This window comes from Salvelinus alpinus, chromosome 5, assembly GCF_045679555.1.
Source record: "Salvelinus alpinus chromosome 5, SLU_Salpinus.1, whole genome shotgun sequence".
In the NCBI taxonomy this organism is placed as follows: domain Eukaryota; kingdom Metazoa; phylum Chordata; class Actinopteri; order Salmoniformes; family Salmonidae; genus Salvelinus; species Salvelinus alpinus.
The window spans coordinates 86,882,946-86,955,034 of record NC_092090.1 but is presented as its reverse complement, the minus strand read 5'-3'; the positions used below and the strand labels follow the sequence as shown (position 1 = coordinate 86,955,034).

The following is a 72,089-nucleotide window of genomic DNA, read 5'->3' as shown; positions in this document are numbered from 1 at the left end:
ACGGGCTCGGGAGAGACGAAGGTCGAAAGCCATGCGTCCTCCGAAGCACAATCCAACCAAGCCGCACTGCTTCTTTAACACAGCGCGCCTCCAACCCGGAAGCCAGCCGCACCAATGTGTCGGAGGAAACACCGTGTACCTGGCCCCCTTGGTTAGCGTGCACTGCGCCCGGCCCGCCACAGGAGTCGCTGGAGCGCGATGAGACAAGGATATCCCTACCGGCCAAACCCTCCCTAACCCGGACGACACTATGCCAATTGTGCGTCGCCCCACGGACCTCCCGGTCGCGGCCGGCTGCGACAGAGCCTGGGCGCGAACCCAGAGACTCTGGTGGCGCAGCTAGCACTGCGATGCAGTGCCCTAGACCACTGCGCCACCCGGGAGGCCCCCTCCTCAATTCTTTTAAGTCAACAGCCTCCACTGCTACATACATGTCCATGAAACCATGTATCAATCCTGCTCTACTCCTTACCCCAACGCTCACCTCACTCTCTATCTCCCTTTCCTCACCCCTCAATCTCAATCCTCACCCCCTCATCAGGGCTGTATGTGCCCGTCTCTCCTCATCTCAGACAAGCAGCTATTGATCCTAGCAGCCAGCAAGCACCATGGACCTGAAGAATGTGTCCTGTGTCTGAAAGTTTAAGGCACTAGCATTACAGGTTGCAGTATGTATCTTCATCAGGAAAAAAACCAAGACTGAAACAAGGCCTCAGCATCACTACGCATTTTCACTAAATACCTCAAATCAACAACTGTCTCAGATTTGCATCACTTTATATCTTCCCTAACCCCAGTCAATTCATAAAGATCAAGAACATATTAAAATTCCTGGTATCGACCGTCAGCATACTGTGTATAATGATACAATGTTATGATCTAAATAGACCCCTTGTGATTCCGACAATGAACCTCGGACAGATAATGCTTGGCAGTCCCCGTCAGTATAAACGTTCCTATGGGACTATCCTGTCCTGTGACACTCAGATGGACTTGGAGCCTTGGGCAGAGAGCAGTTCCATACTTAATGTGAGAGATAAGAAAGTGTGTGTACGAAAGATGCAAATGGATATATTGTGTTATAGCCTAAAAGCTGCCAACGTTGTGATGAATAATAAAGTTTAATTCAGTTCCTCCATCTCTCACTCAGTATGTTGAAACCTCAGGCTCACCTTTCCCACTCTATGTTTCACTTCAGAGTGGAGTTTGAGCCAAACCTCGGTCTATAACACACTGTTCTATCAACTGGGTCTGTAGCCATATTCCAAAGTGGTGCTGATGAAAACTTAAAACCTGCTGTCTCTGACCATTGAAGGACTGGAGATGTAAGGCAGAAGAGGGATGTCCAGTATCAACAGATCTACATTACAACTCAAATTACATTGATACTTACAGTACAGTAAAATTAAATGGATATTTCACCATTGGAACAATACTTTGTCAAATGTTTTCATACATTGGGAGTGTCCTAAAGTCAAGCTACAGTGCCTTCAGAATGTATTCAAACCCCTTGACTTATTCCACATTTTGTGTCACAGCCTGAATTCAAAATGGATTAAATATATTTTGTTCACCCCATCTACACACAATGCCCTATAATGACAAAGTGAAAACATATTTTTAGAATGTTTAGCTAATTTATTGAAAATGAAATACAGAAATATCTCATTTACATAAGTATTTACACCAGTCAGTACTTTGTAGAAGCACCTTTGATTACATTATTTTGGGGTAAGTTTCTAAGGGCTTTCGACACCTAGATTGTGCAATATTTCTCAATTATTATTTTCAGAATTCTTCAAGATCTGTCAAATTGGTTGTTGATCATTGCTAGACAACCATTTTCAGGTCTTGCCATAGGTTATTTTTATGTCAGCCGATGTCACAAAGTGCTGTACAGAAACCCAGCCTAAAACCCCAAACAGCAAGCAATGTTGATGTAGAAGCACGTGGTTAGGAAAAACTCCCTAGAAAGAACAGAACCTAGGAAGAAATCTAGAGAGGAACTAGGCTCTGAGGGGTGGCCATTCCTCTTCTGGCTGTGCCGGGTGGAGATTATAACAGAACATGGCCAAAATGTTCAAACGTTCATAGATGACCAACAGGGTCAGATAATAATAATCACAGTGGTTGTAGAGTGTGCAACAGGTCAGCACCTCAGGAGCAAATGTCAGTTTGTCATTCAGTTTGTCATTCAGTGTTAGAGACAGCAGGTGTGGTAGAGAGAGAGTCCAAAACAGCAGGTCCGGGAAGAGGTAGCAAGTCCAGTGAACAGGTCAGGGTTCCATAGCCGCAGGCAGAACAGTTGAAACTGGAGCAGCAACATGACCAGGTGGACTGAGGACAGCAAGGAGTCATCAGGCCAGGTAGTCCTGAGGCATGGTCCTAGGGTTCAGGTCCTCCGAGAGAAGAGAGAGAGAAAGAGAGAGAGAGAAAAGAGAGAGAGAGAATTAGAGGGAGCATACTTAAATTCACACAGGACACCGGATAAGACATGAGAAATACTCCATACATAACAGACTGACCCTAGCCCCCCGACACATAAACTATTGCAGCATAAATACTGGAGGCTGAGACAGGAGGGGTCGGGAGACACTGTGGCCCTGTCTGACGATACCCCCAGACAGGGCCAAACAGACAGGACATAACCCCACCCACTTTGCCAAGGCACAGCCCCCACACCACTAGAGGGATATCTTCAACCACCAACCTACTACCCTGAGACAAGGCAGAGTATAGCCCACGAAGACCTCCCCCACGGCACAAACCGGAGGGTGGCGCCAACCCGGACAGGAAGATCGCGTCAGTGACTCAACCCACTCAAGTGACACACCCCTCCTAGGGACGGCATGGAAGGGCACCAGTAAGCCAGTGACTCAGCCCCTGTAATAGGGTCAGAGGCAGAGAATCCTAGTGGATAGAGGGGAACCGGCCAGGCAGAGACAGCAAGGGTGGTTCATCGCTCCAGTGCCTTGCAGTTCACCTTCACACCCCTGGACCAGACTACACTCAATCATAGGACCAACTGAATAGATACGTCTTCAATAAAGACTTAAAGGTCGAGACCGAGTGTGTGTCTCTCACAAGGATAGGCAGACCATTCCATAAAAATGGAGCTCTATAGGGGAAAGCCCTGCCTCCAGCTGTTTGCTTAGAAATTCTAGGGACAGTAAGGAGGCCTGCGTCTTGTGACTGTAGCGTACGTGGAGGTATGTACGGCAGGACCAAATCGGAAAGATAGGTAGGAGCAAGCCCATGTAATGCTTTGTAGGTTATCAGTAAAACCTTGAAATCAGCCCTAGCCTTAACAGGAAGCCAGTGTAGAGAGGCTAGCACTGGAGTAATATGATGAAAATGTTTGGTTCTAGACAAGATTCTAGCAGGCGTGTTTAGCACTAACTGAAGTTTATTTAGTGCTTTATCCGGGTAGCCGGATAGTAGAGCATTGCAGAAGTCTAATCTAGAAGTAACAAAAGCATGGATTAATTTTTCTGCATCATTTTTGGACAGAAAGTTTCAGATTTTTGCAATATTACAAAGATGGAAATATTCTTGATATGTTCGTCAAAAGAGAGATCAGGGTCCAGAGTAACGACGAGGTCCTTCACAGTTTTATTTGAGATGACTGTACAACCATCAAGATTAATTGTCAGATCCAACAGAAGATCTCTTTGTTTCTTGGGACCTAGAACCGGTATCTCTGTTTTGTCTGAGTTTAAAAGTAAAACATTCGCCACCATCCACTTCCTTACGTCTGACACACAGGCTTCCAGTGAGGTTAATTTTACAGCCGTGTATCGTCAACATAGCAGTGAAAGTTAACATTATGTTTCCGAATGACATCACCAGGAGGTAAAATATTTTGTGAAAACAATAGTGGTCCTAAAACGTAACCTTGAAAAACACCGAAATATACAGTTGATTTGTCAGAAGACAAACCACCCACAGAGACAAACTGATATCTTTCTGACAGATAAGATCTAAACCAGGCCAGAACTTGTCCGTGTAGACCAATTTGGGTTTCCAATCTCTCTAAAAGAATGTGGTGATCGGTGGTATCAAAAGCAGCACTAAGGTCTAGGAGCACGAGGACAGATGCAGAGCCTCGTCTGACGCCATTAAAAGGTCATTTACCACCTTCATGAGTGCAGTCTCAGTGCTATGATGGGGTCTAAAACCAGACTGAAGCGTTTCATATACATTGTTTTGCTTTTATTTGTTGAGAGAAATGGGAGATTCGATATAGGCCAATAGTTTTTTATATTTTCTGGGTCAAGGTTAGTTTTTTTCAAGAGAGGCTTTATTACTGCCACTTTTAGTGAGTTTGGTACACATCCGGTGGATAGAAAGCCATTTATTATATTCAACATAGGAGGGCCAAGCACAGGAAGCAGCTCTTTTAGTAGTTTAGTTGGAATAGGTTCCAGTATGCACCTTGAAGTTTTAGAGGCCAAGACTATTTTCATCAATGTGTCAAGAGATATAGTATTAAAAAACGTCAGTGTCTCCCTTGATCCTAGGCCCTGGCAGTGTTGTGCAGACTCAGGACAACTGAGCTTTGGAGAAATGCACAGTGTCTGGTGGAAAGCAGACTAAACCATGTTTTCCTCTAGGATTTTGCCTGTGCTTAGCTCCATTCAGTTTATTTTTAATCCTGAAAGATCTCCAGTCCTTAACGATTACAAGCATACCCATTACATGATGCAGCCACCACTATGCCACCAATATGAAGAGTGGTACTCAGTAATGTGTTGTATTGGATTTGCCCCAAACATAATAGTTTGTATTCAGGACAAAAACTTAATTGATCTGGAGCAGGACATATATATATTTTTTTTCAACCATTAGCAAAGACATGTGTTTCTTCCATGGTGGTCCCCCTTACTGCCAAATCAGTTAGGATATTAGGGGTGTTCAGCAGTGTCAACGACAAGCAGCAGAACTTGTGGAGAGACACTTTCAAATCCGACCAAAAAGAAAATACAATAAAAAATGTAATCATGAGCTTGAGGAGAACAGAGGATTTGATCACCCTCACAGCTATCCTCCAATCACAAAGATTCTGCAATTATTGGAACCAATGGCGGTCGATGGGCCAGGAAGCAAACCATTTTTATGAGCATGGCCTTATTGGTCTTATTTCTATTATAGCATTTTGGATGACTGTCAGTCATATTCCATTCACCCAGTTCATTGTAACATTGATAGGTTTAGGGTACAACATGCTATAAACAATCTCCATATACCCATCATGAGGTTGCAACAACCTAGCCTATGAATTAAAGTTTACAATATAGGTGCACAGGTCAAGATAAAAATGATAGTAATCAAGGTGACAGACAACGACACATTCAATACCGCCTTAAACACTCTTGCCTACATCTAGCTGATATAGGGTGTAATCATTATTCTAATAGTTACAAACAATAATTTTCTATTGGACAAATTCAGGTATGTTTATCCCCATTTGGTTCCGTTTGCTTCTGTTTAACTTCTTATGGCTGGGGGCAGTATTGAGTAGCTTGGATGAATAAGGTGCCCAGAGTAAACTGCCTGCTACTCAGGCCCAGAAGCTAAGATATGCATATTATTAGTAGATTTGGATAGAAAACACTCTGAAGTTTCTAAAACTGTTTGAATGATGTCTGTGAGTATAACATAACTTATATGGCAGGCAAAAACCTGAGAAAAAATCCAACCAGGAACTGGGAAATCTGAGGTTTGTAGGTTTTCAACTCAACTCCTATTGAAGATACAGTGGGATATTGGTAATGTTGCACTTCCTAAGGCTTCCACTAGATGTCAACAGTCTTTAGAACCTTGTCTGATGCCTCTACTGTTTGGAAGCAAAACATTACTGAACATAACGTGCCAATGTAAACTGAGATTCTTGGATATAAATATGAACTTTATCGAACAAAACATACATGTATTGTGTAACATGAAGTCCTATGAGTGTCATCTGATGAAGATCATCAAAGGTTAGTGATTCATTTTATCTCTATTTCTGCATTTTGTGAATTCTCTCTTTGGCTGGAAAAATGGCTGTGTTTTTCTGTGACTAGGTGCTGACCTAACGAATGGTATGCGTGGCATGGTATGCTTTCATCGTAAAGCCTTTTTGAAATCGGACACTGTGGTGGGATTAACTACAAGTTTATCTTTAAAATGGTGTATAATCCTTGTATGTTTGAGGAATTTTAATTATGAGATTTCTGTTTGAATTTGGCACCCTGCACTTTCACTGGCTGTTGTCAAGTCGATCCCATAAGACATTTTAAGAAACGTTTTTTAACAGAATCGGCGAAATGAAAATACCCCTAATCACACGCAAACACAGTTCACTTTCATAGCAGCCACATACAAACAGCATGATCACATAATTCCTTCTCGAATCTATGCGCTCTCCTCCTCTCACCTTTCCCTTCGCTTGTGGACTGTGCACAACAAATCAGCTTTCCAAGCTGCTAACCGCTACACACAGCCTACATCGTTGTCACCATATTAGCTAAGCTAACATCATAGTCAACATAGCTACAAGAAGTAGCGTGTTAGTAAACCTGCTACCATCATGCAGTGCAGTGTACAGTCAGCAAACAGTTTAGCAGTTACACCATAGATTAATAAAAACAAAAGCTTAGCTTGACTTGGAAGAGTTCCAGTGTTGGATAGCCATAACCAGCTAGCAAACATAGCATCCGTCTCTGTTTGGGTGGGTGTTTGAGTAAGCTAAATCAGCTAGCTGTATTTGCTAGCTAAGTGAACATTTAAAAACATATCTCTCTCTTGCTTTTTCCTTCATTTTAAAAGAAATTGATTGGTTCAAAACTGTTCAACTATTGTCTTTCTCTCTGAGTCAACTACTCACAACATGTTATGCACTGCAGTGCTAGCTAGCTGTAGCTTGTGATTTCAGTTCTAGATTCATTCCCTGATCCTTTGATTGGGTGGACAACATGTCAGTTCACGCAGCAAAATCTCTGATAGGTTGAAGTATGTCCTCCGGAAGATAATTACTATGTAAGTTTATGGAAATAGTTGAGAACCATGAGTCTCTTAGGTTATGTATTGAAGTAAATGTACCCAGAGGAGGATGGAAACTAGCTGTCCTCCAGCTACACCATGGTGCTACCCTACAGAGTAAGAGGATGGAGGATGGTCCTCCCGTTTCTCCTCTGAGGAGCCTCTACTGACTTGAACTCTATCACATTTTTTCTCCATGTTATTTCCACAACCAATGAGCAACTCCACCATAAATATAGCAAATATCGAACATTGATATTGCCGAAAGGCCAGTCGCTTTGGCAATGACAAGGTCTGGCAAGGAGTGTAATGTTAGCTAAATGGACTTCTACTCAGACTAGGCTATACATGTAGCTCAATCACTTTAAACAATACTTTTTCTGGTGCTCCTAAATTGTATGTGGTGCTCCTAATTTTTATAAGTTAGGAGCATCAGTGCTACCAAGGAATTTTATCCTGAGCACACCTATAGGCCTGTCTCCACAATATGGTGTATGCTACAATCGAATAACCTCATGGATAAAGAGTAATGATAAATACAAAGTAATATCCAATATCTTTGTAGATACTAGATAGGCAAGAACATGGTTCAGATAAAACAACTAAAAACAATGTATATATTTGATATTATAGGCCAATATATAACATTTACATTTGATCAAACTTTGAGTCATTCATGACATCAGCAGTTTTCTGCTTGCCAATCAACAATTTATGCAGCTTGGGATTCTATTGTGTTTAATTAAGGTCTAGGCCTATTGTGTTACAGTGCAAGTGGCACACTATCAAAAATGTCTTTACACCTTTGTCATTACAAAATAATACCTACAATCAAGAAATATACTGAAAAGGTAATTCACAGGCTTCCGTGTAATCACATTTTTCATTTCGATAGAAAGGTCAGCAAACATAAAACACAATACAGGGATATTTCACTTTACCCAGAAACACTAGGCAGGGAGAGAAAGTAAATGCATTCTGTTGCTTGCAGGATTGTCTAATAATACACTTTCTCAGCCATTTGACTCCCACTTGAAGCAAAGTTCAAATTGGAATAGGCAACACAAAGCATTACGTGGGCTACTTTCTCCCCAGCAATGCGTTAGAAAATTACAGACAGAGCTGCAAAGTGCTTATGTCTACTCCACCAAATGGAGAGACTGGGAGGCTCGATTTGAATGCTCAGCTCAGACCCTCAAATCGCTGCCAAGATATACCACCGACTTCTCAAGCTGCTTTTACTTTCACCAGCCCAATGTTGAAGAGTGGAGAGGGGGGAACGAGTTGAGTTGTTTTTGTCATTGTGGCTATATAAGATAGAACTCCTTTGTTTCAGACCCCCCACCCCCTGGTTTTCCACTGTCTCAGATTTTTTTATGGTCCTATATTAGGTTAATTCACATTTTAGAGGAAAGTTGTGACTGCCATAGTAGATTGCAATTTCAAAAAAAAATCCATCGTAATTTCACCTACACTAAAGAATGTCTACACACTCATGATCTAAAGAAGAAGATATACAAATATGTATTCTCCAGGCTTCCTGGTCAGGGCAACCTTGAGTGCCAGTTACAGTGTTTTCCTCAGATGGTATCCACATGGAGATTTTGGATTGAATATATGACAAATAATTTCCCATTTAGCAATGCAATTTGACTTTTTGGTTTGTACGTATAAAGAAATGGTGGTAATGGAATTACTAGGGCTCTGTGTGAAGAATAAAAATATATTAAAAAATGACAGAAAAGTATTTAGGACACTATTATGTCAGTCAAAGTATATTTCTTATGAGAATTGTGCTACTCCGTATTCTGACTGTGAAGAATGTGTGTGTGCATGTAGTGTGTGTTCCACAATCCACTTCCCTAGTCTGAGAAGTGGTGGATAATTATCTGCCTTATCAGCCTGGGACATAGGCAGACCCCTCTCCAGTGACAGGTCATGGAGCCCGGACCAACAGGGGGATAGGAGGGGGGGATGAGAAGACAACGACAGGGAGGAAGAGATGGTGAACCAATGGAAGAGAGAGAGAGAGATAGAGATATACAGTACTAGTCAGAAGTTTGGACACACCTACTCATTCAAGGGTTTATTTTTACTATTTTCTACATTGTTTTTACTATTTTCTACATTGTAGAATAATAGTGAAGACATCAAAACTATGAAATAACACATATGGAATTATGTACAGTAGTAACCAAAAAAGTGTTAAATATTTTATATTTGAGATTCTTCAAAGTAGCCACCCTTTGCCATGATGTTTGCCGTCATGAGGCAGTCACCTGGAATGCATTTCAATTAACAGGTGTGCCTTGTTAAAAGTTAATTTGTGGAATTTCTTTCCTTCTTAATGCATTTGAGTCAATCGGTTGTGTTGTGACAAGGTAGGGGTGGTATACAGATGACAGCCCTATTTGGTAAAAGACCAAGTCCATATTATGGCAAGAACACCTCAAATAAGCAAAGAGAAAAGATAGTCCATCATTACTTTCAAGAACTTTGAAAGTTTCTTCAAGTGCAATCACAAAAACCCTCAAGCTCTTCTGCTGCAGAGGATAAGTTCATTAGAGTTACCAGCCTCAGAAATTGCAGCCCAAATAAATGCTTCACAGAGTAACAGTAACAGACACATCTCAACATCAACTATTCAGAGGAGACTACGTGAATCAGACCTTCATGGTTGAATTGCTGCAAAGAAACCACTACTAAAGGACACCAATAATAAGAAGAGACTTTAGACTGGTGGAAATGTCCTTTGGTCTGATGAGTCCAAATTTTGGTTCCAACCGCCGTGTCTTTCTGAGACGAAGAGTAGGTGAACGGATTATCTCTGCATGTGTGGTTCCCACCGTGAAGCATGGAGGAGGAGGTGTGATGGTGTGGGGGTGCTTTGCTGGTGAAACTGTCTGTGATTTATTTAGAATTCAAGGCACACTTAACCAGCATGGCTACCACAGCATTCTGCAGCGATACGCCATCCCATCTGGTTTGCGCTTAGTGGGACTATAATTTGTTTTTCAACAGGACAATGACCCAACAGACCTCCAGGCTGTGTAAGGGCTATTTGACCAAGAAGGAGAGTGATGGAATGCTGCATCAGATGATCTCGCCTCCACAATCATCCGACCTCAACCCAATTGAGATGGTGTGGGATGAGTTGGACTGCAGAGTGAAGAAAAAGCAGCCAACAAGTACTCAGCATATGTGGGAACTCCTTCGAGACTTTTGGAAAAGCATTCCAGGTGAAGCTGGTTGAGATCATGCAAAGATTGTGCAAAGCTGTCATCAAGGCAAAGGGTGGCTACTTTGAAGAATCTCAAATATAAAATATATTTTGATTTGTTTGACACCTTTTTGGTTAGTACATGATTCCATGTGTTATTTCATAGTTTTGATGTCTTCACTACTTTTCTACAATGTAGAAAATAGTACAAATAAAGAAAAACCCTTGAATGAGTAGGTGTGTCCAAAGTTTTGACTGGTACTATAGATGGAGAGATAGATGGCGGGAGGAAGGAGGACAGTTAGGGCCTATAAGGAGAGACCAGCTGCTCTGCCCTATCAGCTCCTCGATGAAACCTTGCTGCTAATTAGCATAAATTCGAATGACAAATGTGGCCAGCTTTGGCAAAGACTAATTAATTCACGAAGAGGGAAAAAAATCACTGGAGTAAGACTCCAAATCTTTCACTGCCTAAGGCATGAACAAGTGTTAAGTGTAGAGCTAGCTATACCTTTGATGGAGTACTTTCATTACACTTTCTAAGTACTTGCTTCTCGGTTTATTTGACTGCACTGTGTGCGTTATTCTGTGTTGGTGACCGTTGAGGCCTAGTCAGCCTTGCTTTCCACAGAAGAATATGGCTCTCGGTGTGTTTGTATGGCTGTGTACATGAACAGTGTGAGTGAAAAGGCATAGCTTTTGCTCGTGTGCAATGACGGCGTGCCTGCATGTGTGCATGTGGGCACGTGTTTGTTAGTTGTTGAGAGATTTGTTAGATTGGTGGATTGTGCTCAATGTGTCTCCACACACTGTACTTTAAAATCTGTGAGTCAGACTCTCCCAGCCCACAAACACACTGTGAAGGAATAAGTGTGCCCCCTTGTGGTCACTGGATAAGCAATAATAAGGAGCAGAGAAAATGCTTTCAGACGCCTCTAATATTTAGGACAGTTGTTGTCGCAAAGATAAATTACTTAACATAATACACCAGAAATGCAACTGTTTGAAAATAAACAAATAATAATTCAGTCATGTCAGTCATAGAGCGATATATGAATTGGATTCTATCCACTATGAGTCTATGATATTTCATTTAGAGACACCAGGGGTTTACCCAACCAAGGGTGCTTGTTTTATTGAAAGTGAGAATGACCGTTTGAATACAAATGGGAGCGGATACCTAACATACAACCTTGCCTCTGGTGACTCATGCATCTGAGCCCAGAAACTCTGCAAGGCAGGAGACGGAGAATCCGTCAAATGTCCATAATTTCTGCCCTTCAAGCGATGCCAGATCAAAACAGGACAGAAGTGTCTCCCTGTGCCTCCTTGGATTGGAATAGAACTAGCCTGTGTCTGTATCAACACTGCTAAAGATCCTGCAACAGTACTGTATGTCAAGCAGAGAGATGAATGTGTTTGTCTACCAGCCACATGTAAACTGTACTCCCCTTTCATTACAGGTAGTTTTCCTGTCTTCTCTTTTCATCCTTTAACAACGTCCATTTAATAAAAGAAGATTTGTTAAACACCCTAGAGTCCATGTCTGAGCCCCCGCGGAAATCTAATTCGCATAAAGAAATAACAAATCTAAATCCGCCTGTTAAATCTAGCGATATCTTCTTTTTTTTGCATTTGCTGCGTCTTAATCCACCGCATCCGCCAATGGCGGCCTTACACATCTGCGGAGGAAGGTGGCCGAGCTACATCTGTGTTTTTCATGAGACCTTGAGGCCTCCTAAAAATCAACCCCCACAAGTGTCACAGGACTCGTCTGAAGTCGACAGCGCAGATCTGCCAATTTCTGTCTGTAACAGTTTGGGTTGCACACTAATAACACATGGGGTGGCAGGTAGCCTAGTGACTAGGGCATTGGGCCAGTAACCAAAAGGTTGTAAGACTGAATCCCTGAGCTGACAAGGTAAAAATATGTCGTTCTGCCCCTAAACAAGGCAGTTAACCCACTGTTCCTAGGCCATCATTGTAAATAAGAATTTGTTCTTTAACTGACTTGCCTAGTTAAATAAAGGTTATAAAAATATGACCCCTCTATTGAAAGGTGAGACTCTGTCGGTTGTTTTGCTCTAAGCCACCCACCAGCCTCACAAGACCTGTCTGAAGGTAGCCCGGTAACAGTTAAAAAAGTGAATGGAAGTATACACTCACCGGTCATTTTATTAGGTATACCACCCCGTTCACAAAAGTGGATTGCTTCTACAGACAGTGAGTCACGTGGCCGTGGCATCGAGTCATTCAGTTACTGCTCGATTGAGTGTTAGAATGGGAAAAACGATTGACCTAAGCGACTTTGAGTGTGGTATGATCATCTGTGCCAGGTACGCCGGATCCAGTATCTCAAGAATGGGCACCATCCTGGGCTTTTCACACATGACAGTATCTAGGGTTTAAGAAGAATGGTGCGATAACAAAAAACATCCAGTCATCAGCAGTCCTGTGGGCGAAAAGAGCTTGTTGATGAGAAAGGTCAAAGGAGAATGGCAAGAATTTGTAAGCTAACAGGCGGGCCACAAACCGACGTGTAACGGCGCAGAACAACAGTGGTGTGCAGAACGGCATCTCTGAACGCACAACTCATCAATCCTTGTCACGGATGCGCTATTGTAGCAGACAACCACGCCGTATTCCACACCTATCAGCTAAAAACAAGAAGAAACAGCTCCAGTGGGCACGCGATCACCAACACTGGACAATTGAGGAGTGGAAAAACATTGCGTCATGCTGATGGCAGAGTCAGGATTTGGCATAAGCAGCATGATTCCATGGACCCATTCTGCCTGGTGTCAACGGTACAGGCTGGTGGCTGGTGGCGGTGATGTGTTGTCATCGATTCTGCATGGACCAACATCCCTGTGGAAATGTTCCAACTTGTAGAATCCATGCCCCAAAGAATGCAGGTTGTTCTGGAGGCAAAGAGGGGTATGACCCGGTAATAGTTGTGTGTACCTAATAAACTGGCTTGTGAGTGTATATGGAATGGGCTTAATGCCAAAAAGACAGGTTAAATATGGGTCAAAAGGACAGACACTTTAAAACAAACTTCCTTTTGATTTATTTTTTGTTTTTTCCATGTATGAATCTGTTATTCATTGCGTTTCTATGGGCTAATAGCAGTAAGGCCAAATTCCATGTTTCATTAACAATTTTTTGATATATTAATAATTCATATATTTTTTATATATTTCTTTGATACCTAAAGTGGTCCTAAAACCTACAGTAAAGGTGTCCTCAAACTGGCTTCACTCTTGGACAGTTCACATAGCCCATGACAGCCCCGAAGACGGTAGCCTGTATTGCTTCCTCTGTTTAACAAAATCCTAGATGATTATTAACGATTTATCAGTCACAGTGGATCTGTTTAGTCAGTGTAAATCCAGCCTTTTGACAAGTGCCACTAGCATAAGGGGCCGAAACTATCCATTTGAATAAAATTACTGATAAACTGTCTGCTTTATGGCTCATCTTGTGTTTCCCATCAGGCTCTTTGTTTTCCACTTTACAACACGCTTAACTGGCCTAAACATCTGTCTCTCATCAAGTCCAGGTGTTCCCTAACTACACAACACACATGCCGTCTGCTCTGCTGCTCCTCTCTCTCTCTCTATCTCTCTTTCTCTCTCTCTCTCCCTCTCTCTCTCTATCTCTCTCTCTCTCTCCCTCTCTCCCTCTCTCCCTCTCTCTCTCTCTCTCTCTCTCTCTCTCTCTCTCTCTCTCTCTCTCTCTCTCTCTCTCTCTCTCTCACTCTCTCTCTCTCTCCCTCCCTCTTGCTCACTCACTCTCTCTCTCTCTTTCTTTCTCTCTCTCTCTCGCTCTCTCTTTCTCTCGCTCTTTCTCTCTCTCTCTCTCACTCTGTCTCCCTCTTTTCCTCACTAGCAAGTTTATCCAGGTGCAACTGTTCTTGCCAAACCCCTCGTAAAAATCTCTGCAACGCTTGTTCAAGTGCTACCTCACCCAAGCTGTTCCTCCACAGCAATTACTCCAAAACAGTTAATGTCGTTCAATGTGACGCACACTATATATACAAAAGTATGTGTACACCCCTTCAAATTAGTGGATTCGGCTATTTCAGCCACACCCATTGCTGACAGGTGTGTAAAATTGAACACACAGCTATGCAATCTCCAAAGACAAACATTGGCAGTAGAATGGACTTACTGAAGAGGTCAGTGACATTCAACGTGGCACCATCATAGGATGCCACCTTTCCAACAAGTCAGTTTGTCAAATTTCTGCACTGCCAGAGCTGCCCCGGTCAACTGTAAGTGCTGTTATTGTGAAGAAGAAACATCTAGGAGCAACAACAGCTCAGCTGCGAAGTGGTAGGCCACAGAAGCTCACAGAACGGGGACCGCCGAGCTCGCTGCTTTTGGACTATGGAGCGATGAAGTGATGAATCGCGCTTCAACATCTGGCAGTCCGACGGGAAATCTGGGTTTGTTGGATGCCAGGAAAACTACCTGCCCGAATGCATAGTGCCAACTGTAAAGTTTGGTGGAGGAGGAATAATGGTCTGGGGCTAATGGTCTAGTTCCAGTGAAAGGAAATCTTAACGCAACAGCATACAATGACATTCTAGACGATTGTCACAACTTCCACCGAAGTCGGCTCCTCTCCTTGTTCGGGCGGTGTTCGGCGGTCGACGTCACCGGCTTTCTAGCCATCGCCGCTCCATTTTTCATGTATCCATTTGTTTTGTCTTGTTCCCTGCACACCTGGTTTTCATTCCCCAATCAATTCATATGTATTTATTCCTCTGTTTCCCATCATGTCTTTGTGTAAGATTGTTTTGTGTTACGTTTATTTTGATATTGTGGATATTGTTACGTGCATTCTTTTTTTTCTATGTTCCGTGTTTTGGGCACATTTTATGTTACTTTGTGCTGGCATTTTGACCGGAATAAAAAGTGCGCATGTTCACTACACTCTGCTCTCCTGCACCTGACTTCACCTCCAATACACAATCCTAACAACGATTCTGTGCTTCCAACTTTGTGGCAACAGTTTGGGGAAGGGCCTTTCCTGTTTCAGCATGACAATGCCCCAGTGCACATAGCGAGGTAGATACAGAAATGGTTTGTCGAGATCGGTGTGGAAGAACTTGACTAGCCTGCACAGAACCCTGACCTCAACCCCATCGAACACCTTAGGGATGAATTGGAATGCCGATTGCGAGCCAGGTCTAATCGCCCTACATCAGTGCCCGACCTCACTAATGCTCTTGTGGCTGAATGGAAGCAAGTCCACGCAGCAATTTTCCAACATCTAGTGGAAAGCCTTCCCAGAAGAGTGGAGGCTGTTATAGCAGCAAAGGGGGGACCAACTCCATATTAATGCCCATGATTTTGGAATGAGATGTTCGACGATACTTTTGGTCACGTAGCGTATTTATATCACAGGTGGCACCTTAATTGCGGAGGACGTGCTCGTGGTAATGCCTGGAGCGGAATCAGTGGAATGGTATCAAATACATAATTCACATGGTTTCCATGTGTTTGATGCCATTCCATTCGCTCCATTCCAGCCATTATTATGAGCCGTCCTCCCCTCAGCAGCGTCCTGTGATTCATATCTTGCCAGTTTTCTGTATTTCAGATCCAAGGAACATCCTTCTACTCAGAGCACCCAGCCGTGAGTGAGAGCAGTGTTCTTCAGGTGGCACACAGAGAACGCTGGCCACCGACCATTACCTAATACCCCAAGTCTACACCTGTGAAACGCATTAACTTGACCCAACACTGAAACTAGGTGGTGTTCTTTTTGTCTTCGTTATGTCTGACAGTGGCGGGACAGCTAAAGCCATTTGAAGGCAATGCTATAACCATCGGTTCAAAAGGGATCATTCAAGCAAAGCCACAACTATTATGGGCCTACTATTCATATCTTCACATGAAGCCATCAGAATTTCCATACTGTATGTAATATGATTGCTCTCCGTTTTAAAAGCTACAGAATGGGCCTTTGTTGGGCAGATCTCATATTCTTGCAATGTTCCAGTCTCTAATGGGCAATTACACTAGGCCTGGTCATTTATTTATTTCATATCATTGCTACCATGGCAATGACGTGTTCATTAATACTAGCATGCTGTCGTTTACCATTTTGATCTCTGTTCCTAAGCTGCTGCTTCACAAAGGAAAATGAGAGGGTCTTCAATGAAAACATGTATCATGGGCATGGAAATAAACAACACCATCAAGGCGGCAATTTTCTGTGCATTAAGTTTAGCCGTCAATTTGGAAAGATACGGTCCATAGCATTGGTTCCTCCTGGCCAAATCCAACATGCTGCGTTATGTAGATGATAATGGTAAATGGTAGCCGTGTTGGCGCCATTGGCCAAGCTGGTTAATCTAACAGACAGTTAGTGTAATAGGTTAGGAGCCAGACTTGGGGTAGAACAACAGAAGCGAGACCAGCACAAGCAAACAGGCCATGCCAAAGGGGAGCTGCTCAGTGTCTGAGAGAGAGAAGCCATCTTAGCAGCGTTGCTCATTGTCACCTTGTGACTCAACCTTTATACTCAACCAAAGCCCTCGTGACTCCAGAAACTTTTATTCTACAAAATCTGTCTTTGACGTGAACATAGACAATCAGACTGAGGAGAAGACTGCATTGAATGATGGTGAATAATAAGTTACCCATGTGCCTGCCACAGAGTTCAAAGGACATAGATTCTAAAGCATGCTGTACTTGAATCCCTGGCCTTTGAGAGGACAAATCATTTCCACAGAGGTGAATATTTCTAGCAAAATACTTTCTAGATGTCTACATGTCCAGAGCGCTTATTCATGTTTTTTGATTGAATATGTTCTGTTAAGCTATTAGTCGCTATTGTTCCATTCCTCTTTGACAATAAGAAAGAAGTATAGTTGAAGTCAGAAGTTCACATACACTTAGGTTGGAGTCATTAAAACTCATTTTTCAACCACTACACAAATTTCTTGTTAACAAACTGTAGTTTTGGCAAGTCGGTTAGGACATCTACTTTGTGCATGACACAAGTCATTTTTACAACAATTGTTTACAGACAGATTATTTCACTTATAATTTACTGTATCACAATTCCAGTGGGTCAGAAGTTTATATACACGAAGTTGACTGTGCCTTTAACTTCTTATGGCTGCAGGGGCAGTATTGAGTAGCTTGGATGAAAGGTGCACAGAGGTGCCCAGAGTAAACGGCCTGCTCCTCAGTCATAGTTGCTAATATATGCATATTATTATTAGTATTGGATAGGAAACACTCTGAAGTTTCTAAAACTGTTTGAATTATGTCTGTGAGTATAACAGAACTAATATGGCGGGCAAAAACCTGAGAAGTTCCACTTCCTGTTTGGATTTTTTCTGAGGCTGCTAGATTTTCAACCAAGCTCCCATTGAAATTACAGCGAGATATGGATGAGTTTTCACTTCCTACGGCTTCCACGAGATGTCAACAGTCAATAGAACTTTGTCTGATGACTCTAATATGAAGGGGGGCCGAAGGAGACAGGAATGATTCACTACTGCCATGAGGTGACCACGCATTGAACACGCGCGTTCACGTGAGAGGCAGCTCCGTTCCATCGCTCAACTGAAGTCAATGTATTTCTCCGGTTGGAACGTTATTCAAGATGTATGTTAACAACATTCTAAAGATTGATTCAGTACATCGTTTGACATGTTTCTACTGACTGTTACGGAACTTTTGGACATTTCGTCACGTTATAGTGGACGCGCTTTGTGACTTTGGAATTGTTTACCAAACGCTCTAACCAAAGTAGCTATTTGGACATAAATAACGGACATGATCGAACAAATCAAGCATTTATTGTGGACCTGGGATTCCTAGGACTGCATTCTGATGAAGTTCATCAAAGGTAAGGAAACATTTATCATGTATTTTCTGGTTTCTGTTGAGTCCAACATGGCGGCTAATTTGGCTATTGTTCTGAGCTCCGTCTCAGATTATTGCATGGTTTATTTTTCCATAAAGTTTTTTTGAAATCTGACACAGCGGTTGCATTAAGGAGAGGTATATCTATAATTCCATGTGTATAACTTGTATTATCATCTACATTTATGATGAGTATTTCTGTTGAAACGATGTGGCTATGCACTATCACTGGATGTTTTTGGAACTAGTGAATGTAACGCGCCAATGTAAACTCAGATTTTTTTATATAAATATAAACTTTATCAAACAAAACATGCATGCATTGTGTAACATGAAGTCCTATGAGTGTCATCTGATGAAGATAATCAAAGGTTAGTGATTAATTTTATTAATGGAAAAATGGCTGTGCTTATTGTGGTTTTGTGGTGACCTAACATAATCGTTTGTAGTGCTTTCGCTGAAAAGCATATTTGAAATCGGACACTTTGGTGGGATTGACAACAAGATTACCTTTAAAATGATATAAGACACATGAATGTCTGAGGAATTTTAATTATGAGATTTCTCTTGTTTGAATTTGGCGCCCTGCACTTTCACTGGCTGTTGTCATATCATCCTGGTGACGGGATTGCAGCCATAAGAAGTTAAGGAGAGGTATGTCTATAATTCCATGTGTATAACTTGTATTATCATCTACATTTATGATGAGTATTTCTGTTGAAACGATGTGGCTATGCAAAATCACTTGATGTTTTTGGAACTAGTGAATGTAACGTGCCAATGTAAACTCCGATTTTTTGATATAAATATGAACTTCATCAAACAAAACATGCATTTATTGTGTAACATGAAGTCCTATGAGTGTCATCTGATGAAGATCATCAAAGGTTAGTGATTAATTTTATCTCTATTTCTGCTTTTTGTGACTGCTTTCTTTCGCTGGAAAAATGGCTGTGCTTATTGTGGTTTGGTGGTGACCTAACATAATCGTTTGTAGTGCTTTCGCTGAAAAGTATATTTGAAATCGGACACTTTGGTGGGATTAACAACAATATTACCTTTAAAATTATATAAGAAACATGTATGTCTGAGGAATTTTAATTATGAGATTTCTGTTGTTTGAATTTGGCGCCCTGCACTTTCACTGGCTGTTGTCATATCGATCCCGTTAGCGGGATTGCAGCCATAATTAAACAGCTTGGAAAATTCCAGAAAATGTCATGGCTTCAGAAGCTTCTGATAGGCTAATTGACATAATTTGATCAATTGGAGATATACCTGTGGATTTATTTCGAGGCCTACCTTCAAACTCAGTGCCTCTTTGCTTGACATCATGGGAAAATCAAAAGAAATCAGCCAAGACCTCAGAAAAATTGTTGACCTCCACAAGTCTGGTTCATCCTTGGGAGCAATTTCCAAACGCCTGAAGGTACCACATTCATCTGTACAAACAATAATACGCAAGTATAAACACCATGGGACCACGCAGCCGTCATACCCCTCAGGAAGGAGACGCGTTCTGTCTCCTAGAGATGAACGTACTTTGGTACAAAAAGTGCAAATCAATCCCAGAACAACAGCAAAGAACCTTGTGACAATGCTGGAGGAAACAGGTACAAAGTCCTATAGTCCTATATCGACATAACCTGAAAAAGCCGCTCAGCAAGGAAGAAGCCACTGCTCCAAAACCACCATAAAAAAGCCAGACTACGGTTTGCAACTCCACATGGGAACAAAGATCGTACTTTTTTGGAGAAACGTCCTCTTGTCTGATGAAACAAAAATATAACTGTTTGGCCATAATTACCATCGTTATGTTAGGAAAAAGGGGGAGGCTTGCAAGCTGAAGAACACCATCCCAACCATGACGCATGGGGGTGGCAGCATCATGTTGTGGGGGTGCTTTGCTGCAGGAGGAACTGGTGCACTTCACAAACTAGATGGCATCATGAGGAAGGACAATTATGTGGATATATTGTAGCAACATCTCAAAACATCAGTCAGGAAGTTAAAGCTTGTCGCAAATGGGTCTTCCAAATAGACAATGACCCCAAGCATACTTCCAAAGTTGAGGCAAAATGGCTTAAGGACAACAAAGTCAAGGTATTGGAGTGGCCATCACAAAGCCCTGACCTCAATCCCATAGAAAATATGTGGGCTGTCACGTCTTCCACTGAAGTCGGTTCCTCTCCTTGTTCGGGCGGCGCTCGCCGGTCTTCTAGCCATCGCCGATCCACTTTTCATTTTCCATTGGTTTTGTCTTTGTTTCCCACACACCTGCTTTTCATTTCCCTATTACTGGTCATGTATTTAACCCTCTGTTTCCCCCGTGTCTTTGTGTGATAGTTTGTTGTTCCGGTCGGTACGTTTCCGGCTGTTTTTTTCCGGGTGCTGTTTTCACCCGTGCTTTGTGGCAACCGTTATTGTTCGCACATTGGTATTGGTACTTTGTGCTATTTCTTAAGTAAAGTGCGTTGTTCACTCATCTCTGCTCTCCTGCGCCTGACTTCATGCACCAGCTACACCCACCGCCTGACAGAATCACACACCCAGAAACTTCATGGAGTCAGCAGGAGCAGGTACCCCTGTTATTGGGGTCGAGGAGCGTGTCCAGGAGCAAGCGATGATGCTCCATCATCTCGGCGCCACCATGGACCACGTCCTACAGACAATGGATCGCTGGGAGAGAAAGGGAGGTCCTCCAGCGCCTCCGCCAGCTCAACCAAGGTCTCCACTACTCGCCCCTCTTTCACTTGGTCCCAGTGGGATTCGTCTTGCCCTCCCTAGAGAGTATGATGGGACGGCTGCACAATGTCAGGTCTTCCTATTACAGCTGGAGCTCTACCTAGCAACCATCGACCCGGCGCCTTCGGACCGAGAGAAGGTGTCCGCCCTCATCTCATGCCTCTCAGGGAGAGCCCTGGAGTGGGCCAACGCCATGTGGGGAGAAGGAGATGCGGCGCTGGACCACTTCGAAGATTCTCTCGTACATCTGAGGCAAGGGACGAGGAGCGCCCAGGAGTTTACTCTGGACTTGCGGACCCTGGCCACTTGCGTGGGATGGAACGACAGGGCCCTGATCGACCACTATCGTTGCAGTTTGCACGAGGACGTCCGTCGGGAGTTGGCTTGCAGGGACACCACCCTCACTTTCGACCAGCTGGAGGACCTGTCCATTCGGTTGGATAACCTGCTGGCTACCGCGGACGTCCAGATCGAGGTCTGTCGTTCCATCCCCAAGCACCACCGCTCCAACGCCCATGGAGCTGGGAGGTGTTGCGCTTAGGGAGACCGGAGGAGGTTCCGTTTCATGCACCATATGTGGCCGCAGAGGGCACACTGCCGGTCGGTGCTGGGGAGGTTCCTCTGGGAGTTGAGGCAGCAGGCAGGGCACACTCGCGTCACCCCAGGTGAGCTGGCACCATGCTCACCCAGAGCTCTCTGTTGCCCACATGTTTTTGAACATTACTTTTCCTGAGTTTTCCCCGCATTCCCAGCATAAGGCGCTCGTCGATTCAGGCGCAGCTGGGAATTTCATTGACAGATCATTTGCCCATAAATTAGGGATCCCCATTAGTCCAGTGGATATGCCCTTCCCAGTTCACGCCCTAGACAGTCGACCATTAGGGTCCATTTTGATTAGGATGGTCACCGCGCCCCTGGTCACGAGAGTGCTCGGGGAGGTGTCTAGGGGTTTCCGTTGGTGCTACTACGGTGGAAAGTCCAGACCAGGTCTCCACCGTGCGCATTCCCCCTGAATATGCCGATTTGGCTCTCGATTTGGCTCTCGCCTTCTGTAAGAAGAACGTGACTCAATTACCACCCCCATCGAAAGGGGGATTGTGCGATAAATCTCCTGGTAGATGCCGCACTTTCCAGGAGTCACGTGTATCCCCTGTCACAAGCGGAGACGGCGGCTATGGAGACATATGTCTCAGAATCCCTGCGTCAGGGGTACATTCGGTCTTCCACTTCACCCGCCTCCTCGAGTTTCTTTTTTGTGAAGAAGGAGGGAGGTCTGCGCCCGTGTATTGACTATCGAGGTCTAAATCAAATCACGGTGAGGTACAGTTACCCGCTACCTCTCATCGCCACAGCGGTTGAGTCAATGCACGGGGCATGCTTCTTCACCAAACTAGATCTCAGGAGTGCTTACAACCTGGTGCGTATCCGGGAGGGAGACGAGTGGAAGACAGCGTTCAGTACCACCTCAGGGCATTATGAGTATCTCGTCATGCCGTACGGGTTGATGAATGCTCCATCAGTTTTCCAAGCCTTTGTAGACAAGATTTTCAGGGACCTGCACGGGCAGGGTGTAGGACATTAAGCAGGCGTTACGTACAGAGCCCGCTCCCCTCCAGTGTCCAGCTGGGCGTCTGTATGTTCCGTCTGCTGTCTGCGACCGGCTAATCTATTGGGCCCACACGTCACCCTCCTCTGGTCATCCTGGTATCAGTCGGACGGTGCGCTGTCTTAGTGGGATGTACTAGTGGCCCACTTTGGCTAAGGACGTGAGCGTTTATGTTTCCTCCTGCTCAGTGTGCGCCCAGTGCAAGTCTCCTAGGCACCTGCCCAGAGGTAAGTTACAACCCTTACCCGTTCCACAACGGCTGTGGTCGCACCTGTCGGTGGATTTCTTGACCGATCTTCTTCCCTCACAGGGTAACACCACGATCCTGGTCGTGGTGGATAGTTTTTCTAAGTCCTGTCGTCTCCTCCCTTTGCCCGGTCTCCCTACGGACCTACAGACTGCGGAGGCCCTGTTTACACACGTCTTCCGATACTACGGGGTGCCTGAGGATATAGTGTCTGATCGGGGTCCCCAGTTCACGTATAGGGTCTGGAGGGCGTTCATGGAACGTCTGGGGGTCTCGGTCAGCCTTACCTCGGGTTTTCACCCCAAGAGTAACGGGCAGGTGGAGAGAGTGAACCAGGATGTGGGTAGCGACCTGAACAACAAAGAAAACTATACTACACACTTATATACCTCGTTAATGTGTAGTACTTACTATAGAATGTTGTAGTATACTGTAGAATACCATAGTAAATACTACAGTTTAATATAGACAACAAAAACATTACAGTAAATACTACAGTAATGTCATCAAAAACACTACAGTAATTACTTTAGTATATACTACAGTGTTTTCGTACTACAGTATTTATACCAAAGTAAACTGTGAAAACTACAGTATAACGACAGTATTCACAACAATATTGACGACAGTAGGGTGGATATGGTGGGTGGAAATGGTTTCATGGCCGGTCTGACTGTTTGAATTAATGTGTCTGAAATGGGCATCGTCTGCTAACGCTCTGACATGGTGTTGCTCTGCCCCCCTCACCCCCCCGGTATACCCACTGCAAACCCTCCTCCTCCTTCTCCCTGTGCCATGGCACCCATGATACTCAGCCCCTCAGGCTATGTACTGTCTCACTGGTGGAGGGTGGCTAGACTGACATCTGAAAACATGACAGAACCAAGTGTGTCTTGCTCTCGTCAAACAAAGAAACAAAAGAAAGACACCTACTGTAAACTTATTTCAGCTGTCACAGCTACTGGAACAACTTGATTTACACCTAGCATTAAATAAGTAAGGAGATGGATGAAATGTCTGTTTTTTACTGGCCAGAGTAGGAATGATCCAATGATCCAGCGGCTCACGGGAAGGGCTTGGAAATTCACATGTAGAACGTTTGGTCAGAATTGATGTTGAAATTCCACAGAGAGTAGTTTCTATTGTAAGAACCCGTAGGTTCTGACTGTAGTTGTAGAATGAGCACTATCCTGCTGAGCCTCTGTTTCTGACAAGCTGTCGTCGGGCAGAGCGGCTCAGCTCGCAGCCCAGCTCAGCCTAAACCTGGCCCAGACTGTCCAGGCCTCTGGACCACACATCCACACATCAGCCCTTTATTCTTCCTTCCACTGGGGTAATGGAAACTACGGCGCGGTGTGGAGGGGGAGGATGTGGCCGTGGGCCCTGGGCCCCATCGTGGTTGGCACCCCCCTAACACCACTACACCGAGAGGTCTGGGCAGGCAGGCCACACTGAAAGAATTACAGTGGAAACACTGCAGCGCCCATGCTGCATGCCTTCAAATGGAAGGAAATCCTGGACATGTAGAGCCCATTAGAAAAATACTTGAGGTTTTAGAGAAATTGGGATAACCTCGGCCCTGGGTAATGCCATGCTGTTTATTAAAAAATTAAGCGGGGTCCATATGGAAACCATCGCAGACTTCATGCACAAACCAATCAAAAGGGCTGCTCTCCCTGCTAATAAGGGTGACCATGACGTTTTTATAATGTTATCCTACTGTGCGGCTTGGTAATGACTGAATGACGGGGATATTTTATCCGTGAACGCACAGGGGGGTCCTGCTGGTATTGTTAGAGCAGAAAAGACATTTGGGGTGAGATTTTTTGCCTTTGAATTATCAGCCCAACAAGTGGAAGGTACTTTTTATTAGTTGGTTAGCAAACTTGTTTTCAAAACTCCACTGCAAGCTTGTTTAATGAAGACAGGAATATCAGCCAGGCTGTCTATTTTGGAAGCATCTAAAAACCTTAGACAAGGTTCAATTGAGGCCAACAGTTAGTTATATTTTTTTTTTGAAATGCAGTATGTAAGGGGCATTTCTAAAAGCTGGACCTGTTTTATTTGAGCATGAGCACTGACTGACATTACATGTCCGTTGTATAGTATGTGTTTTGACTTGTATGCTGTGGCCACTGTTTCCACAATCTTTGGCTCAATCGCCTTTTGCCAGCTCTTGGCCCTTTTACCACACTCATACAAAGCTCTGTAGCCCTGATAATCACACCTTACTTCGCAAAGCGCTACTCTGTGAGCTATGCAAACAAACCCTTAAACACACTTGGCTGGGCTGCTACAGGAGATAGGCTCTAATCCCTGTAGTGTAAGCCTTGTTAACCTGAAACACTGCTATAAATTACCTTTATTTATCTGACCCGATCCTCCACCGTGAAGCAAATTTTGAGGGGGAAGGGATGGGGGACAGGTTGTCTTGATGTTATCTGTCTGGGTGTGGGTCTGGGTGTAGGTGCTATCGGCCTTGGTCCATGTGAAGACTGGCTCCTTGTGTTTCCTTTGCCTCCGTGTGTAGTCAGGGTATTCATTAGAAACTGTTTGTCCTCTATCTGAGATGGGCGCCAAGCCCAGTGTTGCTGTCAAAGTCCTGGCTGGTCTGTGTGTCTAAACTATAGTACGTCATCTCACCACAGCTACTATCACAGCACAGTGGCACAGACAAAAACAGGAAATCCATCCAAGACCTCAGGTGCAATCTATAGAATGGATCATTTCTGCAGATATGAAGTATAAAAACAAGGTCTTACAAAGATGTGAAATTGTTGGATTTGTCTTACGGCTTGGCACATTTCTTCCCTGTATCATCATGACATATGAAAAACATTTGTCACCAAAGGCCCAGCCTAAGACTGTGTGAGAACACATCTCACATTATCATGGCTGGTGTCCGAGGGCCCCACTATGGCATCAGGCACTGGGATCTGATGTTTGTCCCTCTTAGAGACATCACCATGGGCATCCCCCCATCAGAGCCACTTGTGAAATGTGTCTGTTTGAGAAGGAGCGACTGCAGCATCTGGCACAGTGATATTGCTGCCAAAGGCCTCTTCCATGTGTCACAAGGGGTCAGGGGTCATTACGTCAGACTCCCTGAGGGTTAGTGATAGGACCTCAGAAGATGACTTCAGAGACTGTGTCTTTGCTAGCGAAAATGTAAGATGTAGATTGTACTGTTTGCCTCATATTATATTCTCCCTGGCTATGATAAAAATGTGAAGCTATAATATGGACAGTGTTTGATCGTGTATGACCTTACTGATGTCCTGTTTCTTTTTCAATAACATCCATGAAGACCAGATAAAAATCAAATTTTTGCTAAACAAATCAAATTTTATGTCAATACTGAGAGAAAATGTAAAGGATTGGGGTACGAATAAAAGTCCATAAAGGCTATACACTCATTCTACAGTGCCTTTGAATTTACTTTTAAAACACGAGTTTGGCTCATGCGCTGAGCTATGCATGCCTAGTTTGTTCATTTAGCCTAGCAGATGCACTCATATTTCCATGCCCTGATCACAGTCAACACAAATCTATTTTGTAACATCATGGAATAAAATATAATAAATTAGAAAATGATAGATTCCCTAAGGAAAAGTTACAAGTGCATATACAGTAGGCCTACCCGATGATATGTGACTTGTGTTAAACAACAAATGGCTTTTTCTCTAATTCATTGATGATCAGATACTTCAGTTGTAACTGGTTCTGTTGAGCTCAATTTTTACAGTTGATAGACAACTTTATCACTGTTCCAAACTTTTTTAACAAAAGCCTGTACGTCTCTGGTGCTGCAGCATGCACTCATTCGTTGTCATGCTCTGTTGTGGGATTTAAAAAGATTCTGTTTGTCTCCAGTCATGTGAAATGACGTAGAATTGCATGAAATGAGTTTATAAAAGGACATTTTTGTCTAGGACCGCAAAAAAGATAGATTCATGCAGTGATTTTATTAAATTGGAAATCTTTTCACCCCTACCCTTGTCGGCGGTGTTATCACGATCGTTATAAGGAGTGGACCAAGATGCAGCGTGGTATGTTTCCATCCTTTTACTTGGAAGAGAAAACTTAAAGCACAAAACAATCAAGCGAATAAACAAAACTAGACACTACATGCAATGCAGTGCAGTGCAGTGCAGTGCAGTGCAGTGCAGTGCAGTGCAGTGCAGTGCAGTGCAGTGCAGTGCAGTGCAGTGCAGTGCAGTGCAGTGCAGTGCAGAACGCAACTACACACAAACATAGTCAAGATCCCACAAGTATAATGGGGAAATGGCTACCTAAATATGATCCCCAATCAGAGACAACGATAAACAGCTGCCTCTGATTGGGAACCATATCAGGCCAACATAGATATACAATTCCCCTAGATAACCCACCCTAAATCACACCCTGACCCAACCAACATAGAGAGTAAACAGCTCTCTATGGTCAGGGCGTGACAGGTGTTCTGCGAATCCAACACCTTCTGGCTACTTTGTCACTTAATGTTTACAAAACAAAGACCTGTTTCTAAAACTCCATATCTGGTCTGTGCTAGGAGTAAGGGTAAGCATGTTCATTGCTATCCACTTTATGTTTTAATGATTGTTTTGGGTATAGGGGAGGATCACTTGTTTTTTTTTCAAGTGTTCAAGTAGGGTCGAATAAAAATATATTTTACTCCAGGTGTCCCTCATTATAAATAACATACAGTCCCTTACTGAGTGGAAATGTAAAGGATTGGGGTACGAATAAAAATCCAATAAAATGAAACCATAGAGAATAATTTCTACTGGAACCACATAAGAGTTAATAAAGAGCTAAATCTCTTTTGGTTTTCAAAAAAAGATCCAGAATTCATATTTTGTGGGAACAGTTTTCCAAGGAAGAATTTTGAAGATGAGGTAAGACATTTGGTAGTGCTTGTTGCTAGATTCAAAGCAGAAATGTTTCAGTTTCTCATCTTGAAAATCTAAAATTGGCAATGCAGTTGACTACATTAATTATCAACTAGCAACGTCCCCCTGTGGGTTTCTCCACTTTGAAGATTCCTCCACATCAGAGAGCAGATTTAACCATTCAGCAGACGAACAATCCCATGATCTGATCACAATGCCACACGCTGTCTGATGGCAAAGAGAGATAATAGCATAAAAACAAAACCGCTTCATGGGAAGAATCCAGAGGAAGAAATGTGGCCAACTTGTCCGACTCTTCTCCAGTGATTGGAACAGATTTTTTCCCTCCTTTGCTCTGAGACAGAGCGCTGTTCTAATCCTCTGCTCCCATTGTTAGGCCGTGTGTGGGACTTGTATAGGGAAATGACTTTTTGATGGCGGTGGTGGGGACAGTGAGCTTTGCCAGAGAAGGTTTCAGAAGTTAACGGGCCGGTTTCTATGTTGACGTAAAATCTTGGCTGGAACACCAGGCTGCTGACTATAAGGGTTATCTATTTCAGTGGTTTTAAAGATTATGTCTTAAAGGAAAAAGGAGAAAGCACAATATCAAGAGCTAGTGAGATTGTTAAAAGGAAAAGGTTTAACCAAGACTTACACACGATGTAATTCTCATACATCTAAAGCTGATTTATGTTGGCAGAAAAGAATGGTTTGGAATCATCTGTAAGCTGTAATCATCTCAGTATCAAGGCCTATTCTCAGTGTCCATTTCAACAAGAGTTCAAGTGCTAAAAGAAACTACTTGTTTTGAATTGTACAGTCAAATAGAAACTGTTGGTCCATATAATAATGTCATCATAACCTAATGTAACCTGATGACGTCCGTTTACCCAACACTCTCCTTACCGTACAGAGGCAGGGAAAAGGAAGGCGAGAGCAGCATGGTCAGTCTGGGCTGAGCCACACAGCTCTTTTTATTTCATAGAGTGCGTAAACACTGAGGCTGAACTTAACAATGCTGAGAAGGATTCAGACAGGACAGGCAGGCAGGCCTCAGGCACACTGGCTGGACAGTCAACAGCCATGGGACCTGAAGTGTGTGTGTGTGTGTGTGTGTGTGTGTGTGTGCAGTGGGTATTGTGGGGCATAGGGTGACCCTGTCTTTCCCAGACATGTTATGGGGGCAATAAGGGGAGGGGGTATCGGTCTTCAGCCAATCTCACACCTATCTTAATTAATCACTAATTGTCATTGTGGAGTATGAAATGATCAGACAGTGGAGGCAGAGAAAGAAGAAGCAACAAGGGTGTGTGTGTGTGAGATCTGCTGCACCAGAAAGAGAGTCCCACCAGCTAGCTACAGCCAGGTCAGATAACTGCTATGTCGTTGGCCTTTGCGCTGATAATCCTGCAATGACTGGCATTTCCCCACCACCTCACCTCAGCCTTCTCACACTTGTCAGCTGTGGCCACCAGCAGGCTGATAGGGCCTGTCAATTAGCAGATAATGGTAGGAGGGACTGGATGTCAGAGAGCCGGGGATCCCGGCAGAGATACATCAGACATTCGTCTCTTTACCCTGGGCTATGATGTTTTGTTAGTGAAGAAGCTCTGAGGGGGAAAACAGCCGTGAGGACTGAGGAAACTTGACAAAGACTGGCACATTAGTTAGGGGCTCCCTATAGCTCCTCTTAATTCAAAGAGACATCGCAGCCCAACTCTCTATGAGGACATCAACGAGACCAGAGAGATGTCGGCCGATGAACGCATGAGACAATATGCCCAGCATAAACTCCAGAATTAGGACCGGCCAGGTTGACATTTTGAAAAACGTCCTGTCAACACAACCTGTCAGTCTTTCTTATGCATCGTTTCAGGAAGCTGCTGCAAACGTCATTCAAATTGTCCAAAATTGCAGCAACGTCAAAATTGCTGTCATTCACTCTCCAAAATTACTCACCAAAATCACTCACCAAAATCACCAAAATTATGAAATAAACTCTTCTTCTAGGACACAATATCCTCAGGGGTTACATTTCGGTATTACCTCTGTATGGTTGTGGTTAGGGTTATGGTTAGGGTTAAAACAGAAAAACTATACAAACTACTGTACTAGAAATGTGAGAAAATGTCTTTAGTCGTCCTCTCAAACAAAATTCTTGACTTTGAGATGTACTCTGGCTGAACATTCTCAGTCATATTAAGTGAGCTGACCAAAGTCACAGATGTACTCTGGCTAAACATTCTCAGTCATATTAAGTGAACTGACCAAAGTCACAGTTAGGTGTCTTTGACAACATTGTTCTGCAAAGATGCTTTGCCTCTTCCCCAATCACTATTTCATAACAGCCTTATCAACTTAAAAATAACACTAATGACCTTTTTCTTTGGGCAACGGAGACAAATAGTCCCCTGGAGATGATTAGTCATGTCAACACACACACATCACTTCAACCTGAGTGAGACTGAGCCATGTTTAACATTACCTTTAAATTCAATCCAGACTACCAGAACTGGCAGAACTGCTTATTGGACTGCCAACACCAGTAACTTATGATCAGCAAAAAAAAATGAAGGAGTTTTGCAGAAATATTAATGTCACATTCAATTAGTAATAATTAGGGGTAGAGGTATTAGTGCTTTGAGCTTTGGGAAAAGCAGGATATACCTTATTAAAAATGTGCCACGTCTTTGGCTGTCTTGGCTGTGATATCCCCCCAATTCACTATGCTCCTCCTGTACTAGTTTTGTCAATGCCACTTTACAAAACAGCAATGTCTCCCTCTAGAGGTATGCATGTAACATAACAGTCTACATATTGCCCTCCGCATCACACATACACATAGCATATTACAGATAGTTGGCATGTAGCTTTTCAATAGTAAAACATTTCATATGATACTTATTTAAACAGTGTACCCTAGACATTGTGCTGACAGAGGCTGTACCCTACACATGATTGGGTCCTCTGTTTAAATAAGTATCATAAGAAAAGTGTTACTATTGAAAAGCTTCCAGGCCTTTAATAAGTAACAGTGAAGTATAAACTGATGATAAACTTCCTATTTGCACAGGCAGAAAAGGCCATCAGAATAGTGTATTCACACCTTGCCACCTTTATAGCTAACACCATTAATATTTGTATTACATTATAAAAACGAACAAGTTGTACAAGACATGGCAAACACATGATTTAAAACTATACATCATTGGGGAATCGACATCATGGGTTCATTGGGTTGAATTGGTGCATGGGTGCATTGCAAAATGTGACATCAGCTATAACTGGCCTAGAGCAGCATGTGTAAATGTAGCCAGGTCTGCAGCGAGTTTTCTGCTCAAGTAAGCCAGTAATACATGCTCTCTAAACAGAACAGGTCAAATAAAGACAGTGAATAAATAAATCATTAAACATCCCTATGAACTACATTTGTTCTTGGTTTACTTCCCAGTAAACAACAGTTTGGTGGAGTAAGACAGTTGAACTGAGCTCATGACACATTTATAACCTATATTCTTCAATATTCAATGGCTATATATCATTATCTTTAAATACCAAAAATAGATGTAGATTGCCCCTTTAAACGACATGTTGCCATGTTTTAAATTAGGAAAAACAAAACAAGATTATTGTTCATCCTAAATACACTAGTCCTGAGTGGCTCAGTAAGCAATGATGACGCTAAAATACGAACTAATAGATCTGCTTTAAAAAACGTGGTTGAACGAGATGCAGGCTATGTTAGCTGCTATTGTTCATTTATTGGTGGTTATTTCATTTTTAAATGAACAGTTTTTTATAACTGTATTTTCTTTCTGCTTGAATTTTTGAATTTCTGTAATTTCTGTTATTCAGGGCTCTTGGTCTCAGTATGACTCCCTGATCAAATAAAGGTTAAAATAAATACAATTAAAGTAAATCTGAGGTTCCAAAAATATTCCTGGCTGCTCTACCTGAATATTGTACTTCTGACTGAAACAATTCTTAAAAATTCTCTGCCGTCTTTTGATCTCATCAATCATTATTCTCTTGTCTGTCTTCTGTTATGCATGGGCTGGGAAATGTGGGTTAGAATTTAAATTTCAGTGCCCTTATCACAGTGTAATTATTCCTGGTATTACAGTCTAACAAGTATTACACTTACCCAGTATTACACTTGAATAATGTACGATAGGATTGGTTAGGTTTAGGAGTTATGGATAGGGTTACTGCTGTAAGTAACATTGTAACACATTGTAGCAATGAGTAATTACAACACTGCTATCTTCTCATGTCCTAATGTACTTGGACAGTTGCATTACTTTTGTGTGATGCACCAGTTGGCGGCAGAGACCTTATGTGTGTATTATATCTCTCAGACACTACAGAGAGTCACTTACAGACAGTCCCCTACACCAGGGTTTCCCAACTCCATTCCTCCAGTACCCCTACCAGTAAACATTGTTGTTGCCCCAAAGAAGCACACCTGATTCTACTTGTCAACTAATCATCAGGCCATCAATGAGTTGAATCAGGTGAGTTTGTCTGGGGCTACAACAAAAATGTTTGCTGTTGGGGGTAATCGTGAACTGGTGTTGGGAAACACTGACCTACACACCGACACATCATTCTATACATTGGAAGATGTTTACCACTGCTACTCTTTGGAAATACCGACACAAAGCAAACAGCAGCAGCATAAAACCCCCATAGCAATACAGAAATGAGCACTACATGTTGATATGTGAATTGTCATTAGTGAAGACTGACCCCTTTATTGATCCTCCCCACTACATTTGCATGCTAGTCATACAGTGGAGGCTGGTGAGATGAGCTATAGGAGGATGGGCTCATTATAATAGAATGGAATAAATGGAACGGAGTCAAACATGAGGTTTCCATATGGTTGATGTGTTTGATACCATTCCATTTATTCCATTCCAGCCATTACAATGAGCCCGTCCTCCTATAGCTCCTCCCATCAGCCTCTTCTGTCCTCACAGTGAGCTACTGACTGGAGCCATTCTCTGCTTGACAAAGTTAAGTGCTAGGAGTAGAAAAAATACCCTTGGTTTTGAGCTGAAGTTACCTGAACCATTTTCCCTGTCAAGGGGTTCCAGTTAAAAATGCATTACCCTCATGTCTGCCGTATATAGTCACATGAGAACATTTTCGTTGAGGAGGAGAAGACCAACTACGAGAGACTGAGGTGGGGGTTACATGTTTAACAGGAGATCATCCTAGACAATGAGTTTTGCCGGACCATGTTGTTATTATCACAGAATATGAGAATGACTACAAGAGGTAGACCTGTCTAAGGCAGGAGGATGATGAGGTCGCTGGTTTGTGGCACGGAGTCTTGATCAGTTATGACAATGTTCAGTGTTGAATCTGAAGCGAGAAGACATTATCATTCATTGTGAAAAAGGTCTCATGCTTTGAGTTGTTGCAGACTCTGGCCCTTATCTTCAAGACATTTCTCTTTGACACAAAACTATGATAAATACACCTACTGTACATTAAACAAAGCCATAGGTTTGCTGTCCACTAGTTCTTGTGTTCAAACTTAGTCTGTCAATCAGGCAAATTACCAGTTCTCTTCGTTTTGAGGCAAGTATTGGACAGACAGTCTTTAACTGCAGTGCTGTTTCGTCATTTGGTGTGGAGCTTCCAACATTTCCGTGAGGAATGTGTCAACGGGTGTATCCCCTATCAGTTTGAAGAAGAACAGGTGCTCCAGAAACTTGAGGCCAATGGAACGTAGGGCTGGCAATCGAAGTAACAGTTTGGCAAATCTGTAAAAGACAAGAACATGTAAAGAGTGACTATGATGATAACAAAACTATTATACATCTGGATGAAATGACATATGTCACTAAGTACCGTAGAAGTAGGTTCATCAAATATTTGGTGATGACCAAACAATGACCAGTACCTTCCTGGTTGGTCGGGGTATTTGTGTTTACAGTATGCCTCCAGTGAAGCATACACCCCTTCTCTGAGAGTCTCAACCTCCCCTGGGTTTGACAAGCCTTTGGAGTCTACACATATGGAAACAAAACAGAACGTGTTACTGGTGACAAGGAAACCAACTCTGTGTTCCATATCACTTTTAGACCAACACACAACACACATTAAAACTCTTGTGTAATAGAAATGTCTGCCCAGGAGAGGGCAGTAGTAAACTACTTAACACTGTACTGGTCCAACCCAAACAATGGTTAACTTTCCAAACTGATATTAGCTTTAAGGTTCTGTTGTCAATAAGCACACTGAGCGTGTAGCGTTTGAGGTCAATGACGTGGACTTTGAAGGCAAATATTATCAGACTTATGAACAGTCTTATGTACAGAGAAACCAGCAAGAAAATTTAAACTGAAGATGTTCGTTTGACAATGGCCTATAAATGAATTCTTCACAGAAACAAAACGGAGTTAATATAGGCTTCTGCTTCAATTAATCCAAACCATTTGAGGTGTAAGTCATTGAGATCAAGTCTTAAGTACCGAACTGAATACAGTATATTAGAAAACGGTTGCCTTTCACACACACATACTAATGATGGCCTATACAGTGCATTCGGAAAGTATTCAGACCCCATTACTTTTCCCACATTGTTACGTGACAGCCTTATTCTAAAATGGATTACCTCACCAATCTACACACAACACCCTATAATGACATAGCAAAAAAAAAATATTTTATTTTTAATTTGTGTAAATTTATAAGAAATAATAAACTTAAATATCCCATTTACATAAGTATTCAGATCCTTTACTCAGTACTTTTTTGAAGCACCTTTTGAAGCACCACAGCCTCGAGTATTCTTGGGTATGACGCTACAAGCTTGGCACAACTGTATTTGGGGAGTTTCTCCCATTCTTCTCTGCAGATCCTCTTAAGCTCTGTCAGGTTGGATGGGGAGCGTCACTGCACAGCTATTTTCAGGTCTCTCCAGAGATGATCGATCGATTTCAAGTCCGGGCTCTGGCTGGGCCACTCAAGGGCATTCAGAGACTTGTCCCGAAGCCACTCCTGCGTTGTCTTGGCTGTGTGCTTAGGGTAGTTGTCCTGTTGGAAGGTGAACCTTCGCCCCAGTCTGAGGTCCTGAGCGCTCTGGAGCAGATTTTCATCAAGTATCTCTGTACTTTGCTCCGTTCATCTTTCCCACGATCCTAACTAGTCTCCCAGTCCCTGCAGCTGGAAAAACATCCCCACAGCATGATGCTGCCACCACCATGCTTCCCCGTAGGGATGGTGCCAGGTTTCCTACAGACGTGACACTTGGCATTCAGGCCAAAGAGTTCAATCTTGGTTTCATCAGACCAGAGAATCTTGTTTCTCATGGTTTGAGAGTCCTTTAGGTACCTTTTGGCAAACTCACAAGCGGGCTGTCATGTGCCTTTTACTGAGGAGTGGCTTCCATCTGGCCACTCTACCATAAAGGCCCGATTGGTGGAGTGCTGCAAAGATGGTTGTCCTTCTGGAAGGTTCTCCCATCTCCACAGAGGAACTCTGGTGCTCTGTCAGAGTAACCATCGAGTTCTTGGTCACCTCCCTGACCAAGGCCTTTCTCCCCCGATTGCTCAGTTTGGCCGGATGGCCAGCTCTAAGAAGAGTCTTGGTGGTTCCAAACTTCTTCCATTTAAGAATGATGGAGGTCGCTATGTTCGTGGGGACCTCCAATGCTGCAGAAATGTTTTGGTACCCTTTCCCAGATGTGTGCCTCGACACAATCCTGTCTCGGAGCTCTACAGACAATTCCTTCAACCTAATCACTTAGTTTTTGCTCTGACATGCACTGGCAACTCTGGGACCTTATATAGACAGGTGTGTGCCTTTCCAAATCATGTCCAATCAATTGAATTTACCAAAGGTGGACTCCAATCAAGTTGTAGAAACTTGATTGTAGATGATCAATGGAAACAGTACCTGAGTTCAATTTCGAGTCTCATATCAAATTGTCTGAATACGTATGTAAATATGGTATTTCTTTATTTTTAATACATTTGCAACAATGTCTAAAAACCTGCTTTCAGTTTGTCATTATGGGGTATTGTGTGTAGATTGAAGAGGAAAAACAGTTGTTAAATCCATTTCAGAATAAGGCTGTAACGTAACAAAATGTGGAAAAAGTCAAGGGATCTGAATACTTCCCGAATGCACTGTATTGTTGATAGTTTAGGAGGAAAGCAAAACATTAAAATGGTTCAGGCTTTACATAACACACTACATTTGGAAAGTAGGCCATCAAAATCTATTCCTCTTAACAACCTGATTAAAATGTGTTAAACAGAGACCAGGCATTAACTTCATATAACACACACACACACACACACACACACACACACACACACACACACACACACACACACACACACACACACACACACACACACACACACACACACACACACACACACACACACACACACACACACACACACACACACACACACACACACACACACACACACACACACGAGGCTACTGGATTTGTATTAGAGAGAGCCTGGTTTATACTAGGATGTTGGTGTGGTGAATTAACATTAAATATAACCTTGCTCTATTCACCTCATTTTATATAGGTCTTTATATATTTTATACAGTGCTCTGTAACACAAGTCATACTGTCTTCAAATTCCTCCTCTTCACATTTACAAATGAATATGCATTGAACAGGTATATACTATATCAGTATTACTACTGTATGTAAACAACACAAAGCAACCTTGACTAAGAATAGGCTTGAAATAACAGTCTTTGTCCCATTCATGTACAGTACAGCTTGATGAGTTGCTATCCGGGATGGAGTGTGTGATGTACAGTAGACCTACCTGGGTTGAAGAGAACGATGGCTCGAAGGCACCCTAACTCAGACTTGTCCATCTGCATGTCTCGCATTTTAGACACCAGCTCAGTCAGCACTCTGTGCAAGTAAAACAAGCTACTTTAATATACTGACAACTTTCCTCTGATAGCCTTGGATGTATCGCTGTTTAGAATTCATGGCCCCAACAACTCTTCAGAGACAAAATATTCATAGATTAATTCATCACTCTGCAAGCATCACAAATGCACAAAATGTTGCATGTCAGATGAAATCTGAGGGAAATATTCATGATCCTACATCAAACCTTCTCAAAAGATTTGGATTCGAAAGCATGCAAGCATAATTAGGCCAGATTTTGTGATAATAAGGCAATGAGCAATGAGCATGTAATGAGCTTGAAAAACCCATGGAATATTTATCAGGAATTTTGAGTAAAATTGGGTTTGTTAACAGTTACACTTTAAATCTTACTTTAACTGTAATTATATGATAGTACTCAATCCACTATAAGGTAGATTATTCAAGTATCCAATGGTACCAATGAATGGACTAACTGTGATGATGAGGATCTGTGAGCCAGGCTGTTAGTGTTTACCTGTCAAAGATGGCCCCCACCCCTGCACTGTGGGCGCTGTTGCGATGCACTTGGAGTCCGTTTGCCAGCAGAATGCTGTCGTTCACAGTGATGGAGCGATGGGAGAAAGAAGCTATGAGGAGCTCATTCCACCCTGAGGGGTAGAGAGGGACACCTCTAACTGGGTCGTATTCATTAAGGCATGCAATGGGAAACGTTACAAAACATTTTCCAATGGAAAATGTAAATGAGCATTTCTTGTTGGATAAGTACAAACATCCCCTCCTTGTTCAGGTCCGTTTGGAGCCTAATGAATATGGCCTTGGTAAATGGTGGGACATCAAGTAAAAGGCGAGTAAATCCCAGTTGTCAGTGCTGCTCAGTTTGGATAAATTATTTCCCCTTACAGGTTTGACCACAGCAGATGAGATCAGACGATACCTGCTCTTAGGAGGATGACCTGGTCGTCCAGGGCCAGCTCTGAGAAGTGGGGGATCATCTTGGCCCACTCCACCAAGGTAAAGAGCTGCTTGTCTGTTGCCTGGCATATATTGGTCACAGGGTCATTGGGCTGGGGAGACAGAGTGGAAGTCAGGGGGTCAAGAGTTCATCAGAGACCTGAGCTGGAGGGATACAATGAGCTTGAGTTAAATATGGCCTCTACCAAGGGGACTTTTCTGTGGTGGTTTCTAAAGCAAATTTGAAGAACATTCAGCTTGTGTCTCAGCTATACCTCCCCCCTAGGCAGTTAGCATAAGATGGGGGAATGAGGTTGTTTAGCCAGTATGTGATATACAGTGTATGCTACTATATAGTCATAGAGTCTATATAGTAAGTGATCAGTAATACGTTATATAGTGTACAGTGAACTCACTGAGTTGGTGGGCATGCCCAGGCTCCCCTTGATGTATGTCTTGGTCTTTGGCTCCACGGCGAGCTCTGCCTCCTCTATCCTCTCCACAGGCATGTCCTCATTAGCACAACCTAACGAGTCCGCCTCACTCTCGCGCCTCTCCTTAGCTCTCTGGCGCTCGTCCTGCACAGCTGGGGTGAAAGCATTGAATGTAGCTTCTGTTATAGCCAGCCCCATAAAACATTGTCCAGGGCCATCTCAGAGAAGTGGGGAATGCTCTTAGCCTACTCCACCAAGGTGAAGATCTCCTTTTATAGCATGACATTTGATATGAATGGCCTCATGAAGAGTTTATGAACGGTTCAGTAAGCTTTAAAAGTTATATTTTGTTTACAGAGGAACCAAAGTGTTAATCAGTGGTGGCTCAGTATATGAAACTATTGGCTAAGATCCAATTAAACATCAAACATTATAAACAGTACAATAAGCAGGGAAAGCGTCCGTATTCAAAAACGAGAGATAATTTCTTCACCAGCCATGCTCTGAGGGTAGATACAGGAACTGTGCTGACAGACGCTGAACCCCAGACACTGCGGTGACAGAGGCTGTATCCTAGACACTGCGATGACAGAGACTGTATCCTAGACACTGCGGTGACAGAGGCTGTATCCTAGACACCGTGGTAACAAATGCTGTATCCTAGACACCGCGGTGACAGATGGTGTATCCTAGACACTGCGGTGACAGATGCTGAACCCCAGACACTGCGGTGACAGATGCTGAACCCCAGACACCGTGGTAACAGACGCTGTACCCTAGACACTGCGGTGACAGAGGCTGTACCCTTGACACTGCGGTGACAGATGCTGAACCCCAGACACCGTGGTAACAGACGCTGTACCCTAGACACTGCGGTGACAAAGGCTGTACCCTTGACACTGCGGTGACAGATGCTGAACCCCAGACACTGCGGTGACAGAGGCTGTATCCTAGACACTGCGGTGACAGAGGCTGTATCCTAGACACTGCGGTGACAGAGGCTGTATCCTAGACACTGCGGTGACAGAGGCTGATTCCTAGACACCGCGGTGACAGAGGCTGTACCCTTGACACCACGGTGACAGAGGCTGTACCCTTGACACCACGGTGACAGAGGCTGTATCCTAGACACCGTGGTAACAGATGCTGTATCCTAAACACCGCGGTAACAGAGGCTGTATCCTAAACACCGTGGTAACAGACGCTGTACCCTAGACACTGCGGTGACAGAGGCTGTACCCTTGACACTGCGGTGACAGATGGTGTACCCTAGACGCTGTGCTGAAAGATGGTGTACCCTATAAAGTATGCTGTGTGTGTGTGTGTGTGTGTGTGTGTGTGTGTGTGTGTGTGTGTGTGTGTGTGTGTGTGTGTGTGTGTGTGTGTGTGTGTGTGTGTGTGTGTGTGTGTGTGTGTGTGTGTGTGTGTGTGTGTGTGTGTGTGTGTGTGTGGTGGGTTCCTATTCGGTAGCACAGCAGAGGAGTATCCTATGGAGAAAGCTAAATCTACTCAGGGTTTTCTAAAGCTAATTAGCTTCCATTAGCTTCACAGTCCAGCTCAAGCTTCATCCGTATGACGGTGGATATTGCTCATCCGCCTGCTGCGAACTCTAGCAGGCTTGTAACTACGCGTGGCTAGTCGAATGCCGAACTCTTCATCGAGACAATGCTGAAACATCAATCCATGGGCAAGTCACTTTTTAAAAAATTTTAACACACAAAAAAGCATTTGATTAATAAAATATTGAATCAATCTTCTTCCTCAAATGAAGGGGATGATGTCGCAATCTTTGCGAGAGGGAGGGAATCTGATTTAATTGGTCCTCAACCTGTGGTTCAGACACTTAATTCAGGATAAATGGAGTTAGCCCTGAGTTAGCCTTCCCTGGATCAAGTTAGTTCTTAAGGATTCGTTGCCATAGACATCTACCTGACAAAAATGTACATGACTGGTTATCCCGAGTTGAAATCAGAGTTGACCAATGCTACCTCACTAACTCCTCAAACCTGCTTTGTAGGATACACTTTTGGTTGGTACATTGTGGAGGAAGTCAGTCACGTGTGTTTGCGAGGGGACAGGGACAGTGGAGGAAGCAAAGCAGCACGCTGACGTTGGTTTCACGTGAGTGTCTGTCTGTGCTCACTCTTTCAGGTAATTTCCTGGAGCATACCTTCTCTCTTCATGCCCATGGCCAGACACTTCTGGTAGCGGCAGTACTGACATCGGTTGCGTTGGCGCTTGTCAATCAGACAGTCCTTGTTGTCTCGACAGGTATACATCAGCTCTTTCCTCACTGTTCTCTTGAAGAAGCCCTTGCAACCTTCACAGCTATATACTCCATAGTGTTTACCTGCCAGAACAATACATACAACGGTTTAGTTCTTCCCTTCATGCTTGTACAGTAGAATGACAGTGATCCGCATTTTTAGATGAGGGACCCCCCAGCCTGTAGGGCCCTGTATTGGGGATCAGGGAGATGTTGTGGGGCTGTCGTGGGGACTTTGGGATGCTGACCTGAGGCGCGGTCTCCACAGATGGCACAGATGTGTTTGTTAAGGGAGAGACAGGTGCATGTGGGCTGAGCAGGAACCTTTAGCACTCTGTTTCGGCCCAGTGGGGGTTTGATGTCCTCTGTGCTGATAATGCTGCTGCCACTGGAGATCACTGGGAAGCTGAGCTAGAAACAAGCAACAAAGAGAAGAGACAAGAGGATTAGACTGTCAAAGTGGAGACAAAGACGCTCATCTCTCTCATTCTTCGCACACACACACACACACACACACACACACACACACACACACACACACACACACACACACACACACACACACACACACACACACACACACACACACACACACACACACAGACACACACACACACACACACACAGCTGACACGCAATCACACACAGTCTTGAGATCTTGTACCACAGTGATAGACAGACGCCCTTTAGACAAAACTGTGTTGTGGTGATTCACATTGCATCCCCACGTTGCCAACATCCTAATTTTAGACTGGAGAATATGTTGTACTTATTTTGGCTGAGTCCAACCCTAACAGGTAGAAAGAACCACCACATACATAAACCCAACTCAAATATTTGTAATGAGGGTTTATTCAGGCCTCCTCTTAGACCTTAGATGCCAAATATGGACATTTGTTTTCGGATGTCTTGGATTTTGGGGGAGAAGTTGGACATATTGAAGTGCTTTGTTTGTGCGTGGAAGGACCTTGTGAAGATGCTGGAGGATACAGGTACAAAAGTATCTATATCCACAGTAAAACGAGTCCTATATCGATATAACCTGAAAGGCCGCTCAGCAAGGAAGAAGCCACTGATTCAAAACCGCCATAAAAAAAGCCAGATTACGGTTTGCAACTGCACATGGGGACTAAGCATACTTCCAAAGTTGTGGCAAAATGGCTCAAGGATAACAAAGTCAAGGTATTGGAGTGGCCATCACAAAGCCCTGACCTCAATCCTACAGAAAATTGAAGTGTCTTGTTTGTGCGTGTATACACTGGAAATCTAATGAAAACGTAGATAGAAGGTCATCGGCAGAGGCTCAGTGTTAAAGAAACTGAAACCGTGTCTGCTGTTTATTTCATATGGACCACATGGACGAGGTTGTCTTCTGGGGCCAAGTCAGAGATCTGTACATGTCGGCCAGTCTCCATCTGGCTGCCATGGAAAAGCTAGTTAACCAACTCCTCTGGTGTAGTGTTGGAGGTAGACTGAGACAGCCTCTGAAATGGCAATCTATTCCCTATTCAGTGCACTCACTACCTTTGACCAGAGTCCATAATGCAGTATATTTCAGACGCGCCCAAAGGCTGAGACTGGGACTGCAGGGTCTTTCTAAATTCACTGTCCTGTACACACTAGACTGTATGCCTCATCACAAGACAGATCGACAGCCCTGCTCGTGGTTTATATTACACAACTCCTCATCCTTCCTCTGAAAGGTTCTAACTTCACCTTCACACATTGGGAGAGGAGGGATCACCATGGGCCACTATAGTGTTCTAATTTAGTTCTGGACATACACCACGTGGTCAAGCTGCTGCTGCTTTCAACTGTCGCTAGTTTCCTCTCTGACAGACTCTGCTAAGCCCATTTAGGTGGCTAATAAAGAGCATTCAACCCATGTGGCAGACTCAAATCATAGGTGATACCATGGGGTCAGGGGTCAAAGCCTCTGACGGGGATAATGAGTCTGTATGAGATACAGACCAGACGTCCCACAGAGCTCGCTTTACTAGCTGACAAGGAAGCCAACAAGGCCAAATCTGCAGGTTTAATATATACACCCTCTCAATTTAGAAGCCACATTGGACACACTGTATATATGTCCCTAAAAAATAAGTCCATTGTTTCCATGCATACCAGCTCCAATTTGGATTAACCACAGGGTTTGTTATATTAGTGGCAGTGAGTAGACAATACCGTTGGAAAGCCCCATGGTTGAGGATCTAAATGAGTCCTTTAGATGTCACATAAATGTATACAATTAGGTCTATATGATATTATATGATGATAACCGTAAATATAACAGTAAATAAAACACTCAGAGGAGACCGGGTTTGGTTGTCACACATTTTACTCTTGTATGTATTTCTCAGCACCATTATATCTTACAAGACTATTTTCAATATTAGGAGAAAGACCAAGGTTTTGGTTTGAAATGGGGACCCTTTTTTATCCTCATCGTATTCCTACATGGAGTTATAAGCCATCAAACACACTCTCTCCACCAGCCCCATCGCAGGGTTGGTTGTCACAATGTTTGCTTGTAGCTTCCTTTTATAACAGGAAATGAAACAATAAAGCACATAGTCTTAGAAATGGCCTTTCTTTGATTGTGTAAACTTTATTTAACTAGGTAAGTCAGTTAAGAACAAATTCTTATTTACAATGACAGCCTACCAGGGAACAGGGGGTTAACTGCTTGTTCAGGTGCAGAACAACAGATTTTTTTTTTCAGCTCAGGGATTCGACCCAGCAACCTTTCGGTTACTGACCCAACGCTCTAACTACTAGGCTACCATATTCCTAAAAAAAAATCACAATTTAACGCCGTGACAATTACATATAACATTTTGAGTAAATTGATGTGTGTATGCGTGTGTTTGCACATGCATGTGTGCGTGTGTGGGTGTGACAGAAAAAAATATGTGTGTGAGAGGGAGGCAACAAAGGGAGCTCTTTATAGCACAAAGCACAAAAGAGCTGGAGATTTATTGTACAGTGGCAGTGGCAATGTCCCCAAACAATATGGTTACAATGGGTTGGAGTGTGACAAGGGCGTTTTCATGTAAAAGACTCCATGAGCACTAATATATGGGCACATACAAATTGGTGTTAAATGGAAGCTAAGAGGCTATATACAGTTGAAGTCAGAACTTTACACAGTTCCCTATTCTACCTAACAGATTATTATTTCTGTGCTTCACAATATACAGTTGAAGTCAGAAGTTTACATACACTTAGGTTGGAGTCATTAAAACTCGTTTTAGAACCACTCCACAAATGTCTTTGTTAACAAACTATAGTTTTGGCAAGTTGGTTAGGACATCTACTTTGCGCATGAAACAAGTCATTTTTCCAACAATTGTTTACAGACAGATTATTTCACTTATAATTCACTGTATCACAATTCCAGTGGGTCAGAAGTTTACATACACTAAGTTGACTGTGCCTTTAAACAGCTTGGAAAAAATTCCAGAAAATTATGTCATGGTTTTAGAAGCTTCTGACATAATTTGAGTCAATTGGAGGTGTACCTGTGGATGTATTTCAAGGTCTACCTTCAAACTCAGTGCCTCTTTGCTTTGACATCATGGGAAAATCTAAAGAAATCAGCCAAGACCTCAGAAAATAAATTGTTGACCTCCACAAGTCTGGTTCATCCTTGGGAGCAATTTCCAAAACGCATGCAGGTACCATGTTCATCTGTACAAACAATAATATGCAAGCATAAACACCATGGGACCACACAGCCGTCATACCGCTCAAGAAGGAGATGCGTTCTGTCTCCTAGAGATGAACGTACTTTGGTGCGAAAAGTGCAAATCAATCCCAGAACTACAGCAAAGGACCTTGTGAAGATGCTGGAGGATACAGGTACAAAAGTATCTATATCCACAGTAAAAGGAGTCCTATATCGACATAACCTGAAAGGCCGCTCAGCAAGAAAGAAGCCACTGCTCCAAAACCGCCATAAAAAAAGCCAGACTACAGTTTGCAACTGCACATGGGGACAAAGATCGTACTTTTTGGGAGAAATGTCCTCTGGTCTGATGAAACAAAAATATAACTTTTTGGCCATAATGACCATTGTTATGTTTGGAGGAAAAAGGGGGATGCTTGCAAGCCGAAGAACCAACCGTGAAGCACGGGGATGGCAACATTATGTTGTGGGGGGGCTTTGCTGCAGGATGGACTGGTGCACTTCACAAAATAGATGGCATCATGAGGGAGAAAAATTATGTGGATATATTGTAGCAACATCTCAAGACATCAGTCAGGAAGTTAAAGCTTGGTAGCAAATGGGTCTTCCAAATGGACAATGACCCCAAGCATACTTCCAAAGTTATGGCAAAATGGCTCAAGGATAACAAAGTAAAGGTATTGGAGTGGCCATCACAAAGCCCTGACCTCAAACCTGTAGAAAATGTGTGGGCAGAACTGAAAAAATGTATGCGAGCAAGGAGGCCCACAAACCTGACTCAGTTACACCAGCTCTGTCAGGAGGAATGGGCCAAATTTTACCCAACTTATTGTTGGAAGCTTGTGGAAGGCTACCCGAAACATTTGACCCAAGTTAAACAATTTAAAAGGCAATGCTACCAAATACTAATTGAGTGTATGTCAACTTCTGACCCACTGGGAATGTGAAATAAATAAAAGCTCAAATAAATCATTCTCTCTACTATTATTCTGACATTTCACATTATTAAAATAAAGTGGTGATCCTAACTTATCTAAGACAAGGAATTTTTACCAGGATTAAATGTCAGGAATTGTGAAAAACTGAGTTTAAATGTATTTGGCTAAGGTGTATGTAAACTTCCCACTTCAACTGTATTTCTTTCTTCAATTATTAAAGCATATATACATGATTCAACCATTTTCCATCCTGCAAATTAGGAATAAGCAAATGCTTTGATTTCTGGTCAAACAGATGGAAAAGGGGTCTTAGAAAAGTAGAGTATGGTTTAGTTCAGTACACTAGAGTAGACTCGAGAAGAGTACAGTTCAGTACAGTACAGCGGAGTAGGGTAGAGTAGAGTACAGTTCAGTAGAGTAGAGATGAGTACAGTAGAGTATAGTTTTGTACAGTACGAGTAGACTAGAGTAGAGTACAGTACAGTAGATTATAGCATAGTTCAGTACCACAATGTAGAGTAGAGTACAATACAGTAGACTACAGTAGAGTAAAGCACTGTACTGTAGAGTACAGTAGAGTAGAGTACAGTAGAGTTCAGTAGACTAGAGTTCAGTCCAGTACAGTACTGTAGAGTGTAGTTCAGTAATGTACAGTAGAGAAGACTAGAGTATTTTATTTTGTATTTAACCTTTTATTTACAGTACATTACAGTACAGTAAAGAAGACTAGAGTAAAGTACAGGAGAGTATAGTACAGTACTGTAGAGTAGAGTAGACTAGCCTAAAGTGCAGTACTGTAGAGTAGAGTGCAGTACTGTAGAGTACAGTACAGTAGAGTAGAGTAAAGCACAGTACAGTAGAGTACAGTGCAGTAGAGTATAGTAGAGTAAAGTAAGGTAAAGTACAGTAGACTAGAGTAGAGTAAAGTACAGTACTGTAGAGTACAGTAGAGTGGAGTAGAGTTGAGTAAAGTACAGTACCGTAGAGTACAGTAGAGTACAGTATAGTTGAGTAAAGTGCAGTACAGTAGATTAGAGAACAGTTCAGTACAGTAGAGTAGAGTACAGTAGACCAGAGTACAGTACAGTGTAGTAGAGTACAGAACTGTAGAGTAGAGTACAGTACAGTAGAGTAGAGTTCAATACAGTAAAGTTTAGTTCAGTAGAGTAAAGTGCAGTACTGTAGAGTACAGTAGAGTAGACTAGAATTCAATAAAAAACTATTTTTTTTATGTTACCTTTATTTAACTAGGCAAGTCTGATTAAGAACAACATCTTATTTACAATGACGGCCTACCGGGGAACAGTGGGTTAACTGCCTTGTTCAGCGGCAGAACGACACATTTTACCTTGTCAACTCAGGGATTCAATCCAGCAACCTTTCGGTTAATGACCCAACGCTCTAACCACTAGGCTACCTGCCGCCCCACAAGATTAGAGTAGACTACTGTTAAGTACAGTACAGTACAGTACAGTAGAGTTAAGTTAAATACAGTAGAGTAGAGTTCAGTACTGTACAGTAGAGTAGAGTTCAATACAGTAAAGAACAGTACCGTACTTTAAAGTATAGTTAAGTACAGTACTGTACAGTACAGTAGAGTGTAGCTCAGTAGAGTTCAGTTAAATACAGTACAGTAGAGCAAAGTTCTGTAGAGTACAGTACAGTAGAGTATAGTACAGTAGAGTAGAGTACAGTACAGTAGAGTAGAGTAGACTAGAGTTAAGTACAGTACAGTAGACTAGAGTTCAGTACTGTACAGTAGAGTAGAATAGAGTTCAGTACATCACAGTAGAGTAGAGCAGACTAGAGTTCAGTACTGTACAGTAGAGTAGACTAGCGTTAAGTACAGTACAATACTGTAGAGTATTGTTCAGTAGAGTAGAGTTCAGTTAAATACAGTATAGCAGAGTTCAGTACAGTACAGTAGAGTACAGTACAGTAGAGTACAGTACAGTACAGTACAGTAGAGTTCAGTACAGTACAGTAGAGTAGAGTTCAATACAGCAAAGAACAGTACTGTACTTTAAAGTAGAGTTCAGTACAGTACAGTAGACTAGAGTTAAGTACAGTACTGTACAGTACAGTAGAGTGTAGTTCAGTAGAGTACAGTAGAGTACAATATAATTGACTGTATTGTACTTTACTGTACTCTACTCTACTGTGCTGTACTGTGCTCTATGATGCTTTACTGTGATGTCCAAACCTGTGAAACATAGACATCTATGATTGGTACAGATTTGGTCCAGTCCATACCAACCAAATTTGGTCTTGTTTGGGGGCAGAGCTCATTAGAATAATAGCCAGTGTGTAGAATAATACCCAAACATGAAAAGTAGGATTCTATGTTTTTGTACCTTGTGTACCTATTCAGGATACATCACCATGAAGAGAATGACATCAATAATTATGCATTTCTGTTTAGCAGAGATCAGGGACCCATGATGTAATTCTGTTACCTTGAAATTACCCACAACCAACCACACATGTTTTTATATAATGGAGTTGATTGTGACAACCAACCCCACATTCCATGTGACAACCAACCCCTGAGACAACCAACCCTGGTCTCCCCTACTGTACATACAGTACATTACATATATTGTTCCCCATTCCGGCATGGTCAGAGTGATGTCATCCAACTTTGACCTTAGAAGTTTCTTTTAACAGTGACTGAGTTAGACCACGGTAGCATAACCCATATACAGCCTGCAAAACATAACCCAGGTCCTGGAGACCAAAATTACAATAATAACACAAGTAGACTATATAATTTGAGTATTAAAACATAACTTGCATCAGATTTAAGACTTAATTCATAATTAAAGTTAAATGACAAACATTGGCATTTTCCATAACAACTGCAAGAAGAAGAGTCCTCTGTTTAAATAAGTATCATAAGAAATGTTTTACTATTGAAAAGCTTCCAGGCCTTTAATAAGTAACAAGCTGATGATAAACTTCCTATTTGCACAGGCAGAGAAGGCCATCAGAATAGTGTATTGTGCTAACAACCTAATGCTACTGTATGCACTAGCACAGTATAGCACAGAGCTCTGTGTTATGCAACAGTACATCAGCTTAAGTGGAAAAAGATATCTAAATGTAGCCCTCAGTTCTGTTCAACTATTCTTCAAAAGGAATAACTCGGGGTTTAGTTGATTACACAGATGAAAAATTGGAAATAACCGTCTAGAAACAAAAAGGCTTTTTATCCAGTTTGTCAAGGCCATTACTATATCATATTAATTTGCATACCACAAAACCTCTTGAGACCTTTTCAAATATAAAATGGGCAACCCTGGCATTTCTCAGTTTCACATAAAAGCACCCAGGCCTCAGCTTGTGGTTTGTGAAAAGCTTATCCTCACATTTGGCCGTCCTTTTACACAACGCACATGTTGCCATCCTGAATCCTTACAGACGAGCTTGTAAAGAGTTTCATTTGGCAACATTTGGTTTTACTGAATTTATAATGGAAACCTAGCAGGCCAGCCATACACCAAGTCAGCTCTTCTCAAGACCCCAACTAAGGAAGGAAGTCCAAGGAGCAGGTGATTGAGTGTGGTGTCTGGGGGTTGTAGGTTGCGTCGGGGGCCTTACCTGCGGGCTGAAGCCCATGCTGGAGGAGGTAGAGTGGTGTCCCGCTGGACGGCTGCTGACAGAAAAGGGCAAAGCCAGGCTGGTGATGGGCGAGCTCAGCGTGCAGATGGGTGAGTGTGGAGGGCCTGAGGAGCTCACAGAGGACGGGATGAGCAGAGATGGGTGCAAGGGGTGAGCACCCATTCCCCTATGGGCGTGGTGTGAGCTGAGCGATGGTGAGGACAGCTGACCGGAGGGGTCTGTGAGAGAGAGGGAGGACAGGAACAACGTTGATGTACACCTGATACACACATCTCCAACATATTTTCATCAGTGTCGCTAAATTCAAAGCAGCCCTCTTCGGGTGGACAAGCTGGTGAACCAACATTTAATGAATCATTATATTGTATAACAGACATGAATCCACTCACTTTATTTGATCCCATGAAAACACAGGGTTAAAATTGTTTCTGTATTTGAAATCTGGTCTGAAATGTATATTCAAAACCTTACATTGCTGATACGCAAGGGGGGAAATTAGCATAAAGTGTGTCCTGAGCTGGTTGTGTTAAATCATTCTAAAGCCTTCTGTAGGATTTCCCTCCATATATCCAACAACAGAATAGGAGACTGCCCACTTCAACTAGCCTCCTGTACAGGATAGTATTACCTGCCACAGAAAGACTGAACTATGTGGAATGAGACACCTTCTGAGAAAAGTGGACAAGAGGACATGGACAGGGCTACACTTTCAACATTATATTATCTGTGTGGTGTAAAATGTTTGCAGTTTTTTTAATGATATCTGAGCGAGATTGACTAACAAAAATAATTTCCCCCCAAAACTGTTTTAATAATAATATGAATTGGTTTATTTTATTGTATTTATCCGAGAGCCTTCAAAAGGATATCTGAGTGATACTGACAAACAAAATCAATGGGGGGGCCCCTGCCAGTAATTCGACCATGATAACAAGGTAGATAGATACTGTAACTGGCTCTACTATCAGTGACTGACATAACAAGAGGAAAAACTGCTGATGCACAACCAAGTTTCGAAATTGCACCTTGTGGATTCTATTATTCCAACTCGGAACAGCAAGTTGAGACCACGACTGAGAAACCCCCCCCCCCTCAATTTAAACAAATGTTTATTTTATTTTATTTATCCGAGGGCCTTCAAAAGAGGGTCGTGGGCTGCCAGTTGCCCATCCCTGATGTTAAACATTCTTAAGCAGGATTTAGTGAAAGGCAAATCTATATGTGTGTGTAATCTTAAAACAATAAATTGACACATTTATTATACATACTCGCACTACGATGGAGTATCAATTTAGCCTGTAGTTAATAAAACTACCATTTGTACTGCAAAAACCAACCAGTCTAAACCTATTGAAATTCCAATCCATCAAATAGAAATGTCAACACCTCAATTCAAAGTTAATTTAATAGGCTTTGTTACATTTGTTAAATTCATGGCACAAATGCTATACACACCAACATAAAAAACATATGAGCTTTACAAAAACAATAAAACATGGGTAGACAAACAGCATAAATGTCATTTGTGTCAACATGAACTTTGGTCACATAAATCACTGTGTTAAGAGAGTTTACAAGCTAGAGTGTCCCTGGTCCTTTTTAGTAAGACTGTGTAATGTAACTGAGAGTGTCCTTCTGTGAGAATTCTGTGGTTGGTTTGAGTTGTCCAGCTTGGCATGGTGCCCATGTGTGACAGACAGGTTTGGGCTGGGTTTCCCACCCTCACTACATTCCCCAGTTATTCAGTGTGGGAGATGTGGAAGCTGGAATTGTGAGACCCTGTGAATGCCTGGCAGTGCAGCAACTGGATCCTATTCTCCATCTCTGTATTCATTCCCCTATGGCACTGCCCTGGCTCTCTGCCAGCATCACAGCTGGCTTCAAATAGCATTGGTGTCCTTCTCAAATACTTCAACTGCGCTCAATTGCACTTGAGTGAATAAATTCAACCAATGGGAATGTCCCAGAAGTGCAAAGACTGCACATCTGGCACTTACAGGTAGGCTCAATCAAACACTCAACCAATTTGAAAAATAATAATACTATTTAAACTCAGGTCTGTCCAGCATAGGCCTGCAATCACCACTACTCTATGTAGGCACAGGTAAAGAAAAATAAGCCATTACATACACCGGATAGGTGCAGTGAAATGTGTTGTTTTACAGAGTCAGCCATAGTAGTATGGCACCCCTGGAGAAATTATGGTTAAATGCCTTGCTCAAGGGCACATCAAAAGATTTTTCACATTGGTTGTCTCGGATATTCGAAACAAACACCTTTTGGTTACTGGTCCAACGCTCTAACCACTAGGCTGCCAGGACATGCACACACAGGTAAACCTGGGTAGGCAAACAGAGAGTCAGGGTGGGAAGGCAATGGTGGCACCAACTGCAAGTGCAACCAAAACCTTCATAGAACTGCAACAGCTGTAACATATCTAATGACCCGTATTTGAGAGAAATTGCACTACAATACAGATTCAATGCTGTGACAGTCTAATACTACGTTCCTCTAACATTGATGTCATTAGAGATTCAGTATGATGTGGGCAGATGGATCCCATGGCAACTATGCATTCTGGATCACCAGTAAATATGATGTAGTCACTGAGTCCACAGATCTGACTTATTTCGTTATTTATGCCAAGTCTTGTTATTTTAATGTTAACACTGTGTTGAGGAATTTATGACTTCATTTCAATGTGTATCCAGGACTTGGGGCTATGGGCTATTCTAGGAGGGATGATGGGATGGAGGGAAGGAAGGAGAGTGCTGTCTTCTTTGAGTAGTATAGTCTAGGCTGGGATTCAAACAAAACGTAATACGCTGACATCCCACTGGACTTGACTTTTAAAGTAGTGATGAGGGGAAAATCGATAAGGTTACATATTATTTTTGACGATATATCGTATCGTGTTGTTTTGACAATATCGCAATATTATTTGTGCGCTAGTTGGCTGTACCTGCACCAAAACTCCAGTATTTTTCCTTTATAGTTTGTTCTCCATCTTCTTTTTAAATAGGGAGACAATTTGTTTTCAGCACTTTGATTTCCATTTTGTTTTTTGAATGGCTTCCCTCTGCAGCAGACATATGGTGAGAAATATGTTTGGAACATCTAAACGCAATACATATAGAATTGTGAGAATCGCAATAGATATCGTATCGGTACCTAAGTACTGTGATAATATCGTATTGTGAGGTCCCTAGCAATTCCCAGCCCTATTTTAAAGGTGATTTCCCTTACGTGTGTGTTCAATAAGAAAATGCCTAAAGAAAGGATTCCATCCTCTCTCTCTCAGTGTACGGCATCTGAACATCTATCTCACGTTATGTCAAGAACATTTTAGTATTTTATTAGGATCCCCAGTAGCTGTTGCTGAAGCAGCACAAAAATATTAAAATCCACACTATGAGGTCGAAAGAACATTCTGAAATGGTGAAAATTATCATAATGCTATTTTTGTGTAAGAGCTGTTGGTATAAAAAATGCCTGGAATTTCAGCCTGTTTAGGTGGGATGGACATGTTGGCCCACCATGCCATCACAATGTGATCTGATTATATTAGACCAATGACTGTTCGTCTGGGTAAGGGGTGGGCCCTCCTATCAACCAATCAGGGCTGTGTATGTAAATATCTTCAAATTTGTTTCCTAATGACCACATGATAAGACTGGTCATTTAAAAATTTGTAAGTCGCTCTGGATAAGAGCGTCTGCTAAATGACTTAAATGTAATGTAATGTAAAAGGCCAAAGGAGGCTCAGGGAAATAAATAGTTATTTTCATGAAACAAATACATACAAACACACACAGTGATTTATTACAATCACAAAGACTGCACGGGGGCTTTAATGATATGTTCCTAAAAAAACATTAATGGACCCAAAAGGAGTTGAATAAATGGGCATGGCAGAAATGTGTTTATCCAAAATGTGTTTATCCAGAAATGTGGATAAACAAACTATTTCTTTGAATAATGTACTAAAAGGGAGAGATGGCAGCCAGTGAATGGTTTCGGAAAGAGATATCATTTCAGTGGAGAGATTGAGCTTAACTGTGACATGATTCGTCCCTAATGACTCCTGGGACTGAAAATAGGGAGGGACTACATGAACTTGTCCAATATGTTGCAAAACAGTAAAAAAATAAAGATGTCTGATAGAGGTCTGATAGAGGTCTGATAGAGGTCTGATAAAGACCTGGGATAGATACAGTAGAGGCATCTCTCCAACAATACTCTGCTGTAAGCAGCACAGACAGACACTACTACATGAAACCTGACCCCCTGACATCACCATATCAGTCTAAAGAGGGACATTGTACTGTAATTGTTATTGTACCCACATAATCCAATAGAACATCTATTGTTATATGCCGCTTATACCACATACACTTGCCTCAGTGTTTCCCCTTGGAAACATTAGTGTGGGGGTGGGGGGTGGCAATGCTGCAGTTGTAGAGGCCCTCTTGGCCGCAGAGACAAAATGCTTCTGTTTTAAAGCAAATTTCCTGCAATTGTACACTTTTTGCCATGGGGCTGATAGAAAATGTGCAGTTTTAAACACATTTTACCATGGCTTATGCAGTGTTCTTATGCTATCTGAGTGACTCAAACATTATAACAAAATCAATGGGGGCCCAATGCCATGCAAATGTTTGAATTTTAGATTCTCCCTGACTGTCTAGTTGTTATTTTGGGGATTGTTAGATCTCAAAGATTCTCTTATTTAAAAATATATAGGTCCACTATCTTTTCTACATACTGTATATCTGCATTTAGTCTTTTAAGTTTACACTGAAAACTATTTACCATCCCAAAAATGATATATAAACAAATAATAATAATGATGATTATTATTTATGTAACTTTTTGCAGTGGCGACCACGATTTAGCATTGGCGGTGAGCCTCTGCTAAATGCATATAGGGGAAACACTGTCTCACAAAATCACTTGTCTCCCTCTCCTGTAAAGATGTGTTTCTCTAAGAAGGCATGTAGAAAGCTATCCCTGCGCTGCCAGTCTGCTTTCACTATAGCCCAGGCAGCAGCAGTCATCATCAGGAAAACATAAGCCCAGTGCTGGGAAGAAACCCTCTTCCATTGGCTTCCTCTCCCATCCAATCATACAGTGCATTCGGAAAGTATTCAGACACCTTCACTTTTTCCAAATGTTGTTACATTACAGCCTTATTCTAAAATGTATTAAATCGTTTTTTGCCTCATCAATCTACACACAATACCTCATAATGAAGAAGCAAAAATATTTTTCCCGAAATGTTTTGCAAATGTATAAAAAAAAGAAGTATTCAGACACTTCACTCAGGACTTTGTTGAAGCACTTTTGGCAGCGATTACAACCTTCAGTTTTCTTGGGTATGATGCTACAAGCTTGGCACACCTGTATTTGGGGAGTTTCTCCAATTTTTCTCTGCAGGTCCTCTCAAACTCTGTCAGATTGGATGGGAGTGTTGCTGCACAGCTATTTTCAGGTCTCTCCAGAGATGTTCGAATAGGTTCAAGTCTGAGCTCTGGCTGGGCCACTCAAGGACATTTAGAGACTTTCCCTGAAGCCACTCCTGCATTGTCTAGGCTGTGTGGTTAAGGTCGTTGTCCTGTTGGAATATTAACCTTCGCCCCAGTCTGAGGTCCTGAGCGCTCTGGAACAGATTTTCATCAAGGATCTCTCTGTAATTTGCTCCGTTCATCTTTCCCTCAATCCTGACTAGTCTCCCAGTCCCTGTCGCTGAAAAACATCCCCACAGTATGATTCTGACACCACCATGCTTCACCATAGGGATGGTGCCAGGTTTCCTCCAGACGTGGCGCTTAGCATTCAGGCCAAAGAGTTCAATCTTGGTTTCCTCAAACCAGAGAATCTTGTTTCTCATGGTCTGAGAGTCCTTTAGGTGACTTTTGGCAAACTCCAAGCGGGCGGGCATGTGCCTTATACTGAGGAGTGGCTTCCTTATGGCCACTCTACCATAAAGGCATGATTGGTGGAGTGCTGCAGAGATGGTTGACTTTCCAGAAGGTTCTCCCATTTCCCCAGAGGAACTCTGGACCTCTGTCAGAGTGACCATCGGGTTATTGGTCACCTCCCCCGATTGCTCAGTTTGGCAGTGAGGTCAGCTATAGGAAGAGTCTTGATGGTTCCAAACTTCTTCCATTTAAGAATGATGGAGGCCACTGTGTTCTTGGGGACCTTCAATGCCAGACATTTTTTGGTACCATTCCCCAGATCTTTGCTTCGACACAATCCTATCTCGGAGCTCTACTGACAATTTTTTCAACCTCATAGCTTGGTTTTTGCTCTGACATGCTCTGTCAATTTCAAACAACCTGTTTTTGTTTTGTCATGATAGGGTATTATGTGTAGATTGATGGGGAAAATTGTTTATTTAATCAATTTTAGAATAAGGCTCTAATGTAACAAAATGTGGAAAAAGTCAAGGCGTCTGAATACTCCGAATGCACTGTAGGTCAGTCCTGATATTCCACAGGATAATCTCTTCCATTCGCCCATTCTGCTTTACCCAGTACTGAAACATTGCATTAAACCTTCTGGTTTGTGCAGACCTTTCTCATGTGTAGTTTTTATACATGTGCATGTAATGTAGTCTCTGTTTAGGCTTTGTTTGGTTTCAGGAGACAAAAGTACTTCCAAGTTTGGATTGCTGCACTATTCTCAGTCTTCGGAGACAGAATCCTCTCCAGGCTGTGTGAGACATGTCAACCCACCACATCACAGAGAAGTGTTAAAGTCATCTGCATGCCCTCTGGAGGTTCCCATCATCCTCTTGTCTATTCTGAACCGCAGATAGCATGTTATCATTGGGACTTTCCATAGCAAATGAACACCTCAGGAACTTTAACAAGGCAATAGAAGCGATTCAGTTCTGTACAACCCGTTTAAACGCAGTTCAACAAACCAATGATTAGATTCAACTCTAATCAAGGCTCATGACTAGTTTTATCTGTTATTTAGATGTCAGATAAGTGTTTATGTTGATGAATATGTTCTACTGAATCAACATTCTACCAGTTGCATATGATAGGTAGTCACTGGATTTTTTCACACACCAGATGGGAACTGTGAGGGCTGTGGAAGAGAACTCAGCTCAGGCTGTATTGTAACATCCCACTGGGAACAGATGTCAATTCAACATCTATTCCACGTTGGTTCAACATAATTTCATATCAATTGTGTGGAAAAACGTTGATTCAACTAGTGTGTGCCCTTTGGGATGTCGACATAGGAAAATATTATTTGCAGTTGACACAGTTTTCAGGCAAAGACAAAAGAAAATGTCCACCAAGAGGTTGAATATTAAAAATCAAGTGTCCTAAAAATATAAGGTAGTTGATACCACCACGCTTCACTAGAATACCCTGCCAGTCATGTTTTTTGTGTTGTTTTTCTGGAAAATTGTATTGATTTTGTTTTAACAGTGACTCAATTGTCAGTTCCATGTAAAGTAATTGAATGATTACGTTTCCAATCATGTTTACATTGTCACGCCCTGACCATAGTAAGCTGACCATAGTAAGCTCTCTGTGTTGGTTGGGGCGTGATAGTGACTAGGGTGGGTCATCTAGGTGTTTGTATGTCTATGTTGGCCTGATATGGTTCCCAATCAGAGACAGCTGTTTATCGTTGACTCTGATTGGGGATCATATTTAGGTAGACATTTTCCCCATTGTTAGTTGTGGGATCTTGTCTACAGTAAGTTGCCTTTGTGCACTCCAGTAGCTTCACGTTTAGTTTGTGCTTTTGTTGTTTTGTTTAGTGAGTTTCTCTTTATTAAAATGATGTGGAACTCTATGCACGCTGCGCCTTGGTCTCATCATTACAACGATCGTGACATACATACTGTTGTCATTATTAACCATGTACAATAAGAAACCAAAAACGCCCAATGCAGACACTATTTTACATTATATCACATAGTACATGTATATAAAACAGTAACTGGTTGATACAGATGAGACAAACAGAAATTGTATAGGTGATGCACAGGTGTGTTCCTGCTCGGGGGTTTTTCACAGGTGTGTTCCTGCTAGGGGGTTTATCACAGGTGTTCCTGCTCGGGGGTTTATCACAGGTGTGTTCCTGCTAGGGGGTTTATCACAGGTGTGTTCCTGCTAGGGGGTTTATCACAGGTGATCCTGCTCGGGGGTTTATCACAGGTGTGTTCCTGCTAGGGGGTTTATCACAGGTGTGTTCCTGCTAGGGGGATTATCACAGGTGTGTTCCTGCTAGGGGGTTTCTCACAGGTGTGTTCCTGCTAGGGGGTTTATCACATGTGTGTTCCTGCTAGGGGGATTGTCACAGGTGTGTTCCTGCTAGGGGGTTTATCACAGGTGTGTTCCTGCTAGGGGGTTTATCACAGGTGTGTTCCTGCTAGGGGGATTATCACAGGTGTGTTCCTGCTAGGGGCATTATCACAGGTGTGTTCCTGCTAGGGGGATTATCACAGGTGTGTTCCTGCTAGGGGGTTTATCACAGGTGTGTTCCTGCTAGGGGGTTTATCACAGGTGTGTTCCTGCTAGGGCGATTATCACAGGTGTGTTCCTGCTAGGGGGATTATCACAGGTGTGTTCCTGCTAGGGGGTTTATCACAGGTGTGTTCCTGCTCGGGGGTTTATCACAGGTGTGTTCCTGCTAGGGGGTTTATCACAGGTGTGTTCCTGCTAGGGGGTTTATCACAGGTGTGTTCCTGCTAGGGGGTTTATCACAGGTGTGTTCCTGCTAGGGGGATTATCACAGGTGTGTTCCTGCTAGGGGGTTTATCACAGGTGTGTTCCTGCTAGGGGGTTTATCACAGGTGTGTTCCTGCTAGGGGGTTTATCACAGGTGTGTTCCTGCTAGGGGGTTTATCACATGTGTGTTCCTGCTAGGGGGATTATCACAGGTGTTTTCCTGCTAGGGGGATTATCACAGGTGTGTTCCTGCTAGGGGGATTATCACAGGTGTGTTCCTGCTAGGGGGATTATCACAGGTGTGTTCCTGCTAGGGGGTTTATCACAGGTGTGTTCCTGCTAGGGGGTTTATCACAGGTGTGTTCCTGCTAGGGGGATTATCACAGGTGTTTTCCTGCTAGGGGGATTATCACAGGTGTGTTCCTGCTAGGGGCATTATCACAGGTGTGTTCCTGCTAGGGGGATTATCACAGGTGTGTTCCTGCTAGGGGGATTATCACAGGTGTGTTCCTGCTAGGGGGTTTATCACAGGTGTGTTCCTGCTAGGGGGTTTATCACAGGTGTGTTCCTGCTAGGGGGTTTATCACAGGTGTGTTCCTTTACCTGTGGGTCTCCTGTGCTGGTGAAGTGGGCAAATGCCTGTGAAGCACAAGCATGCTGTGGGCGAGCCGCCCGTCTCCCCCGGACACCATCGCTGAGGAGGTGGGGCTATCGAGCACTGGCTCTTGAGGAAGCCTGTACGGGCATATCACATGGGAAAGGACTATTAAACCCACTGGATGAGGAATTCTCTTTAGAACACAGCAGAGCTCACATGCACAATGAAAACAGAAATCTCACAACAGCTGAAGAGTCCTTGGATATATACCTTTATCAAGTGGAAGGTAGTTCAATCATGCATAAGCCAATTATATTTACATACATTGTACATACATTTCAAGTAACATACTTTAGTCCATACATTGAGAATAAAACAAGAACAAAGACCAGTGGGTGTAGTAAAACAAAACAAATAGATGAAAAGGGTAACCTTTTTTTATAGGGATCTAGGGATTGGAAGCACTTCAAAGACGTTCTTGTCAGTGATAGGTGTGCTACTGAAATGGCCTCTAGACACAAGGAAAACACTCAGTGGTGTAAAGTACTGTAAAGTACATATTCTGGTCTGAGGCCTAATTAGAAAGATGCAACAATGAGCATACCCATAAAACATCTTTAAACAATTATCTTTAAAAAAATAAAAAAGTATCTTTGGCACAGTAAAGACGGAGTGCATACTGGTGATGCTGACAATGCAGCTCTTTGAATGTAATAGGTCATTCACCAGGTTTAAACCTCATGCTATACTATCTACACTTTTAGGGAAAAGGGTTCCCAAACGGTTCTTCGGCTGTCTCCATAGGATAACCCTTTTTGGTTCCAGGTTAAACCCTTTTTGGTTCCAGGTAGAACTATTTTGGGTTCCATGTGTAACGGATGTGAAATGGCTAGCTAGTTAGCGGGTACGCGCTACTAGCATTTCAATCAGTTACGTCACTTGCTCTGAGACTTAAGTAGGGTTTCCCCTTGCTCTGCAAGGGCCGCGGCTTTTGTGGAGCGATGGGTAACGACGCTTCGTGGGCGACTGTTGTTGACGTGTGCAGAGGGTCCCTGGTTCGCGCCCGTGTCGGGGCGAGGGGACGTACTAAAGTTATACTGTTACATTGATGCTGTTGACCCGGATCACTGGTTGCTGCGGAAAAGGAGGAGGTTGAAAGGGGGGTGAGTGTAACGGATGTGAAATGGCTAGCTAGTTAGCGGGTACGCGCTACTAGCATTTCAATCAGTTACGTCACTTGCTCTGAGACTTAAGTAGGGTTTCCCCTTGCTCTGCAAGGGCCGCGGCTTTTGTGGAGCGATGGGTAACGACGCTTCGTGGGCGACTGTTGTTGACGTGTGCAGAGGGTCCCTGGTTCGCGCCCGTGTCGGGGCGAGGGGACGTACTAAAGTTATACTGTTACACATGTAGAACCCTCTGGGGAAACGGTTTTACATGGAATCCAATAAAGTTCTTCCTGGAACCAAACGTGCTCTACTTGGAACCAAAAGGTGTTCTTCAAAGGGTTATTCTATGGGGACAGCCAACCATTTCAGTTCTAGATAGCACCTTTTTTTCTAAGAGTGTACTGCCAAATTCTCTTGAATGACATTGGAGGCACTATGTCCAAGCTGTGAAATCTGAGCTGATGCAGCATGAGAGAGAGTGGAAAAAATGGTGTGTGCGCACGTGCCTATACCCCATAGCATGTGATCCAGGCAGGGGAAGTTTTGACCCCAGGTTCAACTTCATGGTCAGGGTTTATTCCTCAACTCATTCTTCGAGTCAGCTCTGCTCTGAATAGCCCCGCCCTCTCTGCCTTTCTCAGGGCCCGACCCGTATACACAAGGCATCTCAGGGAAGGAGTGTTGATCTAGGATCAGGTTCCACCCTGTACATACTGTATAATCTTATTCATTATGATATAAAAAGCAAAACAGATCCTAGGTTTCGGCCATGCCTCACGTAACACACAAGTCTCTGAGACAATGTTCTCTCTAAAAAAAATGTTTTTTGCCAAACAATGTAATCAAATGAGTGAGATTTCATTTTTTTAAAGACACAAAGTTTCTTTGACATAGACTGAGACAAGGAATCATTTAATACACAGTGTCCAGACTTCCCTCTCTCCTGATCCTCTCATTAATGAATTTCATGGCCAAAACAATTCCCCTTCTACTGCCTTCTAGTACAATATTAGGGAGAAGCTGTTAGGTCATTTACAGTAATACAGCTCATTTACAGTTAATACATACTGTAGCAAAGCAGCTTATACCATTGGATAACAAATATGCCTCATGAGAGTATATCAAGTTGACTCTCTTTGGTAAATACGGAACAATAACAATAATTCTAAAACAGGAACACAAGCAATTGCACACACACACACACACACACACGCGACACACACACACACACACACACACACACACACACACACACACACACACACACACACACACACACACAGACACACAGTTGATTGTTGTACAGTGCGTATTCCCTGAGCCAGATTCCATCACAGGTTGAACCTCAGGTGCACCAGAAGAAATATTGAGCTCTGAGTTCATGATCGAATATCTTGACAAGGGATCTCAGAGCATACCCAATCACCACAGTAGTGCTTTCATCCTGAGGCCATTACAGAAGAACAGCCAGGTTAATATCTGTCGGCTGAGCCTGGCTGGTCCTCACTCACTTTTACCAGAGATGGAGAAAACCATCTAGTCTGTGCAGTCAGACACTGACAGAGGAATGCTCACTGCACTGATGTCAGACACACATCACCTCAACTAGCTGTTCAACTGGCTCTTGTTTATAGGTTGACAATAAACGAGCAAAATGCAGTGAGCAATGAGCAAAATAATCAGAATATTGCAATTCATATTCAGGAAGGTGAGTTCCAATGTGAGTCCCCAATACTGCCACCTGCAATCCACTTGCAATATCATGTTCATCACATATATTGTGCAGTTTACCGGTAAACTTCATGACAAAATACACCCATAATAAAACAGAACTCAGATATCTTATTCAAGCTCTTATTTTGAAATTACCAGCAAACCATCCATCGTCTGTAGTTTGCCTCTGAGTATACTGTAGGCTACAGTGCAATGAGGAGCATGCTGCTGGTGCTGGCATTGTTTTTGTAGACGGACTGGCCTGGGACTTGGGGTTGTCTGTGAAACATTGACCTAAAGCAATTAAGTTCCCCTTTAAACCTCAACAAAATAAAAGGGACAGCTGCAGACCTTCACAATGGACCAAACTTCACCTTAGACACAGACCTGCCATGCTGTAAAACATAATTGTTCTCTTTAAATGGTGGGGTCTTGACTGACTAAATACGCCCTTCAACCTGGAAGGGCGTATTTAGCAACGACCATGGACTTGGGAGGATATGGACTAGGTGTGTGGCTTCCTTGTGGAAATCTAGCTAGGGCTCTCGCAGCCTGTAAAAATGAAATAGCTATAACATGGAGTCCACCTAGGAATGGTCTTCCATGTAGGCAACACTGTGAAAGATAAGCTCTGTCCAGTCAACTGGGAAGAGGGTTCAAGAAAAACATCTGACACACACAAACAGCTGAATTAATAGACATAAAAGAGAATAGTGGTAATGAAACAATATTGTACTTGTAGAATAAGTTCTTATTTCTAGGGAAATAGTATAGCCTAGTGTATACTGTTTCTAAAATGATAGCAGAGGAGTGAACAACTCTCAACAGCAGCAACAACAACTTCTCACCAGAGCGTTCTGTCAAAAAGAAGTATCAGAATGCCAGTTAATAACCTTCCTAAATATTCTGAAATAAAAACAAGATATATATGTATATATCAAGCTAGAGATGTTTTTATTTTGTATTGTTGAGAATACATTATAACAGGGTACGTTTTTCTGAACGGATTATCTAAATAAAGTTAGCCTGAAAAAACGAAATGCTGAATGATCATTGTTGGCTTAAGCAATAATCAGTTTGCCAAATCTTCATATTCACACTCATATTCACGCGTTATTATTGCACGTCCTGGATTTAAATGTCTTCCTGCCGAGCATGTATTACTTAAACGTTTCAATGGGTCCTCTATGTTGTAATCATCATCAGCTGTTAATACCATAATGTATTACAAATTGGTTACAAAGTATCTCGCGTAAAAGTTTATCCTTGAACGATAATCGACTCGCCTATTAGGCTACTTTCTCTATGTCATGATGATGTCATGATGACTGATGTTTTCAAACATGCCACAACAACAGTGTTCGAGAAGTCTTTGCGATGGAAGGACCAGTGGCAATTACAAATTGTAATGTCACATTTTATATCGGATGAAACTTACCAAAAGAAAGGAATGGTTTGGTTTCCATGTTCTCATACCAGCGGATCTTCCCAACAGCAATACCGGCCTATCACAGATCAAGAAGCCAAACGTATGCTCTAGTGAAAGTGACAGTTCTAGCCTTGGTCGAAATCCAGCGATGTCACCGCCGACTTCGTGAAATCCGGACGTGAATTCAGATTCACAATACCTTCCGTTTACTGTGTTTTGTCCCACAACCATTGCTCGTGTGCTTACCACAACCTATGATGGGGACCCTCCAAGGGGGATTCCCAGTATGGCTTAAAGAATCAGCGACAGCCTATTGTGTAGACCTATTATTATGCCCCCATCCTTGAGCCCTAAATGCTGATTGGCAGAAAGCTGTTGTATATAAGACATTGTACCACTGGTATGACCAAAGGTTTATTTTTACTGCTGTAATTAGGCTGGTAACCAGTTTATAATAGCAATAAGGCACCTCGGGGGTTTGTGGTATATTGCCAATATACCACGGTAAAGGGCTATGTCCAGGTACTCTGCGTTGCGTGGTGCATAAGAACACCCATTAGCGGCGGTATATTGGCCATATACCACAACCCCTCTGCCTTATTGCTTAATCATAGTACAATAACTTTATTTTCCTCTACACACAATATTGAGTCGGCTATTACATTCACATAGACCTAGTATATATAACACATTTTACAATGATATTGAACTTTGAAAAAGGAAACAATTTTGCATTGTTGGTTTATATACCGTTGGCTAGTATATTATTTTAGAGATTATATGTTTTAAAAATGCTCAATGTTCAACAAACTTGGAGACAGCGTATACTTTCTTGGTGAAGTGTTTCCAGCGAATAGGAACGAGGAAAAGCATTTGGTAAAATAACAGGCTGAGGGCTGAGATAGTGAGATCTGAGCTTGACTGTTCAGACACCCTCCTCTCAGGGAAAAATGCCCCAGCAGAATGATGACTTGTCCTGTTGTGTTTAACTCTCTCCACAGAGACACCTAGCCAGCCAATCCATCAGCTGTTGGAGTCCGTGTTGAGTGGAGTGTGTTTTCGCAAAAAACAGATCAACTCCCTAACACCTACTCTGTGTCCAAAATGGCACCCTATTCCCCATATAGTGTGCTACTTTTAACCAGAGCCCTGGCAAAAAAAGACCAAATAAGTGTGCAATGCATTTCCTGTCACACATATCGGTATGTTCCAGATTAATATAATTACATTCATTATCTGATATGTTTGATCTCGTCTTAATGAATAGACCAAGAAATGTCATCCTGTTCCTTCTCACATTCTTAATATATACAAATACTACACATGTTGTACAAAAAGACTGCCATAAATCTCCACACTTCCTTCCCCTGTCTCCCACTTCAAGGAAAACCCTCCCAGTGCACACACATCATTAAATTATCTTTCCCCCCAGACCTGCACCTCTCCCTCCCTCCCTAGACCTACTCCCCTCCCACCCTAGACCTACTCCCCTCCCACCCTCGACCCTAGACCTGCTCCCTTCCCTCCCTCGATCCAAGACCTGCTCCACTCCCTCCCTTGCTCCTTCAGCCCTAGACCTGCTCCACTCCCTCCATCCATCACCCATAGACCTGCTCCACTCCCTCCCTCCCTCCCTCACTTTCTAGACCTGCTCCACTCCCTCCCTCACTTCCTAGAAACGCTCCCCTCCCTCCCTCAACCCTAGACCTGCTCCACTGTCATATTGGATCGCTTGGAGAAGGAACAAGTCATAATTGTTCATTGCTGTCATAGTAGACAGCTTGGAGAAGGAACAAGTCATAATTGTCCACTGCTGTCATAGTAGACAGCTTGGAGAAGGAACAAGTCATAATTGTTCCTTGCTTGATGCAACAATGTTACACCTGGCATACCTTTCTTTATACTGATACTTATTGTATTATTGACATCCTTCCAGCTGTCGTCTCGAGGATAATCCAGACGGTACACCCAGCATGAACTCCCAGGGAAGGCTGTAACTGGGGACATTGTATTGTTTACTTACAGATGTAGTAGCCTGAGAGACAACAAACACCCAGCGGTTATGCAGTAACATGAGCAATGGCTGATACATCCCAAAAACTACATCTGCTCGTTAATGCTTAGGGACATACACACACACACGCGTGCACACACACAAATAGCCTACGCACACACACACACACACACATACACACATACACAGACATGTTTTTGTTATGTGTCAGGACTTATTGGGTAGTAACAATGTATTCCCATTCAAAATCCTATTTTCCCAAACCCCTAACCCTAACCTTTACCCTAACCCTAACCCCAAACACTAAATCTATCCCATAATTAAACCTAAAATAGCATTTTTAAATGTCGTGACTTTTTAAATACTTTTTCTTGTTTCATATCTTGTCAGGACATTTTTGTCGACAAGACAGGAAAACAAGTCCAGACACACATACACACACAATAACTATAGCCATCAGATAGTCGTCATCTGACTCAAATAGAGTTGTTCAAGCCAAGACATTCTCAAGATGTCAAACGTCAAGGTTAACAGAAGGACACCATAATGAACTCTGATCTGTTTCGCGTGTCTTTGTGATTGTCTCCACCCCCCTCCATGTGTCGCCCATCTTCCCCATTATCCCCTGTGTACTTATACCTGTGTTCTCTGTTAGTCTGTTGCCAGTTCGTCTTGTTTGTCAAGCTGAACCAGCGTTTATCCTTTCAGCTCCTGTTTTTTCCCAGCTTCTCTTTTTCTCGCACTCCTGGTTTTGACCCTCGCCTGTCCCGTCTCTGTACCCACCTGCCTGACCACTCTGCCTGCCCCTGACCCTGAGCCTGCCCGCCGACCTGTACCCTTGCCCCTTCTCTGGATTATTGACCCCTGCCTGCCTTGACCTGTCTCTTGCCTGCCCCTTGGACTATTAAACCATTGTTTATTCAACATGTCTGCATCTGTGTCTTACCTTGATTCCTGATAGTACTTAGCAAACTCACAAATATGTCACACTCTATACAAGACTATGTAGATATACAAATATACTACAAATACAGTACACCAGCAAACCATTCACAAGGAAAACACTAGCACAACAGTCTAAACTGAATGAAATGATTACTGATTTCCATATTTCCAAGTCATACTACTCACCCCTTAGAGCTCAGAACACCTGCTGTATTGCCTCTACCACAAAGTGAATAGGGAGACACCAGAAGTAAGGATTGGTAACATCTTGAGCTTACTTTGTTATGGTCTCATCGCACATCTCCCTGCTGTCATGACTGTGTGTGTCCATCTCAGGCTACAGCGAGGCACCTCCGGAACATCACTGGCAGGCTAACTCCATGGTGTTTTTTTGTTGTTGGGTCACAGTCAAGTCAACTCTAAAGCAGGCACCCCACTGACATGAGGCCTGGAGTTGGCCTTTAGTGACCTGGCAGGGTGCTGTAAGCTCACCAGTGATGGAGACACAGAGCTAAAAGGGAAAGGCCATGAGTAGTACTGTTCTGTTGTAGATGGCACTGTGAGACATTAGGAATTCAGGCATAATGGGTATCATTCTCCATAAAAATGAAGTAACTCTGCAAAATGTCTCGCTGCATCCAGGGTGTTCTAAGAAAAAAATAACATACAGTTCCTTCGGAAAGTACTCAGACCCCTTGATTTTGTTACATTACAGCCTTATTTAAAAATGTATTAAATATATTTTTTTTCTCAGCAATCTACACACAATACCCCATAATGACTAAGTGAAAAAAGGGTTTTAGAATATTTGTATTAAAAATTAAAAACAAACTTATTTACAGAAGTATTCAGAACCTTTGCTTTGAGACTTTGCTTTGAGAAATTGAGCTCAGGTGCATCCTGTTTCCATTGATCATCCTTGAGGTGTTTCTACAAATTAGAGTCCACCTGTAGTAAATTCAATTGATTGGACATGATTTGGAAAGGCACACACCTGTCTATATAAGGTCCCACAGTTGACAGTGCATGTCAAAGCCCTGTAGAGCCCTGAGTCAGGATTGTGTCAAGGCACAGATCTGGGGAAGGGTACCAAAACAATTCTGCAGCATTGGGGCCAACACAGTGGCCTCCATCATTCATAAACTGAAGAAGTTTGGAACCACCAAGACTCTTCCTAGAGCTGGCCGCCCGGCCAAACTGAGCAATCAGGGGAGAAAGGCTTTGGTCATGGAGGTGACCAAGAACCCGATAGCTCCAGAGTTCCTCTGTGGCGATGGGAGAACCTTTCAGAAGGACAACCATCTATGCAGAACTCCACCAATTAGGCCTTTATGGTAGCTTGGCCAGATGGAAGCCACTCCTCAGTAAAATACACATGACAACACACTTGGAGTTTGCCAAAAGGCCCCTAAAGGATCTCAGACCATGATAAACAAGATTCTCTGGCCTGATGAAACCAAGATTGAACTCTTTGGATGTTTTTCAGCAGCAGGGACTGGGAGACTAGTCAGGCTTGAGGGAAAGATGAACGGAGCAAAGTACAAAGAGAGCCTTGATGGAAATCTGCTCCAGAGCTCTCAGACTGGGGCCAAGTTTCACCTTCCAACAGGATAATGACCCTGAGCACATAGCCAAGACAACACAGCAGTGGCTTCGGGACAAGTCTCTGAATGTCTGGCCCAGCCAGAGCACAGACTTGAACCCGATCGAACATCTCTGGAGAGACCTGAAAATAGCTGTGCAGTGACGCTCCCCATCCAACCTGACAGAGGATCTGCAGAGAACAACTCAGGTGTACAGGTATGCCAAGCTTGTAGCATCATACCCAAGAAGACTTGAGGCTGTAAACGCTGACAAAGATACTTAAACAAAGTACAAAGTATGTAAACGTGATATTTCAGTTGTTTTTAAAAAAATAAATTAGCAAAAAGTTCTAAACCTGTGCTTGCTTTGTCATTATGGGGTATTGTTTGTAAATTGATCAGGGTAAAAAACGATTTAATCCATTTTAGAATAAGGCTGTAATGTAACAAAATGTGGAAAAAGTCAAGGGGTCTGAATAATTTCCGAAAGCACTGGAGATAACAAGGTCTTGGCCAGGTCACTGTCTGACCTAACTTAGACCTTCTGGTCCAAAACATTTGGTTTGTGATTTTAGGTTGAACTTGGGTTTTCGTTTTTGGTTAAGACATTAGTTATGTCCAGCAGGATTTTAGAAACAAGATTAATCTAATTTTCTACAGTGGGATGTAAAGTAGAGAAGAAACATTTTAAACAGCTTCCCCTCACTGTGTTAATGAAATACACATACACTACTGTTATTTGGACAGTGAAGCTAAAACTTTTAATTTGGCTCGATACTCCAGCAATTTGGATTTGAGATCAAATATTTTATGAGGTGAGAGAACAGAATTCCACCTTTTATTTGAGGGTATTTTCATGCAAATCAGTTTTACCATTTAGAAATGAATGCATTTCATGTATCTAGTTCCCCTGTTTGAAGGTATCATAAGTATTTGGATGAATTCATTTAACTTTTAGTTTAGTATTTGAACCCATATTCGTTGCACCGAATGACTACATCAAGCTTGTGACTCTACACACTTGTTGGATGCATTTGCAATTTGATTGTGTTTCAGATTATAATGTGCCCAATAGAAATGAATGCTAAATAATGTATCTTTGGAGTCACTTTTATTGTAAATGGGGAATATAATGTTTCTGTACACTTCTACATTAATGTGGATGCTACTATGATTACGGATAATCATGAATGAATTGTAAATAATGATAAGGGACAAAGGTACAGATACACAAAGATCATGGCCCCAAAGCATGCTAACCTCTCACCATTAACAAGGAGGTGAGTGTTTATTTTATTTTTTACTTTACATAGCAGGGGGAAATGTTAAAGGGAAAGTTCAGGATGTTACAGCTTGATAGATGGTTCCTCACCCTGAAAGTAATCTATGGGCCAGAAGAAACAGTAATACATGGTTTGGTTTTCTCTAAACAGACACTACAAACTTCAGTTAACTTTACCCACCGGCTACCAATCAATGGGTGCATGTTCAGTTGCTACACTTCAAATGTAGTCCTACTGTACAGTCTAGTCTTGAAGTGGTTACTTCAGATATTCCCATTCTATTCCACCACAACCATACTACACAGTCATTTCACACATACTATCCTATGACGTCATCACACCGCCAGTTATGTCAGAACCAACCCCGTATGGATTTCTGAACAAAATTAACCCCACTGTGACTCCTCTAATCCATTACTGTGAAATTCGTTAGTTGAGGAGCTATGTGCTGCTGACTGTGTCAACTCTGTCAGTGGCACTGTGCATAATTAAAGCTAGCTGAATGAAGGGGCGTTTCATTCCCTCTCCCTGCCTGCCGTAATCAGATGAATGTTTCCCTGTGATGATGAACGGCACACTGTGATGGAAGACTAGCCAGGCATTAATCCCTAGGGAGTTAAAGGCTTTAAGAGCCAAAATTTAGGCTTTTTATTTATTTTATTTCACCCTTATTTAACCAGGTAGGCCAGTTGAGAACAAGTTCTCATTTACAACTGCGACCTGGACAAGATAAAGCAAAGCAGTACGACACAAACAACAACACAGAGTTACACATGGAATAAACAAACATACAGTCAATAATACAATAGGAAAAGTCTATATACAGTGTGTGCAAATGAGGTAGGATAAGGGAGGTAAGGCAATAAATAGGCCATAGTGGCGAATTACAATATAGCAATTAAACACTGATAGATGTGCAGAAGATGAGTGTGCAAGTAGAGATACTGGGGTGCAAAGGAGCAAAATAAATAACAGTATGGGGATGAGGTAGTTGGATGGGCTATGTACAGGTGCAGTGATCTGTGAGCTGCTTTAATGTGATGTTCCGAAGGTTTTGTATAATTTCAGCCAGTAGTTTTGAATTTGGTGTTCACGAGCCAAAACAGGTCCCCAAACATTGTGCACAATCAAATAATATTACATTTTGTTCATCACATGCGCCAAATACAACTGGTGTAGAATTTACAGTGAAATGCTTGCTCCAAACAATTGTGCACTACGTAGTCTGTTTCGTATGATATGTTAAGAATTCCAATTTGCACAATATGTTACGAATTTGTAAGTGTTTAAGATCCCTGACTGCATCTTTAAGTCTCAAAGTCACCCCAGCCTTGAATAACACTGGACTTGCAACTTTCCTATAGCTATGCAGTCCATGATCACAGTTTCTGTCTTTTGGGGATATGAAATAATATTTTCTGGGTGATAAAATATGTTGTTATAGTCTTTTACACTCACTTTTTGAGCACAGACTAGTGCCCAAAACATTCCATTTAGGAATAGACCAACGAAGGCAGCAGTATCACTCGAAGGCTTTCAATGATACTATCCATTTATTTTTTTGGTATCCAATGATATCAGGCCATGACTACAGACACCTGTGTGTGTCTTTTGACACTATATAAACGAGTCACATCGCAGTGTTTGTCATTATACCCTGATGAAGACAGCCTGTCTGTTGAAATGTTGGACATTAGGGTATTACATTTTTGCATCTGAACTCCTAGTGTGCGGCTCTCCTTTATATTTTTAAGTGTTCTAATCCGCTAGCCAGCACCTCGCCTAAATAGGTGTGTGTTTCTTTTGCCTCTAGCACTTTGGAGTCTATTCAAATATAAAAGCAATGCGAACTGTCATAATGTCATGACTGTCATAATTGCAATTTCGCATTTGAAAACAGTTTAAAAGTATTGTTTTTCCACACAGTCTTTTATATTTACATTTTGAAAATGTAATCCCTCCTTCTTCCCCTCTCTTGGATGTGTCTGTTTTAAACTGAGGATTTGCATACCTACCAAATTCCTGCTGTTCTCTGTTTCCTGAATGTATAGAAAGAAGCATTATTCTGAGATGGAAATAGACAACGCCTCGGCTGGAGTTTCCCTGGTGGTTTGGATGAATGGATATTTTTTCAGTGAGAGGAAACAACCAGGAGTAGCACTCAGTCGCTTTTCCTTTACTGACTTTTTTGTAAGATTCAAACCATCTAGAATAAACCTGAGAGAAAAACCAGATGTGGATCACAGATGTAGGATCTTCATTTGACCACTATTGTCACAGCGAAATAATCCTACAGCAACAGGATTTGAATGTTTATTCCTTAATGTTGTTTGATCGGTGGTTAGGCTATTAGCTTGGCCAAAAGTAGGCTACATGAAAAGTGCAGTACTGTTAATGTAACCATGTGTTAGTTTGGGTTTTCAGTGAATTGATCTTAATCACAAAGTTCATCTGCATTTCCTGTTTAGCAGGAAAATTCTCAGCAACAAAAGAGTAATTAAATCAAAATCTTACACCTGTAGGTTCAATCAACACATGGTAGGTGGAATTATCTAAAATATAGTGGAGCAGTGGTACATTCTGAAAACAGAAAACACATTTTGGTTCATTGCTTGCAGTTGTAGTCACTTTAAACCACTAGAGTAATAGGGATAGGAAAACCCACCATTCCTGGGGTCAGCTACTAGGCTGATCAAATACTCAGATTACTGAAAATTGATGGATGCTTTCCTTTCCTCTGATCCCAACAGTTTCATGGCCATATCAAATACACATGAACTCTCTTAATTCCCTTGGTTCAAGCTTCTGATGTTTAATTCTGCAAATGCACACCAATGCAATTTTCACATACCGTGCTTACCCGAGCTGTGTTGTGCTGGCTCTGATCAATTGTTTTCACATGATCCTTTCTGGCACGGTTACAGCAACTATGGTGCTCGGATCGTCTCAGTGTGAAAAACGTCAGTGACCAGCAGGTTGAGCAAGCAGCTTTCTGCTTTCATACATTTTCCTAACTATCAATGCTAAACACATAATTACATACATTTTTTGACTATAATTTTGCTATAAGTAGAGAAGCATTGTCAACTGTTGCAGTGTTTACATTTAAGAGGGGAGTAGACAGCGCTCAACCAACAAGAGTTGAGGTGCTGCCATAATCACAAGAAGATCAAGAAAAATAAGTCCATTGATGCCGGCCCAACCATCATGAAACAATGACTTGAATTGGCATGTCCGTAATCAATGACTTGAATTGGCATGTCCTTAATCAATGACTTGAATTGGCATGTCCGTAATCAATGACTTGAATTGGCATGTCCGTAATCAATGACTTGAATTGGCATGTCCGTAATCAATGACTTGAATTGGCATGTTCGTAATCAATGACTTGAATTTGATTTAATTTTATCTCAATAAATATGTTACATCATGGAGGTAATCAGGCCTGCTGGGATCATACTCTGCTGAGATACAGCTAAGACTAGAAGTTACTTTTTACTTCCAGTTGGGAGAATTAACATAGCAGGTTAGGAGAATTAGGTTTGGAAAAGCGTCATGGTCAGGGTTAGCTAAAATGCTCTCCTAACCTGCTACGAAAAGTCACTTCCGGTCGTAGCTGTACTCCATCTAGTCACCACCACTGATTAAGACGCCAGTCCCTACTGTAGTGACAGGCAGTTCAATACTGAATGGACTTTGTTCTACAAATCCTTCATGAATTAACTGTACGTACCAATTAGTCTGCTGAATGAAATCAAAATCCTTGTCAGATGTAGCTAAATAAGGGTAGGATCCGAGAATATAAGAGGTTCCTTTATGCGAGAAATGCGTTATTGACATTGTTTGACAGTGGCAAATTAAAGTGGCCTCCAGAGTACATTGGTTGCTCAAGGGAAGGCATGCACACCACAAGAAGTGGTGGTGAGGTACAGGGGCGCAACTTTCACTAGGGACGGGGGGACATGTCACCCCCCCAACCACATTCTGAAATTGCATTTTTGTACCACCAGTTTTATCGTTGGAATGTGATACAAAACGAGGTAACAGTGTGCTTTAGGACCATGCGGACGCCTCCGAGCAGTCGGGTAGGATGTTTGGAGTGTTTATCCGACTAGATAAAAAATAATAATAAATAAAAAACAAAATTGCGCCCCTGGTGAGGTATACATATGATGCTGGCCAAGTTTGTGTTTGTTTATTTGTGCCTCCATGCCTCTTGGTGCCCTTATTTAAGTTGACA

The 72,089-nt window shown here is 42.5% G+C and overlaps 1 protein-coding gene across 1 annotated transcript; it reads right to left on the bottom strand.

The window, feature by feature from the left end:
- Positions 1-26,810: 26,810 nt before the first annotated feature.
- On the bottom strand, positions 26,811-62,279 carry LOC139577154 (retinoic acid receptor RXR-alpha-B-like). The gene is made up of 12 exons (XM_071404027.1): positions 62,034-62,279; positions 57,722-57,853; positions 48,396-48,634; positions 40,418-40,580; positions 40,074-40,253; positions 37,886-38,055; positions 37,453-37,582; positions 37,033-37,165; positions 36,442-36,533; positions 33,540-33,645; positions 33,196-33,399; positions 26,811-32,995 (listed from the first exon to the last, which is right to left on the bottom strand). The coding sequence occupies exons 1-11, from the start codon at positions 62,059-62,061 to the stop codon at positions 33,237-33,239; spliced, it is 1,536 nt and encodes a 511-aa protein (XP_071260128.1). The 5' UTR covers positions 62,062-62,279; the 3' UTR covers positions 26,811-32,995; positions 33,196-33,236.
- Positions 62,280-72,089: the final 9,810 nt, after the last annotated feature.

Bases quoted from the DNA above. Each gene is read 5' to 3' on its own strand.
- LOC139577154 (XM_071404027.1), bottom strand. From the start codon at position 62,061: ATGGAAACCAAACCATTCCTTTCTTTTG. The intron at 36,534-37,032 runs GTAAACACTAAC...TTACTTGCACAG, and splicing joins GTGGGGGCCATCTTTGACAG to AGTGCTGACTGAGCTGGTGT. The intron at 33,400-33,539 runs GTACTGGTCATT...TGTCTTTTACAG, and splicing joins TACCCCGACCAACCAGGAAG to ATTTGCCAAACTGTTACTTC.